Consider the following 72,089-nt stretch of genomic DNA (forward strand, 5'->3'; position numbering starts at 1 on the left):
AGGAAACGAACTGATGGTGCCCCTTCTGGCTGTACAGTCCAATATTATGGTTATTTTCCCAATTTTTATCTGAATGGTACCGGCGCACTTTATCACAAATACATACTTTTATACCACTCAGGAAAAGTATGCATCCTTCTGAAGATTTCAGAATGACACCATGCAAAAATTAAGTGTTTAATTATGGGATTGGGGTAATAGCAGTAATGGGAGTGATGATGAAAAACCAGACTTGACGTGTCATTCACTTCGTTGCCAGTGAGCCACGGCCCATTCTCCCCCCAACCCCTCTCCCCTCCTGACAGATGGCTCCCTCCAAACCTTGGAGGGACAGCTAGCACTGGATCCTGTGCCAGCCTTTGCTATACATGGTGGTTGGCCTCTGGGATGGCCCCCACTGACTCCTGTTTCCTGGTATTCATGCCCTTGTGTGGTTCCCTCCAATGTTGTACCAGAGTGGTCTGTGCAACCAACAGGACACAGCAGAAGTGATGACATATCACTTCTGAGATTAGATTATTTAAAAACTGCAGTTTTGCCCACCCTCCCTCCCCTCCTCCTCCTCCTCCTCCTCTTCCCTCTTCTTCTCTTTCCTCTTTTTCTTTCTCAAATGATCATTTTGTTTTACCCTGCCAAGTTTGGGACTAATTTGTTACACAGCGGTAAATAGCGAATATACTATATGCGCTTTAAGAAGATGAACACCAGAATATCTGGGGATACACCCATGCCTATGTCAAAAACCATGACACATTTTGTCTCTGCCACTGCAGGTGAGGAATACTGGCTCACAGGAAATGTCGTTCACATTGTAGCAGGCGGGGCATTTAACGCCACTGGGAGGTGAGGACTTCTGAGGCGCTGAATGAAGAGAGAAAAAAATTTTATCTTAAAGAATAAGTCAAAGAGCTGAAAACATTAGCCACCCCCGACCCAGATCATGATTTATTCAAGGATTCCTGCCAACAACAACAACAAAAAAAATCAAACTTACTTACAACTGGAATGGCATGGAGGGTACAGGGGAGGCAGGTATTAAGTGAGAAGATGTAGCCAAAAGGATCTTATAGTAATTTGGTGTTATCTTTTCCTCTCTGCCCTGGCTGGAGAAAGGTGCTTAGATAATGGAGAGAAGATAACCTGTGGTGTGAGGTGTACTGTTAAGAGAGTAAGGAATTAAATAGGTGAAGAATGACAACTTTTCAGCTCAAATGGGAAAGCAAGTAATTTAAATCTAGAGACTCACACTTAGGGTAAATCCCCAAGGCTAGTTTCAGCCACCCAGCTGTCACTCACCGTGCAGGAGAAGGACCTGTGTGCATCCATGCACAGGGAGGAAAGGCAATCAGAGGGCAAAATCAGTGGGCAGCTCAGAAGCAGAGAGATAGGTCATAGGAAGGTACTTAGAAGACAGAGACTTAGGGCAATGGGTTAGGAATCGGGTTGGAAATGAAGCGAGAACAGAGATGCGTTGGCACTTCCCTTGGCATTCCCTTTGGTTACACATCCCATTTTGGCAGCATTGATGCTGGTACCCAAACATCTGATGACTCCCCAGTGTTGCTGAGAAGACCGGTGGGACACACGGGCTTGAAGAACAGCCTTTCTCCTCGACAAATTGTGAGCTCTGCCCTGCAAAGAATCAAATCCCACAAGGAATTTCCCCTCTGAGCCATACAGTGATGCCTAAATGGTTAGCAAGTTATTAAAGAATTCTGTGCCTCCAAACACTCTGTTTTCACTCTTTCCACTTCTTCAAAACAGTCTTTCTACATTGGTCCATGGAACGGACAAATGGAGGGATGGTTTGCTAGCATTTGTTAGAATGGGAGTGTCATTTCTCAGTGAGGCTGAAGATGAATCAGGATCCTAGGATCATCTATCCTTTTTCCTGGAACCTCCGTCCCTGCCACCTCCCATCACCCTACACGCCCAGCCCCATCCTGGTAGGACACTACATAAGGAAACAAGGTAAAATAGAAGATGCACAGGTGTAACAGAGAAGAACGAAAGTGACTCCACGCTGGAGCGATTCCTTTAGCTCTAACCTTTGTGCCCGTTGCCTGTGCTTAGTCGTGCTGGTTCTGCAACGTCGTAAAAGAATGTCGCCTATGGCTTGAAATATACATTATAGCCCATTCTCAAGGATCTGCCTCCCAGGCTTGACCTTTAAAGGTTTAAACATTTTTCTGTTCATCTAGAGATAAAAAGTTGCAGAACAGAAAATAATAATGTGATTTGTTGGAGATTTACAGGAACATCATGACCAGATCTACACGGACAGTAAAAAGAACAAACTTCCAGGGTCTGGCCGGCACCAAGAAGTTTGCAAAAGCCAGCCCCCACCTCCCAATTTAGTATAAAAGCAGCTTGAATTTTAACTCCAGTAAGATGGTTTTTCAGGACACGAGTCCACCACCTTCTTGGTGTGCTGGCTTTCTGAATGAAGTCACCACTCTTTGCCCCAACACCTAGTCTCTCGATTTATTGGACGGTCATGCAGTATAAGGTTAGACTCTGTAACACAGGGAAGTGAGGAGCTGCCAAACACAGCAACCTCCCTCCCCCTAAGCATTTTCTTCATCTGTCCTGAGTGCCTGGCGGCATGGGCGGGGGTCAGGCACAGCATACCTGATGTCCTTAATTCTTGCCGGAAGCTGAATCAGCCTTGAGAGGCTTTGCAAGTTGTCTGCGTGTCAGCACTGCATGTACAGAGGAAGAAGCTTGCACGCTTGTAACTCTCAATGAAAGGAAATTAAAATTGTTGAAAAAGTCACTTAGGAATGAAAACTGTCAAGAATCACGGTTAATGTTTCCAGTAGCCAAACATTCCTGAGAGTCGAGGAAGCCTGTTGTGAAATCTGTTGGCTGCAGGGCTGGAGGCCTGCCTCCCCTCCCTTCAGTCCGCAGTTCCTCCCCAAGGCCACAAAAGGCCCCACTCGTAGATCTTCAGAAAATGACACATATATTTTTCACACTCTGAATTTCATGTCTCATCTTCCATAATCACCATGAGACACCCCAAATAGTCTTGGGGGCAAAAAAAAAAAAAAAAAGTTTGATACCTGCCCAAGAATAACTTCTAACCCCATTTTAAGTTTCTCCTGCTCAGTCTCTGACATGACCTCAAGATAACACATAAAAATCATGTGGTTGCTTTCTTTAAATGGAGGAAAAAATTACTTTGCATGACTTAATGCAGCAGGAACAGGCTTTGGGGCAAGGCCTTTCCCAGCTCTGTGGCTGAGCGCTGATGACACAAGGTCCCAGTATTCAGAAACCTCAGTGTCCTGATCTGTGCAGGGAAATAATGATGCCTGCTTTGCAAGGTGGAGGCGAAGGCTAAGGGCATGTGTGAAATGCCCATCAGGGTGCAAGCTTTGCCCCATCACACCAGCAACATATGAGCAAAAAATGGACAGTTGTTTGGCAGAACAGGGCCAGTGTACCTGTCAACTTGTTGAAAGGCTGTGCACACATCAACGTGATGAACATCTAGGAGCCAAATCATGAGATAAATGCACCCTGTGATTTTATTTCTGCCATCTCAACCCAGGAGCTGGCTGACAGGTGACCAGATGCCCAGAAGCCCCCAGAGGCTTGGACTCTGGAGCCGGGAGATGTACAACAGGGTCCTCCCACACTTCAATAAGAAAAAGGGTTGTATCTTTTTTTTTTTTCTCTCCTCTAACTGACATTTAGCCTTTCCTCCCATGGATGGAGTACACAGACCACAGCAAAACCACCCACTGTTAGAAATCACCGAGGTTTTCCTATTACATGACATCTGTAGCAACTATTGTTTGTCCTCATCATCTACTTCCATATTATGTCCTTATCAGTCCCCTGCTGGAGCCTGGTGTCTGATATGTTAATAAAGAGTCATATCTGTCACTATTCTATACATTAGTAGAGGTTTACAACTGTATTTCAGTATAAAATTGACCCTTGAACAACAGGGATTCGAACTGCATGGGTCCACTCATAAGTGGATTGTTTTTGATAGTACTTACTACACGACCAGCAGTTGGCTGAATCCATGGATGGGGAACTGTGGCTATGGAGGAGCTAAGGATCGGGAGGGACCACGTTTAGAGAAGGCCAACTATAAATTGTAGACAGATTTTTTGACTACAGCTTAGGGTCAGCATCCCTAACCCTCATGTTATTCAAAGGTCACCTATAATTATAAAACTATGTGGTTTAGTTGTTTTCATGAGAAGGACTCCATAGGTTCCCCTGGGTCCTGCCCCGGTCCCCTATCACACACATGGTCACCCCACTTTCGGAAATAGCGAAAGTACGATCTCCCTTCCAAAGCGGCCCTCTGCCCTGATGCCCAGGAGGAAGGTGTGGCTCAAGGCTGTACATTTTATGATTCTCTTATTTCCTCAGCCCATTAAGCCTCTCCCTTTCTCCTAATGTTACCGAGTCCAGACTCATTCTGTTCACTGCACGACAGGCCAGTAAATCAGGAGACGAGGTGCTGGGGCAAGGAATAATGACTTTATTCAGAAAGCCAGGAGACCGAGACAGTGGGGGACTAATGTCCTGGAGAACCATCTTCCCCAAGTCAGAATTCAGGCTCCTTTTGTACTAAAGGGGAGGGAGTGTGGTTGGTTGTTGCAGACTTCTTGATGTCAGAATCCTTGGTTCTTTCGGCTGTCCATCTAGGTCAGGTCATGATGTTCCTGTAAACCCCGAAGACAAGTGTTATTCTCTGTTCTGCAACTTTTTATCTCTATATGAATGGGAAAGTTTTATACCTTTAAAGGTCAGAGCCTTGTGAATGGGCTCTCCTGTATGTTTCAGGCTATAGGCAACATTCTTTTTTTTTTTTTTTACAAAAGGTGCAGAACCAGCATGACTCAGCACAGGAAGCAGAGCACAGGGTTACAGCTAAAGGAACACATCTAATACGGAGTCAGATTTGTTCTTATTAAGCTAATACTTCTTGCCCATGAATTCTTGACCAACTGAGATGACTGGAGATAAGGATAGTTTCTGGCAGAGAAGGTGTGAGGCCTGAGGTCAAACAGTGTGGTCTTGGTCAAGAAGTTCACTAGTTAAATTCAACTGCCTGCTGGCCACCTGGCTCACAGTGTGGCCTCGTAACAGAAAAGAACAAATCAGACTCCATGTGAGATCTGTTCCTTTGGCTTTAACCCTGTGCCCTGTTTTCTAGGCTCAGTCTTGCCGGCTCTGCACCTTTTGTGAAAGAACGCTGCCTTTAGCCTGAGGATGACAGCTGTCCACTGTCCTCTGGGAACAGCTGTCAGCACCAGCACCAACTCCGTGTTTGTTCTCTTTACTCTTAGAAATCGGACAGTATTTCTTATGATGCATTTGCTTCCTGACTAGGTCCCTGGACTGTTCCAAAGGTCAGCCAAAGACTCCAAACCAGACCAACTGGACACTGGGCTACAGGATGGCCTTTCTCACAAGGCCAGTCACAAGAAGGTGGCAGCCCCTTTACCCAGACACACTGTGGTCTCTCTCTGTGTCCTGGGGGAGCCTGAGGTTGGAGGAGAGCTTCTGGCCCAGGGTGAGCCCCAAGAAGCCCCTTCCTCGGATAATATCCTCCTCTTCTTGACACATTTCCCCTGAGGGAGGAACTGGACACTTGAGCCGCAAGTCCTCAGTGGGTCAAGGGAAAGGTGTGCTCCATCCCAGGAGGCGCCTGACATACGAAGATGTCAGAGCAGAGCCCCACAGGGGCTGATGCTCATTCGTAGTTTGTAGGGGAGACCTGGATTCCCCCAGAAGGCTGAGCACTCAGGAAGTGAACAGGCACAGTGACCAGCCCCATTCCCAACAGACAGGAGACACTAAAGGAGGGCTGAGGAGAGATGGAGGGAGGAGCAGAGCGATGGGGACCAGTCCAGTCAGAGTGACCAACCAAGAGGGATTGACCCTCTGCTCTCACTTGGGCTGGATTCTATCCTTTGGGTTCAGCAAAGGGCCAGCACCCAGCCCCTGGTTAGGGCTTCAAGATTTGGGCCAGAAATGCCCCGAGCAGGTAGAGACAGAAACGACAGAAGGGTGGGGCTTCTGACAATGAAAGGTGCAGGCAGGGGGAGTGGGCGTTGTTCTGGGAGGAAGGAGCAAACATCCGGTCCGTCGTCCTGGTTTCTAGCGCCGCGTTGCTCAAGGATGCTGGGTGTGACCAGGAGGCCTGGGACGCTGGGTTTCAACTCAGCTTTTTCTTTCCCGGTCTTGTTTCGGTATGTGGTGTGTCAGAGACTCATTTGCTCCAGTGTGTGACCCTCGGTGAAGAATTAGCCCCGGGCCCAGCCCTAAGCCCCTCGCTGACCGCCGTGTTCAGACAAGCAGCATGGGCGTGGCACCATCACAGGATGGCAGACAAATGGCCCCTGCCCTCATCGCTTATCAGCCGGTCCCCTGTGAGCCTCAGGACAAATGGCACCCAAGTCTGACCCACCACCCATGCATGCGAGGCCATTGTCATGTTCAAGCAAGACATAAACACAGTCTCAGCCCTCCGATGGCTCCTCACCAGCCTGCCCGTCCTCCCCATTACTGCCCTTGCTCTCATTCTTTGTTCTCTGGCTTCTTTTTCCAATCTCGGGGGAGCTCCAGAGTGTCACCTGCTCCCTTGATGAGGAGAATGCTGCAGTGAACACATTGAGAGCTCAGAGAGGAGGCCAGCCGTGTGCAGCAGCTGTCACCTGCAAAAATATCAGAGTCTCCATGTGGCAGACCCCCCCCCCATCCAAGGAGTGGGGGACAGATGGATGGAGTTCCAGGGCTGCCACCTGGGGCTTGCTTGACATTGTACTTTCTAGAGTCATCCAGGGTACTTTTGTCACTTTTGTTGATTCTGATGCCATGAGATTTGCCCTTAGAAACCCTGTCTCTACCTGCTGGCTATGATGTTAGAATGCCCATTTTCTGGCCACGAGGCTGGTCCTGAGTGGGATGAGAGTGGGAGGCCCAAGTGTGAATCTTGCTTATCCCTCCCCGCTCCCTGGGTCCATAGTGTTGAGAAAGATCAGACAGCATCCTGCTCCCTAGCCTAGGGACCGCGGAGTCAGACAGCCTAGGTTTGCATACTGGTTCTGCTCTGTGACCCTAGTCTGGTGACTCAACCTCTCTGTGCCTCAGGTTCCTCAATTATAAAATAAGGATAAGACGGAAGTGATCTTTCTGTGGTGGTTGTGAGGCTTACATGAATTAACGTATATACAGCACTCAGAGCAAACAACGCCTGGTTCACTGAAAGTAGCGTTACCGAGTCCACACTCGTTCTGCTCGCTGCACGACAGGCCAATAAGTCGGGAGACAAGGGGCAAGGAATAGTGACTTTATTTGGAAAGCCGGCAGACCGAAAGGATGGCAGACTAATGTCTTGGAGAGCCATCCTACTGCAGTCAGAATACAGGCCCCTTTTATTAAAAAACAAAACAAAACAAAAACAGGGGAGGAGGTGTGGTTGGTTGTTGCAAAATTCTTGCTGCAGGAATTCTCTGTTCCTGCAGCTGTCCACGTGGGCGAGGTCATGGTGCCCCTGTAAAACCTCCAACAAAACAAAGCTTATTTTCTATTCTGAAACTTGTTATCTTTATGTAAGTGCGGAAGTGTTAATATCCTTAGAGGTCAGAGCCTTGGGAAAAGGCTCTCCTGTTTACCAGACAGGCTAAAGGCAACATTCATTTATAGAAGGTGCAGAGCCCTCAAGAATAAACCTAGAAAAGCAGAGCACAGTGGTTAAAGCTAAAGGAGCAGATCCAATATGGAGTCAGATTTGTTCTCCTCTATTAACAGCAGCTACTATTATTTATTATTATTACTGAGCACCAGCTGTATCTGAAATGCTAGGCAAGAGTGAATGGACACAGACCTTAACTTCAAAGAGGGAGAGTAAGGGAGGTTCCCTCCGGATAAGGGGCACCCTAAGGAGGATGCTCACCCAGGCCTGGGCACTGCCCACACACGGCGAAGCCTGTTGAGTCCTGTGAAGGAAGCCAGATTCACACTCTTGGGTGCCACATTCCAGGGGCAGGGCCAGTGGAAAGCACATGGGCAGGTTTGAAACACAGCCTCAGAATCAGAAGCTCTGCCAACCTCCCACAAGCAGGAGGAGCAGAGGGTTTTTCCTGGGGCCCACGAGGCCTGACAAAGCCACCCCCCCCCACCCCCAGGAAAGAAGCAGGAGGGTGCCCAGAGAACTCACTGCCCACAAGTCCAAGGATATCTGGGCTCCAGATGAACTGCCAGTAGCACTGGGCTCCAGGCCACCTCTGGGATAGACCAGAGCTGACCCAGGGAGGGGCGGTCGCATCTTTACCACCCAGGATGTGGATCTGTGGCTTCCTCATCTGGGTGAAATGGTTGGGATGGGGACTCTGTTGGGTGGGGTCCCTTGGGGCCAGATGCAGGCGCTGAGAGAGCAGGCGGGAAAGCTAGTGCCAGCCGGGCCGTCCTGGGGAGAGTGTGCTCTGCAGAGGACCCCACCTCCACTATCCTCCCCCATCGGCTCTTCTCGCCTCTCTTTTTATGGCCCAGGCATTTGAGGTTTCACCCATGGGTTCTGAATAATGATTTTATTCTCTTCAGAAACCGAAAGCCAAATATCAGCAACTCGTACACAGGTCAAGGCAGAGAGCAACTTCTGAGAGGCTTCACTTTTGTTCAAGCCCTTTGATCGTTTATGTATTAACACTTTGACACCTTCCCTAAAAGTTTATGACAGTCTCTATAAAACATACACATGTATAAAAGTCATATATAAAGATACTAATCTTTTGTCACATTACAGTTATGTGGTTCAAAGTCTGTTTTTTAACTTTCAATTTAGGGAATTTTTCCCATTAAAATGCCTTTGTTATCTAGGAAAGTCTTGTAACTTCCTTTCTACAAGCTCCATGAGGTAGCATTTCTGTAACAGAAGAGAACAAATCTGACTGCATATTAGATCTGTTCCTGTGGTTTTAACCCTGTGCCCTGTTTTCTAGGCTCAGTCTTGCCGGCTCCACACCTTTTGGAAAACAGTGTTGCCTTCAGCCTGAAATAGACAGGAGAGCCTGTTCTCAAGGCTCTCATCCTTAAGGATATGAACACTTTTGTGCCTATATAAAGATGACAAGTTGCAGAACAGAAAATAACCTTTGTTTTGTTAGAGGTTTTGCAGGGGCACCATGACCTGACCCACGTGGACGGCTGCAAGAACAAAGGATTCCTACACCAAGAAGTTTGCACCAACCAACCACACCCTCTCCCCTTTTTAGTATAAAAGGAGCCTGAATTCTGACTTGAGAAAGATGATTCTCCAAGATGTTAGTCTGCTACCTTCTTGGTCTGCTGGCTTTCCGAAGAAAGTCGTTATTCCTTGCCCCAGCACCTCGTCTCCCAATTTATTGGCCTGTTGTGCAGGGAACAGAACGAGTTTCCATTTGTAACTCAGTAACATTTGCATCCACTTTGTTTACTCTTGTGTTCCCAGCATCTTCAGTGCTAAGTTAGTGCTCAGTAATATTGGTGAATGAATAGCCCTGTTATTCTTGATCTGAGAACACAAATTTCCTATTATTTTATGCTTCCTATCTAACTCCTGAAACATGTACTCATCATGTGATGATAGATTTCAACTTTACAGGCCATGTGTCCTGAGTTTGGCCTTTTCTTCCTTTAATAATACTTTGATATTTCTCTGAAGGAAGTATAAAATACAGTTTCTGAATTCCTGAAAGGGGCTACTGTTACCTGCAGTCATTAGGTTTTTCCTAACGGTCCTGACTTTGTAATTAGAAGCCAGCTGTATCCACTATAGAAGTGGCCAGGTCTCCAGCTACACTGAGGGTGTTACAAACATACAGCTGTTCGGCTCCAGGCAAAGCACTCTACCCCGCGGCCACCTCCAGCCTGAATTCCCTCAGTAGACATCCTCCCACAGCCCTGACAGCTCGGTATCTTGTCCGGCAAAGCAAACGCACAAATCTAAAATCTCCCCTCTCCTTTCACCAGAGTCTGGAAGGTCTAAACAGGCAGACACCTGACTCCTGACAGAACCGACAAGAGCTTGGATACTGCATGGGAAGACCTCTAGAAAGAGGTGTTCTCTCTACAGAGATATCAGAAAGCAGAGGCAATGCACACTCTCACATGCACTCACACACATGCACATGCATTCACACACTCAGGAGATGAATTGGAAGGAAGGACGTGAGGAAGTCAGGGCAAGCAGACCTTATAAAATAGGAAAACTTCACAAAATAAGAGAAAAACAATAAGAATAATGAGATATAAAAGTGAGATGTTAAAAAATATATATATGTAGGAAAGAGGATGAGATGGGGCATGGAGGCAGAGAGAGGGAAAAATGTATCAGGAGTGCCAGCCTTGCCCAGCCATCATCCTTGACCACACGACCAGCAAGGTGCCTGGAAAAGGAAAATGTTTGACTGAAAAGACAGGCACTATTTCTGTTAAGGCCTAGACTTGCCCACTGTCCAAATAGGTCCAATCAGTCAATATTCAAATGGCCCAAAAAGCCACCAAGTTGATCTTTGGGTCTTACAGGTCCTACAGCAAAATGCTCTGAAGTATCTGGTGTTGTGGTAGCCAGGAGCATGTTACAGGTGACAGTCTCCTGGCTTGCCTTTCAGGAGGATTGACTAGCCTGTTTGTAGAGGAGACTCAAATGTTGCATTTGGCTCTGAAATGTATGGTCTACACAATTACATGTGGACTTGTAGTCCCAGAATGCTGACAACCATGGGCAAGAAGGAAATTTAAACATGGAAGCAGGTTAAGATGTTGAATGTGCAACATCACTGATCGGCAACTTCAAGGTGGTCAGTCCCCTACTGAATGATTTTAGCAGGAGCCACAGACAGCAGCAGCTCAAGTTCCCCAAGGCGTTAAGGGTTTTGGAATATCCAGTCTACCTGGTGCTTCAAATTCAGCACCACATCTTGGATTTTACTCAGGCAGCTAAAGACTCTAGCCTTTCTCAACAAACTCCCAGATTCAATCCCATTTTAGTAACTTCAGCCCCAAATATCCTAACCGGCCATAATGTTCCAATGTATTTTCATATAGATGGTTTCCTTCCATCTGTATTGACAGTATGGAGGTAAATTTGATTTTATTAACACAACTGTATAGCCCAGCAGCATTCTGGCTGGTGTCTCCGCTTAATCCTATGTACCCTCAAGAAATCTGTCTACCTTTCCAGCCTGAGGTCTGAACTCTTCGTCCCACATCTAACCCAACAATCCAACAGCCAGGTCCACAAAGCCACCAGACTTCTCATCCGTGCCCCTCAGCTCACCATTTAGCCCACAACCACCAACAGTTCATCCAACTGGTAGCTCAAAATCATCTATGCATTAGTCAATATAATATTCAGAATATTTCAACAGAACCTCAAAACAAGACAGATTTAAATTAAATTTGAAAAAACCCCCCCAAAGAAATAATTCTTTTAAATGGAATTTGTCTGGGCTTTGAACCTCTATGAGGCAACGTCTTACAGTAGACAAAGTCTATATTTCAGATAAAGACACAAAGAGAGAACAGGTTACGTAGAATCAGCCCACACGTCTCGTATCTACAAAATCTGGACCATCTGTTGCCTCCAAAAATACATCTGGACAAGTGATCACAGACTCTACCTTTATTTGTTGCCACATTTCCAGATGTCAAGTAATTGGCAACCACTCTACAACTTCTCCTCGAGCAGGGGTCCCCCAGTTCAGCACAAGACATCCTTTCAAAATTGCAGTTTCTGACCTGAACTTTTACCAACTGGTGTCCTCAATCTTTGAACTTTCTGAACCTTCAAGTCTTCCAAACCTCCCTGATTGTTCAATACAGACAGAGTGTATTCAGAAGCTCATGGGCCCAATTTTCACATATGAAGATAGACAAATAGAAGCATGGAACCTGAACATTATTGGTTGTTATAGACTGTGTTATGTCCCTTAAAAATTCATATGTTGAAGACTTAATACCCGTTACTCAAAATATGACTATATTTGGAGATAGTGCCATGAAAGGGGTAGTTAAGTTAAAATGAGGTCATTAGAGTGGGTCCTAACCCAGTAAGACTGGTGTCCTTATAAGAAGAGGAGATTAGGACACAGACATACACTGAAGGAAGACCGTGTGAAGACACAGGGAAAACACAGCTACCTACAAGTCAAGGAAAGGGACCGCAGAAGAAACCAAACCTGCAACCAACACTTTGATCTCGCACTTCTAGCCTTCAGAATTGTGAGAAAATACACTCCTGTATTTCAAGCCATCTATTCTGGACTCAAGACGCAGAATATGGCAAGGGAACCCATTAAAATTGTGCTTCTGCTACTTATGTGATCACCCAGCCTTAGTCCATTGTAAGTAGTGAGACCTGCCAAGGCATTTCTGAGCCAAAAGGCTCAATACGTTCTCTAAAGTCACATCCAAATGTAGGAGAAGTGACGTCATCACCGTGGCAGAACAAGAGTTTTCTAACGTCTTCCCTTTAAGAACGCTAATTTTGACAATCACCCGCAGACAAGAGTGCCTTTGTGGAAGTCTGGGAGTCCAGCAGAGAAATTTCCAGCACACAGTTGGAGCTAAAAAAAAAAAAAAAATCCAAAGGAAAAAATGGAGATCTGTGATTCTTCAGTGGAAAGGCCTATGCCCCCTACAAAGTACAGACTGGATTCTTCTGGAAGGGTGCCCTGGGTCCTCAAGCAGAGCACAAACCCTCTGCAGCTCGACTCAGACTATTTCTGAGCTCCCTGGGGTGCTTGGGTTTCAAAGGGGTTAGGGAAAGGGGGTGGGGGAACAGAGAATCCTTTTGCCAAGAAGATCTCTGACCCTCAGAAGGAAAATAAATAAACAAGCAAACAAACAAACGGAAGCAAAATTCATCCAGGTAAAAAGTGACTAGTACAGAGAAGCCATAGAAACTATTCAACGTAAGAAATAAAAGATAAAATTTCGTTCTATTCTGTGTCCAGTTCCGATGGGCCCCCAGCCCATCTCTCAGCTGAGGAAGAAGCCTGACCATCTCCAGGCCCCCAGGCTACTGCGCTCACTTGAGACCCCGAGTTCTCCCAAGTCCTGTGTTGCCCCTTCACAGCTGCCTTGAAGCCTGAAAAAGGTGATGCCTGAGCCCGAGTCCTCACTATGGCTACAAGATTCTAAAGTGACACAGAGATGAAGAAAACAGAGGCATCCCAAGGCCAAGGAAGCAAAGAGGGACCCAACCAGCAATGCGCAAGTTAGTGACAGAGCAGCAAGCACTCACTATGGACCACGATTTTCATGGCCAGAGAGAACTGGATGCCCCACCCCAGGACCTGCCTAGCTAGGCTGTATGCAAGGCATCCGGCCTCTGCAAGCCTCAGTCTGCTGACCTGGACAACAGGGATACAGCAGTATCCTACCTCCTTGAAGACGAAGTGCGGCACTGAGCCAGCTGTTCAGGGGGCGCTCTGACTTGTGTACCATTTCCACTGTTACCACTGGGGTCAGTTCTGGTGGTGGGTTGATGCCAAATCACACAGAAGTGGGGCCTGGGCCGACAGCTAGGGGAATGAGGACTTGTTGACATGCTTCGCCCCCCTGATTTAGTCTTATCTACCTCCTTCACAGACTCTTCCCGGTTTTCTCGCTCATCTTCTAGTTTTGCTTCTTCCTGGGCTCTCCATCTGGGTAGCATCTCCAGAAGGTGTAAGGTGAGGGTAATGACAATTAGCTCATGGGAAATTGGTAGCTCTTAGGACCAAGAGAATGGCTGGAATTCGAGACTTCATGACGGTCCCCAGGGAGATATTTGAGCAGCAGGCGACCCTGGTTTCTGTGTTGGCCAAGCCCTGCCACCACTGTTAATCTGCTTGTGGTGTCCACCTCTGAAGTCCAAGGACCCTCTGCCCGCTTCAAGGTTGATGTTCAGGGAAGCCTCCCACCTCATCTTCTGGGAAAGACCCACGGTGAGACCCTGGCACCAGAGCACCAATGGTCACTCTTCCCTCTTCCTGAGATGCTGTACTTGAAGACTTACTTCTCTTGGTAACTTGGCTGGTGGGGGCACGTTTGGGAATACTGGAACTTCTGGATCACTTGACCCAAGTAGCTGGTCTCCCCAGCATAAGAACAACCATGTCCTGAGTCCACTGCCCATCCTGCTCAGGTTGTCCCTTCTCTCAACCCTCCACACTCCCATGCTCAGATCTAAAGTCACACTGGGACACTTAAGGCCCCCTGCAGAGCATCTCGAGACCAAAAACCCCTCTCACAGCCTCGTAGGGCATATTCACTAACCCTGTTAAAAAGAGACATTGGAAAAACTCACGTGATTAGTGACTTTAGCTTTTTTAGTTCATATTTCAGATCAAGAATTATTTGAAGGTTTAGTTCAGATCATAATTCAACCGAGAGGTGTGCGGACAAAGAATGTCACCTGACATCTGAGTAAACAAAGGATGTTGTGGCCATAATGCCACCAGCCCACCCCCGCCATTCTGCCCATCCCCGCTGGTGGTTTAGACAAGAGGAAAACGGAATACTGCCCTAGGACAGTTAAGGTGCAGATCAAAGGAATGATTTCAATGAACCCAGACTCTTGCATCTTCCCATACATGGAAAAGCACTGGAACCATTAACTTGAGATGCCTGTTTTTTTGTGATTAGCAGCAATCTTTGGATGTCCAACTACATAGTTTTATTTCAGCAAGAAACTCTGATATATCCTGGGTCCTCCTTTACGTCTTTGGAACAGTCCCTCAGAGCTATCAGAGCAGCTGTATCCCAGGTTTAAGTCCTCAGTAAGTCTACCAAATAATTCTCAACTTTTAGGTTGCGCTTTTTTTTTTTTTTTTCAACGGGCAGGTGTTATATCCTTCTGTCTTCCTGGCCCAGGAAGTAGGGGAGAAGGGAGCGGGCTGGCAGGGCTTGGAGTCCAGTGGAAACAGTCCCCTGACCTCCCCCTTCCATGGGGCAGAGTTGTTGCTGGGAGGAGCTGATATCCCCCAGGGCCTCAACTGCCCGTAGCTTTGTGTCCACGTGGTACCAAGTAACAAACAGCTCAGCTCAGTGGAATGTGGGCAGAAGAGCTGCCTGTAACTTCCAGGATGGGACAGTGGGGATGCGGGTGGGAGCCTGGGGCCAGAGTGAGGTAGACTCAAAGAGGGCTTTGACTGGACTGGAGGAATTGTTACATGGCCACCTTTGTCAAAACTCACTAGTCGGCACACATATATTTTATTATATGTAAATCATACCTGAATAAAGCCGATTCTAAAGAAAATAAAATTACCCGGGCAAAACAGCTTTACAAACTGTAGAGTGCGGTGGGAAGACGGTGATTTGTCATTGGTCCAGCTATACAATATGAGTGTAGAATTCTTTGGAGCTCCTCAGACATAGGCCTTATCCTGGAGCTCAGGCTGAGACTAAGGAAGAATTGGCAGCCAAGAGCTTTATCGGGGTAGGAGGCCCTAGATCCGGGTCAGAGGGCAGGACTCCAGAGTGAAGTTTGGCCAGACAAGGAAAGGAGCGTAGACACTGAGCAGGAGTGGTGCACTGCCCTCTGCCCTGCTCTGGGTGAGGAGGCAGGAGCCCGCAGTGCGAATAGAAGTTTGTTTCTACGGTGTGAATTGCTCTTCAGTTACAGCAGGATGATGGAGAGCCTCCATCCCCACTACTTCTCCATTTAAACTCCCTCCTTGTACTGTTCTTCCACTGTCTTTCTACCTCCCCCCTTCAGTCTGGGAGAGAAAGCCTCCCAGAACGGAAATCCCACCCTGTTCCTTCTTGTGCACGTATCTCTGCCGTGGCCCTCTGTCTTCAGCCCTCAGCCTAAGGCCCGAGTCCTTCCAACATGTGGAACCTCCTGGCATCTGGCCCTGCTCACCCTTCAGTCGCCTTCCCAATTATCAGCACCCTGATTTTCACTCCTGTCTGCAGTTCCCCCAAAGGACCACTTCTTCCCCACATCAGCCCTGAGCAGGGTGACTTCCAGGAGGTCCCAAGAGCAGGTCAGATCTGGTGGTGCCCTTGGCTACCCAGAGTCAACAGCCATGTGAAGATAGATGTTAACAAGCTTCTCTGTGGCCTGTGTGGTCATGGTGGCAGCAGCCACGGAGATTCTGGGGAGGGGATGAAAAGGGAGAGAGGATCCTGGGACACAGAAACAGCTATAATTTCAGTGAGATTGGCATGGTCTGAGGGAAGTGGGCCAGGGCTATACCTCCCACATCCCTCTTTCTGGTGGGCACCCCCTCTCCCTAGAGCATGGGTTGAGGGGGTGCTTTCAAACTGGAGTCATCTGCTAATGGCTACTATTTACTCTTTGCCAAGGAGAACTATGTTGGCAGCTCTTAACAACCCCATGCAGCAGGCATTATCACTATCCCTGTAGTACAGGAGGGAAACCGAGGCACGGAGAGATGACATCAATTGCCCAAGGTTCCAGGGCTAGAATTTAAAGCCATGATTCTGGATCTAGAGGCCATGCCCCTGACCACTGAGCAATACTGCCTGTGAGGCAGATCCTGCAAGGTGCATGTGGATAAACACCTCCTCCTAGGCCACGTCACAGAGGCTTGGCCCTTAGAGCGTGCTGCATGGCCTCCGGGCTCTCTCTCCTTGTCAGCCAGCTGGCTGCAGAACAATTAACTAAAAGCCGAAGAACCCAGGGGATAGGAGAACCATGGGATAGAAGGAGCCTGGCCCCTTCTCACTCTCAGAGGGGAGCTGCCCAGGACAGCTGCCCAGTCAGAAACATCTACCTGGGTTCAAGTAACTGAGAAATCAACTTTCTTTGTGTTAAACCCCTAAGATTTTTTTTTTTTTTTTTTTACTAAGGTCTATCTGTTACAGCAGCAGAACTTAGCCTATTACTAATTGCAAAGGAAAAAGCAGTGACTTTCTAGCGGAGAAAACTGGCCGAATCCACCTTAACCAAGCGATCAAGGTTAACATCACCAGTTGATAAGACGTACCAACATCGCTTAACTCCCAATAAGATGCACTGAGAAGGGCACCTCCTTTCTGTGGGATTCTTACCGAAAATGCATAACCTCAAATCTTATCGTGAGAAAACTTCAGATAAGCTCAAATTTCTCAAAAACAACTACCCAATAAAATAAAGACTCCAGAACTGTCACAGATTGTGGAAGATTGAGGAGACATAACAACCAAATGCAGAGGACTGGATCCTGGACCAGGAAAAAAAAGGACATTAGCGAAAACCTGGCAAAAGCTGAATGAGACCTATTAGTCAACAGTATTGTTTCAGTACTAATTTCCTGGCTTCAGTAATTGCAGCGTCGTTAAGTAAAATGTGAACAAAAGAGGAAGATGGGTGTGGGGGTACTGGCACTCTCTGAACTACTTATGAAACTTTTTGATAAGTCTAGAATTATTTCAAAATGAAAAACCTTAAATAAGAACGAATGCGGTGATGAGTTTCTGCAAGATGGCCTTTCTGGCGGTTCTGTTCTTAATCATTGTCAGTGAGCCCAGGCAATAAAGACTCACAGCGGTTTATACCTTTAAAAGTTTTTATTACAGAAAACCCCATTCTTCCGAGTCCAGCTCAAGGCCCCCCTTTATTTACTAAACCTGGGCTTCTGGCCATATGGAATTGAATGGTTTCCTTGTTCCCTGGTTAGCTGGTCTGGAGTCGAGGAATCTGCATTGGATTGTAAGTTCTCTGAGAGGAGGGGCTGGGGCTCTCCAGCCGTGTTCCATTTCGTACAAGGCTACGAGACACCTGGTCATCGAGGTGCTGACCGCGTTATGTCCCTGCCTGAGAGGTTAAGCAGAAGAGTCTGCCAGCCTTCAGCAAGCCCTCTGCACCCTCCTTTGGGTCCCGTGGTGGCAGGGCCCTAGCAACGTCACTGTGGGCCACAGTGGACCAGAGCCAGTACGACTGCTAAAGAGTCAAACAGCGATGCTGAGGGTCAACACACAGCATCACGAGGCGCAGCTGGGGCACCTCCTGAGTGTGAGGATGGGGACAGTGGCAAGTTGGTCCCCAGAAGTGCAAGGAGGTAGGTAAAAGATGCCAGCAAGGTGGAAGGAAGAGTATGCTTCTCAAAAGCAAACTGGGCAGGGATCAAGGAGGTCCTGGGAGCCCACACGCAAAGCTGCAAGGATTGCAAAGGCAAGGAACTGGGAAGTGGTGCTGGATAGCAGCTTGAAGGAAGCCTAGCCCAGAACGTATCGTGACAGATTTGGGCAGCGAGTGAACCAATGTTTTAATAATAAAGAATGATGTGGCTACCACAGGGCATGACCGGGAAGGCTGTGACTGCTGTTCACTGAGCAGTCAAACAGGGGAGGGGAGGGTTGGAGAGGCACCGATCTCAGAGCAGCAGCCCCAGCAGGAGAAGGCTGGCAAGGGCCACGGGGGTGAAGAAGACTTTAGAGCCAGTGCCACTGGTGGGACGGTGAGGGGCAATGGTCTTTGGGTTTTTGGTCGTTGAGGCAGTGGTGGATTTGTCCGCACACACTAACTTCTGTAAAGTGAATTCTCCAAGCTTTGGCTTTTTAGTAGACAGGATGTGACAGGTGGCGTCGTTGATGTTGGAGCAGCCTTTCAGCACTAATTTGCTCGTCTCTGTGAATGCAAAAGAGACAGTAAGGACATCACAGCCCCTTTGTCCACGCCCCCCACTCCCCGGTCTTCTCAGTGACCTGCAAGAACTGAAACGGGTCTGCTTCTGACACAGAAGCTTGGAGAAGGGGCCCAGGACTATGAACACCAAATGGTAATGCCATGGAGATCCCCTCCCCTCCATAGTCCCACAGGAAACTGGGTCTCCGGAGGTGGATGTGAGCCTGAGGTCACAGGTGAGAGCCAGAGCTGGACCTGGGACTCAAATCTCCAGTGTTTTCCTGAGCAGTTGGCAGGTGGTGAAATCTAGGGACAGGCTCAGACCACCCATAGTCTTCTGCTCTCAATCCAGGAGGGAGTCAGCCATTTAGACTACTCCTGGGCTCCCTTCCTCTAGGCTCTGTTTTCCATCCTTACTCCTCCCTGTATCTGAGTTCACCCTGCCTGAGTTTTCCCTGAGAAGAGGGCATAACAGCCAGTGGGGATACAGAGAGACCACTGTGTTTTTACTCTAAAAACATGTTATGTTCCATTTAACCCCATTTTAAGCTGCAGGTCCTACAAAAAGACCAAGGGAATTTGCAAAGAAGATAGAATTGTGATTGCAGCTACCTTTTATTGAGTCCCTACCATGTATCTACTGAAGGCCACAAATCAAACAGCCCTGGAGGACAGGCCGGTCATAGGGGAGGAAGGGGCCTGAGGAGCTGACCGGCTATGTGCCAGAAGCGGGGCTGTAATTTGAGTTCAAGGCTGACTCCATACTTGCTCTGAGAAGGAGAAACTTCCAAATCCCAGTAAAAACAAAAGCAATCCACTGTTGCTTTAGAGTAAATATCAGGGCTGGAGGTTGAATTAGAGTGGGTTAGGAAGGTGTGTTGCTTGGCACATGTCTACAGTATTTTTTTTAAGTCAAAAACAAAAACAAAATCCTACATTTACGGTAGCTTTGATCTGTCTAGCTTCCAGACCAAGCCAAAGCCTGGGACTTCGCAGACACCTGCAAACGTGGTGAACAGGAAGAACAAGTCCTTCTGATTCCGTGGTTGCCCTCAGACACAGCTTTAGAATGAAACACCAGAGCTGCATAGACAGCCCAGAGATTTTCAGAGTAAAAAGACCCTTAAATGCATATCCTAAGAGAAATGAATCCATCTGAAGAGGCTACATACTATATGACTCCAGTTATGTGACATTCTGATAAAGGCAAAACTCTGGACAGGGTTTTGGGGAAAAAAAAAAAAAAAAGCAGGGGTTGCCAGTGGTTAGGGATGATTTGACAGAGCACAGAAGATTTTAGGGCAGTAAAACTACTCTCTTTAACAGTAGATTCGTATCATTACATATTTGCCAACACCCATAGGATGTACATCACAAACAGTGAGCCCTAATGGACCCTGGATGATAACAACGTGCCAACATAGACTCATGGATGATAACAAATGTACCTTTTTGGTGGGGCATGTTGATAGTGAGAGAGGCTGTGTATGTGTGGGGGCAAGGGGTGAAGGGGAAATCTCTCTACCTTTCTCTACATTTTCCTGTGAATCTAAAACTGCTCTAAAAAATAAAGTCTATTTTTTTAAAAAAAAAAAAGTCAAGGGAAGTTCAGGGTAAGTATGATGTTGGGCCCCACTAAGAAATCTCCAACTACAATTAAGCATTGGTTTCCGATACTGTAATTGCCATTTTAAAGTTGGAATCAAATTGTACCTGGGTGTTGGTGCTCTTAAACCCTTATCCTTCGGAGCCACATTTGTGGCAAAGACTAGCTGGCCGTTCGTTTTAGCTTCACGCCTCTTCCTTTCCCACTGGGCTCCCACTGGGTTACATGTCCACCTTCGGTTCCTGTACAGTCTGGGGCCCAGCCAGTGGAACGTGGGAGTGATGCATTCACTTGTAAGCCCTGCCTGGAAAAGCCTTCCTGCCTTCCTCCATGCCCTTTCTTCCCCCATCTGCTAGCGAGATGCTAAGAATACAGCAGAGAGCTGCCAAGCTGTGGGTGGGAAGGGGCCAAAGCCTCAGGATGGAAGGAAGGTCCTGGACTCTGCAATGAACTGTTGCACGAACAGCAAATAAACGTCTGCTGTATTGAGCCATGGGGTTTGGAGATTGCCCTTTCACAGTAATTAATTTACTCTGATTAATAAATGTATTATTCTTTAAGTATTCAGGCATGAATAACACTTGTCTGAATATTTAAAGAATTACACGTATTAGTTTTGTATTGTACGATGGTTGCTTTGTGTCTCGTATTGGTTAATATCAAATTACTTTCATAGAAAAGATCAACTGGTTGGATATCAAAGCCCAGTGTGACTCTTCCTTCCAGGTGACCCAAGCTGTCATGAACCAACACCTCTCAGTGACAGGTCGAGAATGAAAGCGTACATATAAAAGGAACTAAGTTAGATGCACCACATCTACAAAAAGGCTCAACCTGGTAAATAAGTAAATGCCAGGAGGGAACTGATGCCTAAAACGAGACTGGCTTGCTTAGAAGCCACAGTGAACCGCGTTCGAGAGAGGGACAGCCCAGGAGGGATGGCTCTAGGCTGAAGAGACAGAAACAGCTATCAGCTCAAGGCTACATGAACAGCCTCACTATCTCAAAGGAATCTGACTTTATCCCGTCATCCTACTAACCTTCCCCAGTCCTTCTATGTTAACCCAGAATTTATGACTCAAGTCCCATGAAAAGGAATTGGAACGCTGAAACATACCATTCCATGCAGCGACTAGATCGACACACATTTCTCCGTTATTACATCTCAGGGGTTTCCCATCACAGGAAGCTCTATTAAGTTCAAAACATGCAGGGCACTCTATGTTGCTGGACACGTTTACCAGTGGAGGAGCTGGGTGGAAGAAGAGTCATTAACTCAGAAGTGTGTTATGACAGAGATCCTGGTACCGCCCAGAGTGGAAGGGATGGAAGGGAATAGGCAAAGACACTAGTCAGAGACCCGAGGAACGGAGCAATCGCGTGCTCAGGAATCTCAGATCCTGCCTTAAAAACACCAGTCACCTCACCCCCACATCCCAGCAAAATATTTACAAGACACAACCTCATACACCTACCTTTACACACCAGTCAGTCTTCAAGAACTGTGGTCAGTGAGTGTGGTGGGATGGGACAGGAAAGGTGAGATTTTGAGCTAAAAACAACCTGTAGCCAATGTCAGAATTAGTCAGCTATTCTGAACACTAGCCAACAGGTGTACGACTGTCATTCAATCTTGCTCTGAACAGAAGGACACAGGCCATTATTTAAGACTGTGACTGGGGAGAGGGAGGTAGGGCAGGAATTATACAGAGACCCAGCTCTGCTAATAATGAACTCTGTGACGATGGCCACATTTTCTCTTCTTCACAAAGAAGGCTTCGGTCTCGACCAGCAGTTCTCAAACTGGGGTCCAGGAACCCGTGGGGAACCCTGAGACCCTTGCAGGGAGTCTACTAGGTCAAAATCATTTTCATGGCAATACTAAGATATTCTCTGCCTCTTTTTACTTTCTTTCTCTCATGGAAATACAATGAAGTTTTCCAGGGGCCAAGTGACATGTGAGATTGCAACGGACTAAATGAACAAGCAAATCTGAGAACCCAGCTCTACTCCATTAAACCAGAAATTAAAGAGCTTTGAGGAAACATATAGCGATGCCACTCTCCTCATTAAATTATTTTTTTGTTTTGGAAAATAGTTATTTCTGTGTAAAAAAAAAATGTTATTAATGTTAACATGTAATGGGTTTTATTATTTTTAGTCAACTAATAGAGATTTCTAAATTTCTTAGCCTTGATTTTTAATAGAGTAAATATTGATAGATACAATCCACTAAACACAAGTTATTCGGGAGCCTCAAAAATTTTTAAGACTTAGAGTCTTAGAAGAGGGCCTGAGACCACCAGGGTTGAGATTACGAATGAGCATCTAATCCTTTGCACACACCTTGGCGTGCTGCGCTGTGATTTCTGTCCTTACTGAGAAAGGGGAAAGCATGGTAGTAATGCTGGATTTCCTCACTTGTGTCTTAAGGAATTCTTGTATGTCAGCGGTTAACGCTACTCAAATATGCACTGACGCACCTTGACTTAAGATATCCTGTGAGAACACAGGTGGTGAAGGAAGGGACGGAGCTGGGAGGACAGAGGAAGGGGCGCGCACGGCCAGCACCCACCTCCGGTGACGGTGACGTTACCGCACGGGCCTCCTTGGCAGCACTGGCTTGCAAATACAAAGTTTTCGTTAGCCGTGTGGACACTGAAAGTGTAAGCCTCCAGCCCACTGCAGTTGCGTGCAGAGCAGGCCGAATTCTGGTAAAACATGAAGTTCCCTCCTGCACAAAGACAAACACAGATCGTCAGGCCTGGGTGCAGAGAGTTCAGGGAGGGCAGAGTCCCTGAAGAGTGACTGCTTCAGCCAAGGGCGGAAAACACCCCCCTCAGCCCAATGCGATTTGGGGGATGGGGGACACTGGAGAGGGTTTTCTGTAAAAAAAAAAAAAAAAAAAAAGTCCTTCCCCAGGAGGTAGTATAGTATTATCAGGGTGTTATCAGAGATGCAGATTAAATTCCAGGTGGAAGGCTGGTGGGGAGCCTAAAAATGGGTGGTTCAGACTGATACCCCAGAGCCCATGATCAGTCTTAGAATCTCTAAATATAGACAAGCAGATGGGATGGGCCAGTGTGCGGCACAAGGTTGAGCCTGAAGCTAGTCAAGCTTCTAGACCAGAGCTAGCCAGTATGGTAGCCACTAGCTACCTGTGCTGCTGTTTAAAATTCAGCTCCTCAGTCACACTAACCATATTTCGATTGATTGGTAGCTACATGTGGCTGCATGACAGGCCATCACTGATACAGACATTTCCATCCCTGAGGAATGTTCTACTGGACAGTGTGGGTGCTGTTTACAAGAAATACCAGAAATAGAAGAACAAGAGAAATGACACCACAAGGAAGCAAAGCTGGACTGTGAGACAGTTACAGGACAAATGGCCTTATTTCGCCAACAAATCAATGGGATTGAGCAAAAAAAAAAAAAAAAGAAAAGAAAAAAAAAGTGATGTTAGCTATCATTCAAAGAATTATAGACACAGTGGACATAACAACAAAATGCAATGTGAGGACTTCGTTTGGATCCAAATTCCAACGCATCGTCTATATATAACACATCTTTGAAACATTTGGAACATTTTTGTTTGTTTGTTTTCCTTTTTTTTTTTTAATGTTTTTGTTTTGGTGGGGGTAATTAGGTTCGTTAATTTATTTATTTTTAGAGGAGGTACTGGGGATTGAACCCAGGACCTTGTTCATGCTAAGCATGCGCTCTATCACTTGAGCTATACCCTCCCCTCTGAAACATTTGGAACATTTTTAAGGTGGCGAGAGTATTAGAAGAAATTAAAGGATTGCAGCTGATCTTCTTAGGTGTGATAGTGGTGTGGTAGTTACGTAAAAAGAAAAAAGAAAGAAAGAAAAAGTCCTTATCAGAGATGAGTAGTGAATTGTTCACAGGGGAAGTAACATGTTATCTAGGTTTGCTTTAATATACTACGGGGAAAAAAACCAGCTAAATGTTCGTTGTTGACACAGGATGATGGTTACTTGGCAGCTCATCATAGCTTCTTCCTGCTTTTGTATATGTGTGAAATGTCCATAATAAAAAGTTAAAAATAAATCAAAGTGTGCTGAGAGAGAGGTAACAACCATGCCAGCGGAACACCCTGAAAGAAAGTCTGAGTGAGAGAGTATATTGGATCTGGGGTAGAAAGGAACAGCGAGAGGAAGGAAGGGTGGTCTAGAATGAGGTCCCAGTCGGGGACAGCAACTCCAAGGAGCCACAGGACTTGTCCGCTCACTTGGCTCTGCCACTGTGTTACCGTCTGACCCCGGCTTGTTGCTTCTCCTGGGAGGTGACTTCATGGCCCCCCTCCCTCCTTGCGCAGCTCAGCCTTGCCCTCAGCCTTCCTTTCCTGGCCCAACTCCCCAGTTCCTGCCCTCCACAAGTGTTGGAAGTGGGAATGATGGTCGCCCCTCGGCTCACCTACAGAAGCGGTGCTCAAGAAGGAGGTACAGCTGGCGCTGACATTTGCAGGACATTCAGTGGCATTTACATTGACACAGGAGTTTCTCCGTGAATTACACTGCAGACATTTCAGGGATTCTGGGGACACAAGATGTCCGGCATCGTCAACATTCAGGAGACATTTACAGAGTATACTTTGGACAAAGCATTGCAGTAACTTCAGGGTCAAAAAACAACTCAGATGGTATCCCTCCCCTGTGGGCTCCCCCCCCACAAACTTCAGGCTGTGAGATGGAGCCACCCCCATTAAGTTTCTCCCCCCATCCGTCATTCCCCAATGGGAAGACCCAGCCTTGACCCACCGCACAGAGTGGTGCGACCGGGAGCAGCGCGCACAGAGTGAGAATGTTCCGCGCTGACCACACCTTGACATGAGAAGTCACATGAGAGGGTCCCAGAGCACCAAGAGGAAAGAAAAGGGGTCTTCATCCCAAGAGGGGGCCACGTGTTTTCCCTCACCTACAGCTGCAACCGTGAGCAGTGCGGTGATACCCGCAACGAGGAAGCCCTTCATGGTGCCAGACCTGACGTCTTCCGAGGACGAGGACTGTGGCCGCAGAGCCTTAAGCCTTAAGAGACATAAAGAAGGAAGTCTGGGGGTTCCGAGGCTACTGGGGAGTGACATTCCCTAGGGTTGGAATCACACGTGCACAGCTTCATCCTTGTCACAGAAAGAGTCAGCATCCTCAGCGGGGGGCACAGAGCCACATTGCAGGGTCCACCCTGCCCATAGACCTACAACAGTCCGGATTTCCCCAATCCTAGACGCCTGCAGAAGGATCTACACAGAGACAGGAAACACAGCCCGGGGCCTTCCTACAGAGCCTCTGTGGGAAGAAAATGGGCAGGCGGACCCACTGAGGATGGGGGTCCAGGAAGAAAGCTGGCTCTCCCCTCCCAGAGCGTGATGTCCATCCTGTGGTTGGGATCTTGCCACGTTCACACGTCGAGGCTCTGTCTCTGCCATCATCACTCCAACAGGCAGACATCTATATTCTGTTCCGAGCACTGAGGTGCATTGATTTATATAATTCCTCCCTCCCAGCAGGCAGGCACTATTATGAGCATCACCCTCATTTCAAGGGGAAATCAAGCCTCAGAAAGGTTAAGTGAAGCACTCAAAGTCAGGGTCGCACTCCTAGGAGGTGTTAGAGCTGGGTTTGGCCCAGGCCCCTAAGCTCCACTCCACACAGTCTCCGTGACTCCCAAAGCCCTGGGCCTGGACACACTCGACCCACAGGGCTGAATCAGAGGCCCGCGCACACCGCTGACCGGCGAGCCTTCAATCTCTCTGCACCTGCAAATCGACTCATAGCTAAGACTCATTTGTATTTATCAGGATCCTGAATCAGAGCTCCCAGAATTTCCACTTGCCCCTGTATCAAAGCAGTGCAGAAGGGGAACCCAACCTCCCTCATCGTTAGCTCATTTATCCTATAAACGGTAGCCATGAGCCACAGATGGCCACTTACGTTCAGATTCATTGGAGGAATGAAAAGGAAACATTCTGTTTCTCAGTCACCAGCCACGCGCACAGGTGGCCGCTGTGTGGGCCGGTGCAGGTATGGGACACACCCTTCCCTGCAGACAGCCCCGGTGCGCGATGCTGCCGCGCAGGCTGCGGCCCAGCCCCCAGGTGGGCAGCCGGACCTGGCCGACGGAGGGGTGACGGAACTGGCCGATGGAGGGGCGATGGAACTGGCCGATGGAGGGGTGATGGAACTGGCCGATGGAGGGGCGACGGAACTGGCCGACGGAGGAGTGATGGAACCTGCCCGAGCTCACCCAGCTTGTGAGGCCAGCATTGGGTGCGCTCCAGGTCCTTCCTGGTCCGACGCCGAGTTGCGCCGTGATAGCTGCCCGCTTGCTAAGGAGCACCCCGTCTTCACCTGGGAGCCCCAGCCCGCCTCCTGCCGCCCACCTCACCGAGACGTGCACACACCACACACCGCGTGCACACCCCCACACACACCAACATATACACACAGCACACACATAAACACACACACACACCCACACCCACACACACACACACACGCACGCACGCGCACCCCTGCACCTATGCTCCCCTGGTTAACTCATCAGGGGTTGGTGAAAAGGAGGAGGAGAAACCAGCCCATCAGGGGGACAGAGGGCCTATCAGTTAGCCAGTGGCTCCGCCACTTAGAGATCCAGGGAGAGCAAATAACACGTCTGGTGTGGAGCGCGTGGCAGTTCCTCTGTGCGCGGAACCTTGTATCCTTCCCGGCCCAGTCACCTTCCAGGCCCGGAAACCCAGGACAGAGAGAGGTTCAGGGGTCGGGCCTGCTGGGAAGGGACGGGGAAGCCTTGTGGGGATGGGGGAAGAGGAGAGGGGAGGGAAGGAGGTGACCTTAAAGAGGCAGTGACATCAGTTAAGCAGACAAACCGACTGAGCCCTTGGGGCGTAGCCCTGACGATTAGCCCCATTTCCAGGGGGAAACACTGGAGGCCCGGAGAGGTCAGGACCCTTTCCAGGGACAGGCAGCAGAGAGACAGCGCCTGGAGGTGGTGGGGCCCGGGCCCAGGGCCTGGCTCCCCACCTCGTGGGGAGAGAGGGGCCAGCGAGGTGGGGGTCGGGGCAGGGGGCCCCTTGGGGAAAGTGAGAACGAGGGGCGTGTGTCCACCGCTTTGCAAAGGCCTTCCCACTCCTTCTATCCTTGGATATTTTCAACAGTCTGAGAGGGACCTACCACAATGGCTCTCACCTTCCACACAGAGGAGCGAGGGCTCACAGAAGCGAAGGACAGAGCATCACACACACGGAGCAAACCCCAGCACTTCTCTGCTCTAGCCGCCCCTCTCCTGAGCACTGCCCAAGGAGCAGGAGCCATGAGATGTGCTGTCCCCCAGCCCGCCCTGAATGCCTCTCCTCTGCTTTCAGCTTCTCCCAGCCTGAGTCCCACAGCCCAGCCCCAGCCCCTCACCTTCTCGGTCTCGGCCCAGAGATTGCCCTCCAGAGGGTGGGTCCCGGCAGAAGCTTGTAGCAGGTGTGTGAGGGACCTTATATAGCAGGTAGCTGAGATCAGAAAGTACAGCCTCCTTCAGGGAGGGGGGCCTCTGAGCCAGACTGGGCCCCGCCCAACCACAAGTGATGCCGGTCAACTCGCTGAGGCCTCCAGGAACTGAAAGCAACTTTGCTCAAGACCTGCCTTTGGTAAAATGTGCGAGGGAGCCAGGTGTGTCCCTGGTACCATCTCATGTTAACTGAGGCCCACTGAACGGGTTCCATGACTGGTTAATGGATCACAAGCACCACCTTACCCAAACCTGGTGAAGCAGCCGCCTTTACTAGCCCATTTACAGACGGGAACCACCAAGGCACATGAGGGAAACATAACAGCTTGTCCAAGGTTACACCGCTGGGGCAGAGTCAGAACTCAGAAACAGGTCATATGGGGTTTGTGCAGCTCACGAAAGGGGCTCGGGTCCCCTCGGGCAAGTGTCTGAACTTCACTAATTCTCAGGCTCCTCCAGCCAAGATGAGGAGGTGCAGCCTCGCAGGGTGGAGGGGCCATGAAGCCTCTGCCTGCAGGATGCCCTGTGCAAGCTGTTGCCCCCTCCCAGACCCCAGGCAGTTCATCTGCCAGTGCCGTCCTGGTGAGAGCTCGGGGCAGCCCAGGTCCCTCCCAGCCCTGCTACTGTGCTGTGCCTGCTCCTGGATTTGAGTGCGAACTTGAGTTCCCTGCCCTCCTCATCTTTCTGCTGTTCCTGCCACGTCAGACGCTCACCCTCACACACGCACGCACGCACGCACACAGACACACACAGCGGGTAGGGAACTGAGGATCCAGGGGTTGGGGGGGTGAGCATCACACCGACACCCCCAGCTGGCAGTCAAACCTGAGTTCCCTGCTCTTGAAAATACTTCTTGTCCATCTGATGCCCACTTTGACCTTTTCTGTGGCTCATGCATTCATTCAACAAACATTCTTGGAGCACCCACCATGTGTCAAGACTGCTCCGGGCATTTGGGAGGTATTTGAGCAAAGAGACAGAAATTTTGCCTTCCTGGAGTGTAGTCTAAAGGGGCAGATCTGACACAAATAAAGCGATAAATGAGCAAATTACAGGGTAGGCCAGAAGTGGTGACTGATCTGGCGAAAAGACAGAGAAGAGCGAAGGTGAGGGATGGACAGTCCTGGGGGCAGGAGAGGGGGGCATGTTCGGTTTCAAATAGAGAGGTCTGCGGTGTTCTCACACAAAATGCAAAATCTGGGTCATTTCAATCAGCAGAGCCTCTGGCCATCTCTTACTCTCTCTTCTCTCCCCCTGCAGCTCCCCCACTGCCCATGATAACATTTTCCTAAAAAAAGGCAGCTCCCTCTGTAACAGAACCCTATTCAGTCTTCACTCCAGCCGCTTGGCAGGGCCCAGTGGGGGAGGTGGGAGCGAGGGTCTGAGGATAGAGGAAGTGTTGCCTTTGGGATAATAGCCCCAGGGGCCACTCCAGTATTGAAGCCAAGGATGGACCGGAAAATCAGGCTGATCAAAATGTTCTTCTTCTCAGAAGACACCTGATACCCAGGCAGATCTGGATCGGAATCCACACTTTCCTCCTCCTGTCCCATAAGTTACTTATGAACCTGGTTTGCAGGGCCTGAGCTCCCCATCTGTAAAATGGGAACACCGGACCCTGAGGAAAGGCCTGCTCATCATTTCCTCCTGGAATCCTTACCCCGTTCCACTGTGGTCTTTCCAGTGTCGTTTAATAGTAATGCCACGGGGGCACTTGATCATGTGTGATGAACTGGGCTGTGCCTGACCACTCGCAGCAGAGCCAGGTCTGCCCCTCCCAAGGCCCTGGACATGGTGAATATCATTATCCCCTCGACAGCTGGGGAGACTGAGCTACAGAGAGGCCACTCTGACCTCTAGGCCTTCAGACACCAGGGCCAACAATCTTCCCACTCTGACACGGCTTATGTGGGACCAGCCTCTGCCCCTGGGGTTGACAACAACGACTCAGCTCTCTTCCTCCCTGTTCCGGGGTCACCGCTCTGTCATCACTGAGGAGCTGTCAGGGTCGGAGGGCTGGGAGCATTCACGAGGTATTATATGAAAGCACCCTTCTAAAGTAGAGCCCCCTCTGACTAGCCAAGAAGTCCAGGGACCCAAGAGAAGCAGGCTCTCAACACAGTCCAACATTTGTTCTTAAAACTAAGGACACTGGACATGCCTGCGGCACCCTGGCTCCATTATCCCTTTAGAAGAGGACAAGGCTGGCTGTCCTCATGACCACCCAGGCCAGGCAAGCTGGAAATCACTCAGACTCCAGAGAGTCACGGTGGGGTGTGAACCCGGAACCACTGTGGGAAATGGGCTTCTCCCAGTGTTTCCCTTGACTGTTAGCGGACAAAGCTTGGAGGTGAGCTCTTAGAGGAGTCCACTCTGTTTCGGAATAAATATGGAGAGATGTGCAGGATCGGAGCAGGATGGTCAGAGCTGGAACCCCAACAAGATGTCCAAGTTGAGAACTGGGCAAAGGGTCCAGTCGAGAACCTCCATCCCTTCTCCATCTGCCCTCTGTGTTTGCTTCAGGGAGCTTTCATGGATTGGCTCATTCCTACAGCTTGGCCAGGTGAGAACAAGATAAGAATAATGAAATTACTGTCTTTAACATTCCGGACCTGCAGGCACTTTGCGGGGGGGGGGGGGGGGGGGGGATGCGCATGCCCTGAGGCATGCACCCTGTGTAAGATGACGATCCACTGAGTCATGGGTTCTCCATCTGTCAAACGGGAAGAGCAATGCCACCCACTTCTTGAGAGTTATTCTCAGGGTTAAAGGGGATACCTCAGGCAGACACAGTATACACTTACCATGTTGTAGGAGCTCCCAAAACAATGATTCCCATTAGAGTCACCTGCTCCAAGAGCTTGGACCAATGCACCGCAGCCCAAGTGGACACACCAGGTCACACAGGGCAGCGGCCAAGGTGAGGCCAGCCCCAGTGCACACACCTGCCACCTACCAACTGATTGAGCCTGGACAGTTACACAGAAGTTGCACACTCTCTGAGCCTCCAGTTTCCTCACCTACATCTAACGTTTCATAAAGATTAAAAGAAAACACATGATCCTCTTGCACAGAGCATACACTATTAAAAATCTGGCTGAAGGAAATTTTGCTGTTGTTATCATCAACTCAGTCCCTGGAATTTACCTGGGCTTCCTTCGTGTCATTGAATGTGTCTAGGACCAAATCAGTAATCATCTCAGGAAATTTTCAGTGTGACCATTTTCCTAAAAACTTTCGGCTCTAAGTATATTTGAAGGATTGCTGCATCCAACAGTATAAAACCAGTTTGTATGTTCATGTATGACTGAAAAATTGTCCCGGACACCAGAAACAGACACAACATTGTAAACTGACTGTAACTCAATAAAATTAAAAAATAATTGAGATTTGTAGATGCTGACAGGTACGTATAGAATAGATAAACAAGTTTATAGTGCATAGCACAGGGAACTATATTCAAGATCTTGTAGTAGCTCACGGTGAAAAAGAATATGAAAATGAATATATGTATATTCATGTGTGACTGAAGCATTGTGCTGTACACCAGAAATTGACACAACATTGAAAACTGACTATACCTCTATTTAAAAAATTAAATAAAATAAATAAAAAAGTAAAACTAGTTTGTCTATACAGTCTACTAATGTGGACTTCTGCTGGTTTGAAGATTTGTGATGGAAACAAAATGGTAAACTGAGATAAGAAGGAATGGGGTCAAGGTGGGAAGACCTCTCCGAGAGGTGAGGAGGAACAAGGCAAGGGAAGAGGGAGGTCAGATGGTTCCTAGAACAGGATCAAAAAACATGAGCCTAAAAGGCTGATCAGTAAAGAACACGTCCTGCTGAAGGAACTGAGCAAAGGAACACCAGTGTGCTGAAGAATCATGAGATCAGAATCACACCTGACTGAGCTCTTTTCAACATTTTATGTTTGTTCTGTTCATAAGCAGTTTAAATGAAGCACAAATAGCACCAGTCTTTGATAGCAGGAAATGAGCGTTCAGAACCTAGTTTTGCAATTTACTAGCTGTGTATTAACTTTTCTCCATGCGTCACAATGTCCTTACAAAATGGTAAAATTAGTAATACGTACCAGTGATAAAATGGATGGTGACCCTCTGCCCCTTACGCGTGAAAAAGAGTAGAAAAACAAGTCACCACCAGATCTACCATTCCTAACAAATGTGGTGCTGAGCACTGGCTCAGGAACAAGTCCAATATCCCTCACAGATCATGCCAAGGGTATTGCGTCCTCTTGGAGCAGAGTCAAAGTCATGTTCACAGGAAGAATAAACTCTTTTAATATAGGACTGAATTATGGTGCCTTGAGAAGTATATTAAGACTCAATTTTGCTTTCTAACAATGAGTGAGGTAATCTGCAAGCATCCCCATTGTTTTTTTTTTTAACATCTTTATTATGGTATGATTCCTGTACAGTAAACTACACATACTTCAGATGTACAATTTGATGAATTTTGATAGATGTGTACACCAATGGAACTACCAGCCAAATCAAGATACCTAACATTTCCATCACTCCCCAAGAGGTGCAAATTTTGAATTTCCAGTTTATCCTTTCCCACCCCCTTTACCCTCTGGTAACCATAAGTTTGTTCTCTATGTCTGTGAGTCTATTTCTGTTTTGTAGATAAGTTTGTGTCCTTTTTTTTAGATTCCACATGTAAGTGATATCATATGATATTTTTCTTTTTCTTTCTGACTTACTTCATTTAGAATGACAATCTCCAGGTCTATCCAAGTTGCTGCAAATGGCGTTATTTTTTATGGCTGAGTAGTATTCCACTGTATATATATACCATACCTTCTTTATCCAGTCATCTGCTGATGGACATTTGGGTTGTTTCTATGTCTTGGCTATTGTAAATAGTGCTGCTATGAACATTGGGGTGCATATGTCTTTTGAATTATATTTTGCTCCAGATATATGCCCAGGAGTGGGATTGCTGGATCATGTGGTAAGTCTATTTTTAGTCTTTTGAGGAATCTCCATACTGTTTTCCACAATGGCTGCACCAAACTGCATTCCCACCAGCAGCGTAGGAGGGTTCCCTTTTCTCCACAGCCTCTCCAGCATTTATCGTTTGTGGACTTTTGAATGATGGCCATTCTGACTGGTGTGAGGTGATATCTCATTGTAGTTTTGATTTGCATTTCTTTGATAATTAGTGATATTGAGCCTTTTCTCATGTGCCTATTGGCCATTTGTATGTCTTCATTGGAGAATTGCTTGTTTAGGTCTTCTGCCCATTTTTGAATTGGGTTGCAGTTTTTGGGTTTTTTTTTTTGTTGTTGTTGTTAATATTAAGCTGTTGAGGCGTCTGCACTGGACCCAGCTAACCCCTCCCCTGCATATCTCATTCTTTCTCCCTTCAGAACCAGCTTCCATTCTCCCTTCAGAAACAGCTGGCCAGAGCCCAAGGTGATGGCTCTGGTGAGATTCCAGAAGGGAACAAAGGATGGGGCTCTGTGTCCCTTGGGAGGCAGTGGAGTCAAATTTCCCTGGGGAGTGGGGAGAAGGGAGAACAGAGACAACACTGGAGGCTTCACAGGAGACAGAGGGAGGGATACTAAAGAGGAGTGGAAAGAGGTAGACTCAGATGAAAGAAGGATCACCCAGGACCCTCCTGCCTTCCTTCTGCCTCCTCTGTGAGACCCAAGACAGAAATGAGTTGACCCAGGCTCCTTCTGGATGTAGTGGTCTTCTACGCCCACCAACCTGTCATGGAATGCACCTCCACGAGGGGACAAGACTGCTTCAGAGGGGTGTGACAATCACTTTCTAATCACGCTGGTGACAGACATTAGTGCTGTTCTTTTATGATATGTGCTTTTCAACGTGGAATCTAGAAACTCTACGGCACCTTCCAAATATTAGCTTGGGAAACCATGGGACATACCCTTTACTCAGTTCGTCCTAAAGACAGAAGGTAGAATGGTGAAGACTTATGAGTGACTGGCAGGACCAAAGGAAGAAAACCAAGCACAAGGGCTACTGAAGACGGGCCACGCATGAGGCTATTCCTGCATCACTGCCAAGGCTGTATCTATTCGCTCACTGGGACAGGGGCAAGATGCCCATGCCCTTGGGACTCATTCGAATGGCATGCTCTTTTAGGCAATATCATGCTGTTTCAGAAACGGGAAACGAGTTACTAAAGAGTGAAAGAGTGAAGGGTTTGCACTGATGTCGGTGGCAATGAGGAAATATGGAATATAAGGCTGCTTTCTGTTTCTGGCTTTCATGGGCTATGTGACTTTGACCCAAGTGCTTCCCCCTTTTGTACACCAGGAAAGACACGAGTAAGTCCAGAATTCAGTCTAGTTGCAGGTGTACTGTTCTGACAGAACCAACTGCTCTGAGGCTTCAGTTCCCAGAATTTGAGTCTCTCTTCTGAGTACAAATATGGCTGTTGAGATTGGGCAACCTGACTTGACTGCAGACCATGTGCAAACCCATCACACAAGGCCTTTTAAAACGATGGGTTAAAATGTGCTTAAAATGTTCACAGGGGAATAATAAAAAAGACAATCCCTGATCAAAAGAAAACCTAGTCAAGGAAAATTCATATTTCAAAAAGTGGGTTCCACTTCAGTAATTACACCTTGGGACCTCTGTGGGCCCCCCTCCCCAATGAAATACACATAACTGGTGAGAATTATTAAAATTATTATTATTAAATATTATTAAATATAAAGTTATTAAAATTACAACCATGTAAAAAAAAATCTCTGAAATTCCAATATAAGTTGGAATAGCAACCATAAGTAAGTCGAAATGTGGCTATATTAATATCAGACAAAAAGGATTTTAAACTTAAAAATAGTGCTGGCGATCTATGGGGACTTTTGAAAGAACAGAAAACTAACAAGATGGCTATTGAGTTGTTCAGGCCTGTCCTTTTAGCTAAACTGATCTTCTGACTAACAGGTTCCCCCCGCCCCGTGCACTTTTTTCTTAGAATAACTTAGTCCTTTTTGACCCTAGAGGTCTTGAAAGCCAGTCATGGGCTTAACCTCAAGAAAATGGGCAGCCCCTCTTAAATTCCTCCATAACAAGAGCAAGGTTCTTATCAAGATGAAGAGAATGTAACACCCTGTAAAATGCCCTGTTAGCACCTTTTCTGCTCCATCCAGTTTTTCTATAAAACTTCAAGACCTCAACCCCAAGATGGGCTCAGAGTCTTCAAGGCATTCACCTGCTATGACGCCCTTTGCCTGGCAAAGCAATAATGCTGTTCTTTTCCATCCTCCCAAGACTCTGCCTCTGACTCTCAACTTGGCCATCAGGGTACAGTTTCATAATGATGAATATATATGATCTATTTCAGGGAGATACAATAGAAATGAACAAATGGATACCTAAAGAATACATGGAACATACAAGGATATATCGTACAATGTGAGGAATATTAGCCAATAATTTACAATAAGTAAACATGGAGTTTAACCTTTGAAAATTGTGAATCCCTTTATTGCACACCTGTAACTTACATAATATTGTACGTCAGCTATAGTTCAGTAACAAATTTTTTCAAAGGGAAAAATCAAAGAAATACAAACGTTTTTACTTCTCAAAATGAAAAGTAGATTTGGATAAGTGGAGAATGGTAAACTTAAATTTCATGGACTCATGATTCAAGGCTGTTTTTAAAATTTCTAGTTGCTTTCCCCTGGCTACCAAAACAGTTTTTGAAGATTATTTTTTGACTCAAGGTTTTAGCTATGATGCTTCTGATGAAACAATACATACATACACACACACATGCATGCATACATACATACATACATACATACATAGGCAAATGAAGGTATCGACATTCTCCATTATAGACCAGCCTGGAGTTTGCCTTTTGTTCAGAGCACCAGAGGGAAATATTCACAACAAGGAAATCAGCCAATAATCCATTAAATGATATAAAACAAACTTAACATGTCTATGAAAGTAATTTGCTGGCTAGACTGTAGTGCTTACATATGAGCATTGTTAACATTATTAAACCCCACCAGGGAGAGGAACTTGTCGACATCATCTTGCCTCAAGCTGCAGTAATTCAACAGAAAGGGCACCTGAGCCCTGACTCAGCCAACAAGCATTTACAAGGAACTGGGGAAGAAGCAATGTGTGAATTACCGAGATTTCAGGGAGGGAATCACACACACCGTCCTCCCGTAGAATGTCAAGACTCCGGTGTTTCTAAATGAAACACGACATACCTTCATTCTGAAGAGAGGCTGGAATCCTTTCAGAGCAGATAAAAATTAAATTTGAATTGAGGCCCTTCCAGCTTCTTTACCATCTTCAAAAACATTGGCCTTTGGTGGCAACTTCAAGCTGGAAACACCCAAAGGTCTGGAGACAACAAACACATTGTTATCATCCAATATTCTAAGTCAGCTTCCAAAATAAGGACTAACTCTAAATGTGGCAACAATTCACACATAATGTTTTATATAAAAATGCTAGAGAAAACATAAAACTTTTAAAAGATTTAACATATATTTATACAAATACCAAATATAATATAAGCAAGATAAATTTAAAATATTAGAGTTTATATTCCTAAATAAAATAACTTAAGATCCATAAATGACATATGAAAGATTGAAGATTGATCTTGGAAATTATTGAATTTCCCGCTTTATCTCTCTCTCTCATAAAGCCTTTTCCATGGTGTCAAAATGAATATACATATTATCTGCAACCAAAAAAATCTGCTTTTTAAATTATATGAAAATCACTTTGACTATTAAAAAAAAGAAAGAATACAATCTCAAAAAAAAAGGATACTTGTAGCAAAAAAAACGACAAAATAAAGAGAGAAATGACAATTCAATAATCATAGTAGAGAACTCCAATGCCTCACTTTTAATAATGGATAGGAAAGCTAGAGAGAAGATCAAGAAGGAAATAGAAGGCTTAAACAATGCTGGACATCAACCAGATCTCTATAGAAGACTCTACAAAACACCAGCAGAATATATTTTCCACTTAAGAGCATACAGAACATTCCCCAGGATAGAGCATATACCAGGCCGCCAAAACAAGCCTCAATAAATTTGAAATGCTAGAAATAATCTAAGTTGTGTTCTCCAAAGACAATGGAATGAATTTAGAAATCAACAACAAAGAAATTTGGGGCACTCACTAAATGTGTGGAATTTAAATAATAAACTTCTAAACAGCTGCGTCAACTTGGCTGGGCCATGGTACCATTTGGCCAGACATTTTTCTAGATGTTTCTGTGAAAGCATTTTTTTTTTTTTTTAGATAAGGTTAACAGTTAAATCAGCAGACTTTGAGGAAAGCAGATTACCCTCCATAATGTGGGAGGGCCTTGTCCAATAAGTTGAAGGCCTGAATGGAAAAAGACTGATCCCATCAGTGTTGTGTTCATAGAAACAGCCTTCTTTTCTAATGTAAGCATGGATTTGGAGGGATGAGAGTTCTTGGGAGAAGAGCATCACAGAGTATCAAGTCTACATCCCATAATAGATCCAGACTAATATCTTCAGTATTTGCAAAACTGACTAAAAAAGTAATATTTTCATATACGTGAAGACTATCTCGTACATGGTTTCTTATGTTATTTTTAAGCTATTTGTACCAAATTAGATTTTTAGCTTGAATTAAAATTAAATTGGTTTTGATAAACCAAAAAAAGAAAAGAAAGAAAGAAAAAGACCTGATTCCCTGAAGAAGAGGGAACTCGGCAAGCAGACTGCCTTTGGACTTGAGCTGCCAGCATCTAATCTTCCACACCTTTTCTAGTAGGTGGCCTGAGATGAACCTCTAAAAAGGGTTCGCTATTCACTTGACCCAGAAAACCCCCCAAAATCATGCAAATCGAGAGGTTCAAATCTTTGCGTTCACTTTAAGAACACTCGTGAAACTGCCCAGGCCATTAAGGATATGCATATCCAAAAAGCCACCATGTATCTGAAGGATGTCACTTTACAGAAGCAATGTGTGCCATTCCGTTGTTACAATGGTGGACTTGGTAGCTGTGCCCACGCAAAACAGTGGGGCTGGATGCAGGGACGATGGCCCAAAAAGGGTGCTGAATTTTTACTGCACATGCTCAAAAATGCAGACAGTAATGCTGAACTTAAGGGCTTAGATGTAGATTCTCTGGTCACTGAGCACATCCAGGTGAGCAAAGGTCCCAAGATGTGGTGCAGGACTTACAGAGCTCATGGTCGGATCGACCCTTACACACGCTCTCCCGGCCACATTGAGATGATCCTTACTGAAAAAGAGCAGGTTGTTCCCAAACCAGAAGAGGAGGTTGCACAGAAGAAAAAGATATCCCAGAAGAAACTGAAGAAGCAAAACCTTATGGCCTGAGAATAAATCCAGCAAAAAATAAATGCAAATAAAAGTTAAAAAAAAATCTTCCCCAGGTCTGCAGCCTACTGGTTTACACAATTTTGGACTTGCCAGCCTTCACAATTATGTAATCCAATTTCTTACAAGGTGTTTCTCTCTCTCTTTTTCTCTCTCTTACTCTCTCTCTCTCTGACTATATTTTTTATCTGACCTATTGTGAGAGAGAGAGAGAATACTATGAGCAATTGTATACCAACAAATTTGTATACTGAAATAAAATGTCTAAGTTCATAGAAACATACAAACTACCAAAATTGATGCAAGAAAAATAGAAAACATGAATAGACCTATAACAGATTAAGAAGATTAAGTCGGTAATAAAAAAAGAAATTTCCAACAAAGAAAAGCCAAAGACAAATGGCTTCACTGGTGAATTACACCAAATGTTTAAAGAAGAATTAACACCAATTCTTCTCAAGCTCCTCCAAAAGATAGAAAAAGCGGGGGCACTTCTGAACTCATTGTGAGACCAAAATTATCCTGGTATCACTTCACACACACAAAGAAAACCCCAACTATATACTAATATTGCTTATAAATATTAGCAAAAAAAAAAAACCTTCAACAAAATAATAGAAAACTATATATAGCAGCATGTTTAAAGGCTTTCATATCATGACCAAGCAGGATTTATTCCAAATAAGGCTGGTTCAACCTAGGAATATCAGTCTATGTAATACACCACATTAATAGAATAAAACAGCAAACACATGGACTTCCACATGCAGAAAAATGAATCTGGATACAGATCTTACACCTTTCATAAAAATTAACTCAAAACGGATCATAGCATAGACCTAAGTGTAAAACACAAAACTATGAAACTCCTAGAAAATAACATAAGAGAAAAGTAAATAACCATAGGTTTGGTGATGATTTTTTTAGATACAACACCAAAAGCACAGCCCATGATTGAAAAAAGTGAGTAAATTGGAACTCACTAAAATTAAAAACATTTGCTCTGCAAAAGACACAGTAAAGAGAATAAAAAGAGAAGCTACATAGTGGGAGGAAATATTTGCCAACAGCTACCTGATAAAGGAATGTTTTCAAAAATATACAAAGAACTCTTAAAATGGTACAATAAGAAAATGAATCATCCAATTCAAAAATTGATAAGAGATCTGAACAGACATCTCACCAAAGAAAATATGCAGATGACAAATAAACATATGAAAATATACTCAACATCAGAAGTCATTAAAGAAAAGCAAATTAAAACAAAAATGAGATACCACTACACATCTATTAGAATGGCTAAAATCCAAAACACTGACAACACCAAATGCTGACAAGGTTGTGGAACAACAGGAACTCTCATTCAATTGCTAGTGGGAAAGCAAAATGGTAAAAATAGGATGCTTACATTAATAAATCTACAGTGTACTCATTGAGTAATAATATCTCAGGGGGGCAGGTAATTAGGTATGTATGTATGTATGTATGTATGTATGTATGTATGTATGTATTTATTTATTTATTTATTTATTTATTTATTTATTTATTACTGGACAATTGAACCCCAGACCACGTGCATGCTAAGCATACACTCTACCACTGACCTATACCCTCCTTCCCTCCCTCAATAACGTCTTTATGTTCAGAGTACTGGATCAGGCACCAGAGATCCTGTGTTTTGATAAGAATTCATATGTTTGAGTGCTTATTTTTCTCCATAGAGGTTTACATTTGTTAGCTGGAAGCCTGTATATAGATTCTATATACTCAGTGAATACTCAGAGAAGTTCTCTAGGGTAAGCATTATTATTATTTCCACTGTAAAGATAAGCAAACCTGAGGCTCACAGAGGTGAACTAGCTTGCCTGAATGCAAATGATGTAAAAGTAGACTTACCATATGACCCAGGAATCCTGCTCCTGGGCATATATCCAAAAGGAACCATAATTCAAAAATACACCTGCACCCCAATGTTCATAGCAGCACTATTTACAAAAGCCAAGACATGGAAACAACCTAAATGGCCATCAACAGATGACTGGATAAAGAAGTTGTCATATATTTATACAATGGAATACTACTCAGCCATAAAAATGATAAAATAATGCCATTTGCAGCAACATGGATGTCCCTGGAGAATGTCATTCTAAGTGAAGTAAGCCAGAAAGAGAAAGAAAAATACCATATGACATCACTTATATGTGCAACCTTAAAAAAAAAAAAAAGACAAATGAACTTATTTACAAAACAGAAACAGACTCACAGACATAGAAAACAAACTTATGGTTACCGGGGGGAAGAGAGTGAGAAGGGATAAACTGGGAGTTTGAGATTTGTAGGTATTGGCCAATATATATAAAATATATAAACAAATTTATACTGTATGGCACAGGGAACTATATTCAATATCTTGTAATAGCTTATGGTAAAAAAGAATGTGGAAATGAATATATGTATATTCATGTATGACTAAAGCATTGTGCTGTACACCAAAAATTGACACAACATTGTAAGCTGACTATACCTCAATAAAAATAATGGAAGGGAGGATCCCATTTAAAAATTTCAAAGAAAATGAGAAAAAAAAGATGCAGAAGACACAATGAATCTGGAGAGGAGGAGCCAACATCCCAGATAATAATGAAAAATGCCAGACCTTCTACCCCAAGGCTGGTAGGAGTTCCCAAGAACGGGAAGAGGAGGCAGGGAGTAAGGAGATAAAGACATATCTGAGTATGCTGACATTTTAGGGGTTATCCACTAAGATCTACTTTCTGGCCAATTTTTTCTGTCAAGTCAATTTCCAAGAAATACTGAGAGAGTTTTAAGACATCAAATCATCTCTGGAGAGAAATCTCTAGCTTGCTGAGGACAGCCCCATAAGAGGCAGGTCCTGGGGTTCAGATGATGTTGGCCCCTTTGTTCCACACCCACCTCATCCTCCCATTCCCATTTCCACCTTGTGGAGATGTGATCAAAGTGCTTAGCATTCAGTGTGCCTCCATAATGGTAGCTGCTGGTGCAGTAGCATAAGACATTGTGTTCCATTATATTATTGCTTATCATCACTACCTGGGAGTTAAAACGTAAGCTCTGTCTGCAATGGGCTGAACCAGATATTTATAAATTCACATCAGACAGAATTCCTTCTGCGCCAGAAAAGACCTTTGAAATTTTTTGACCAGGACGAATTTTAAGAAATAGATTTCACATTTCAAATCAATGTATACATACACACTGAAACCTGAGCAAGACCCTGTAGGTCCGTCACTTCTTGTTTGTGAAAAAGAAAAAGAAAGAAACCTTAAGCCTCCTAGGCCTTCCCTGAGTTCCTAAGAGCAATTTAATCAGAAAAATTAAGAAAGGCAAAAACGAAGGAAAGCAGCCAAGTAAGACAAAATAATAATAGTTTAGCCATAAAACAGAGTCAAGGACATTTAGTTCCTCCTCAGGGGCTATAGATAATATCCTAAGCCATATCCTAGAGTTGTTTTGCATATTCTAAAGTCCCCAACAAGTGGAAAAAGTTAACCACAGTGCTGACCACTAGCACATAGACCCCAGACCAGTTGGAACCAAGAAGTTGATAATTATGATATGCAAACATCACACTGTTACCTCACCACCAACAAATCAGAAAACTGTCTCCAAGTTGACCAAGCTCTCTGTGGCCCTCTCCCTCACACTGTCTTTAAAAACCCTTCCCTAAAAGCCATTCAGGTCTTTATGAACGGCCCGTTCTCCTTGCTCAACACCCTGAAATAAATGCTGTACTTTCCTTTATCACAACCCAGTGTCATGTTGGCTTTGCTTCACGGTGGGTGAGCAGACCTGAGTTCATTTTGAACACAACTGAAATATTTTCAGTTTCTTATTTTATTTTTTAAAACAACTTTACTGTGGTGTAATTTCTGTACAGTAAACTACACATATTTCAGATATACAATTTGATGAATTTTCATAGATGTGTATACCTATGGAACTTACCAGCAAAATCAATATACTTAACATTTTCATCATTCCCCAAAAAAGTGCAAATTTCAAACTCCCAATTTATCCCTTCCCACCATCTTTACCCTTGGTAACCATAAGTTTGTTCTCTGTGTCTGTGAATCCATTTCTGTTTGGTAAATATGTCCATTTGTGTCTTTTTTTTTTTTTTTTTTTTTTTTTTAGAATCCACATATAAGTGACATTATATGGTATTTTTTCTTTCTCTTTCTGGTTTACTTGAATAGAATGATGACCTCCAGGTCCATCCATGTTGCTACAAATGGCGTTATTTTCTTCTCCTGCCAGGAAACCTGCACAAGCCTTGAGTCTGGCCTCACCCACCAGGGGGCAGACACCAGTAAGAAAACAACAATCTCAAAGCCTGTGGAAGGAATCCGCAAACACAGGCCAGTCTCTGCCTTGGGACCAGCTGGACCCTGGCCCTTGGGTGACAAGAGAGGAGTGTGCTGCTGGGATGCATAGGACCTCCCCCACAGAGGGCCACTCTCCAAAGTGGAAAAATGTAACTAACCTACATAAAAATAAACATAGAAATCTAGACAATATAAAGTGGCAGAGGAATACATTCTAGGCAAAACTACAAGATAAAATCCCAGAAGAAAAAAATAAGTGATGAGGAAACAGGCAATCTACCTGAGAAAGAGTTTCAAGTAATGATTGTGAAGATGTTCAGAGAACTCGGGAAGAGAAAAGATGCACAGAGCAAAGGTTTTAGCAGAGAGTTCAAAAATATAAAGAATACCCAAACACAGTTTAAGAATAAAACAGACCCACAGACATAGAGAACAAACTTATGGTTACCAGGGGGTAAAAGGCGTGGGAAGGGATAAATCGGGAGTTTGAGATTTGCATCTCTTGGAGAATAATGGAAATGTCAGCTATCTTGATTGTGGTAGTGGTTTCATAGGTGTATACATCTATCAAAATTCATCAAATTGTATATCTGAAATATGTGTAGTTTACTGTGCAGAGATTATACTATAATAAAAGTGTTTTTAAAATAAGATACAGGTAGAAAATTTGATACAGAGAAGAGGACACAGCAGTGCAACAGTGGAGGCAGACGCAGAGATTGGAGGGAGGCAGCCACAAGCCAAGGGATGCCAGCAGCTACAAGAAGCTGGAAGAGGCAAGAGAGGGAGTCTCCCCCAGAGCCTCTGGTGGGGCATGGCTCTCCCAACACTTTGACTTCAACCCAGTGAAACTGATTTCAGGCCGCTGGCCTCCAGAACAAGGAGGGAATAAATTTATGTTGTTTGGAGCACAAGTGTATGGTAATTTGTTACAACAGCCATAGAATGCCAATATAGGCAGCGTTCCTAGGAAGGAAATAGATTTTTGTTTCTTCTGCTAAGTACAGACTTACAACAGTTGGACTTGTGATTTTTCGACTTTACAATGGTAAAGTGATGTAATTAACAATGTAATTGTTTTACAAAGAAATACACCTTCAGTGGAAACCATACTTGGAATTTTGAATTTTGAACTTTTCCTGGGCTAACAATTTGCAGCACAACACTCTCTCGTGATGCTGGGCGGTGTCAGCAGCACCGAGCTCCCGGTCAGCCACGCAATCACAAAGGTAAACAACTGATATGCTTATGACCATTCTGTACCCAGACAGCCATCCTGGTTTTCACTTCCAGTACTATATTTGATCAATTACATGAGCTATTCAGCATTTTATTATAAAATAGGTCTTGTATTAGATGATTTTGCCCAACTGTAGGCTAAAGTAAATGCTCTCAGCATCTTTAATGTAGGTTAGGCTTAAGCTACGATGTTTGGTAGGTCAGACGTATTAAATGCATTTTCTACTTATGATATTTTCAGCTTACAGTGGGTTTACTAGGACGTAACCCCATTGCAAGTCGAGGGAAAGCTGCACATGTCTTTTTTGCGTGTAAGCAGAAGAGGAAAAGATTATAATCTAACTCTAAATGTACCAAATAGAAGCAGATAAAACAGGGTGAACCAGGAGGAGAAGGGGTTCAAGAGTGTGTCCCACAGGCAGAAAAGAGCCAAGTCCTGAGAGGAGAGCTCACCACCCAGACTCAAGTTCCTGACAAAGATTCTCTCCAGGCTTCTCTTCTCTACTGGACCTCAACCCTGGCCTCTCAAGACTCACACAAAGCACCAACATAGCTTCTAACAGCTCAACACCACATCCCTAGGGAGACCTAAACTTAAAAATGCCTGCCTGAGAAAACTCAGAACTGCCAAAAGAATTGACAGTTCTAGCCAGCACCTGCAGGTAGGATCCCTGACCCCTAACCCGGGTGGGAGGGCAGCAACCTAACTTCCATAAGCAGCAGTTAGCAAACCCAGATGGGTTTCACATAGACCAACACCCTTTTCACTACTTTTGTAATTTTTCACTTCCTTGTCTCTGCTGAAGCCCCTCACCCCTCAATTCTCCATCCCTAACCCCTCATTCTCTCTTCAAAACACCATGTCACCTCTCAGCAAATTGAAGACCAATCCACGCTGGACTCTTATCCCTACTGAAATTGTACATTACTGAATAAAGTTTGTCCTTACCAGTTTAGCTAGTGCCTAGCTTTCTTTATCTTTGACACCTCCACCTCTTGGTGACTGGATCTTTCAGGGACCCTGCTTATTATAATAAAAGACTGAGGAAGGGTCCAGCTTGTTTACCTCTAATAGCAGGTCAAGTCTCCATATGGTATTGATCGGATTCTTGGACACACAGTGCAAGCCACGTCAACACCAGAAGAACACAACTGGGGAAAGACTATGTTGTATAACAAAACAAAACAAAAACAAAAACAAAAACAAAAACAAAAACAAAAACAAAACAAACCTATGAGGACAGCGTGGACTTCGAAGTCTTACTGCCGTGTCTAACGGAGATCGCCTAAGGAAAGGAAACAGCGGGGTAGTTTCAAACCACCTGAGACCACACACCTATGTCAGGATCCAACGAGAGCTATCTGCTTAGTTACCCGGACCCGGAACCATGGCGGGTAGGATACCATTTCTGCTTTAAAAGTTCTGGTAAGATTACAGCACAATGGGGAGGAATGAGAACAGTGATATTCTTAAGACCTAAGGGAGGCAAACCCTAAGAAACAGTAGGACTAAAAGGAAGGCATAAGACGGTAAATGATTGTCTGTCCATCCCTGGCATTAGAGCAGTTAGGAGCGGTGCAGCTGTCCCCATCCTGGTGGACTCTGTAATTCTATAAATCTGAGCGTATCTTCTCAGTACATTGAAATTTACATTGAAGTATTTCACAAGAAACTGACATATCAGGCTGTGACTCTAATTCAATATGCAGAAATGTTTTGTCCATTTTACAGTTGATGTTTGTGCATTTGGGAAAATGTAATTTGTTAAACACATGTGCAAATATTTAGATGATTGTTGACTGTTATGTTTTTAAAAAAAAAAAAGGCTAATCATTTGTTGTCATAAGATTAGTGACATGGGCATTAAATAGCGTGCGTCAGGCATCGGGCAATATGAAATCCTCTCTGCTGATGAATTCTGGGAGGTGTGAGTTGTGATGCACAACTTTACTTTTTCCTTATTGGGAAGAGAGAGAGGCCAGGAGGAAGGGAGTTTCCAGAGTTCCGAGGGGAAAGGAGGGGTGGAAGGCTTCTCTGCACTGAGCCCCACATCGTGAGTGGCTGGAGGAGAAAGCCCCAGAACCAGGATCCGCCCTTCCCTGGGGTTGGGTAGGCCAGGAGTGGGGAACACTGGATTTTGTTTCTCTCTCTAGGCAGAGCAAGTGAGGCACCATCTGAGTTCAAAGAGCAAGGTAGCAGGGCGAGGAGGGGGATGTGGTCAGATGATATGGGCAGTGCTGTGTTGAGGAGCCGGGGGTGGAGGGCAGCAGCAGTGGCCCCGGAAAGTCAAGCTGACTTCTGACCTGGCTGCAGTGAGCCCAGGAAGCCCTGGCTGTCCTCCGCCACGTCACACCCTCCTGGACGCCACCCGGGGCTGACCCTGGACCACCCTCTGGTAATTTATGGGCACTGGGGGAAATGTTAGAAGGGAACTTCCCCCCAGGCTTGGGCTCTTACTCTCTGTGTGGCCTTGGACCCACCACTGGACTTCACACTCCTCATCTAAGAATGAGGTAATTATCCCAATATCTCAACAACCCTTCCAATTCCAGCTGCTTGTGGGGAGGAGTGCATAAACTACAAAATCTTACTCTTCATTCAGAACTCATTTAGGGAGTTCCAAATGTAAGGATGTGTAGCCCTTAATCTTTAGTTTAACAAAAACTCAGAGACTTAAAAATAAATTATCACATTGTACATGGAAGTCCAGTTCCTTGTGGTCCTCCTAAAACCCTCAGACTTCTCCAGGTTTGGGAAAGGAGGAGTCTGGCAGTCTGAGCTCAGTGGCAGGATTCAGGGTGGAACTCTCCATGGCCTTCTGGTGTTATGTATGTTGACCAAATCCCCTGGCTTCAACTTTCCAAACCACTGGCCCCCAGGGGCAATGGTCTATCCCCAGGCAGGAGCATCTCCATTCCCTGAGCTGGGACACTGTTCTCTGGTTACCAGCTCTAATACCAGCAGACCTTTTTGGAGAGTCATCATTGCAGACCACCTGTATCTTTAAGCCTCTCACGTAGAGTGTGTTTTCTTATAGATCAATTCCATGCTCTTCTCCTGCTCCAAAAAGAGGATTCATCTGCAAACCACATTTTCTGGGATTCTTTTTTTTTTTTTTTTTTTTTTTGCCCATTGACCAATCAAGTTCAGCCAACGGGAAACTACGGAGGGATGTTGGAGGCAGGATGAAGGGAGAAGCCCGATTATTTCCTCCTCTGTGTCTCTGTTTCAGGCATAAGTATCTCCAGCTATGGCGACATCTCCTTGCAGCAAATCCAACATGTCACGTCCCGTCTTCCCTACATGTACCAGTTCAGGGCCTCCGGAGCCCACTGCAGCTGCGAAGGGGCAGAGGCAGGACTCGACAACAAGGCTTCTGATTCCAAACACCCCCTAGACCACAGCTTACCCCCAGCACCTGTCCCCGCATGCACACTCCAGCAGACCCAGCTTGGGTCTCCAGAACACTCGACAGTGGTCCCAACACATGTGTTACCCACTCTTGGCGTAGTTCCCAGGCCACTCCAGAGATCTCAGGAGGCACTCTAGGTACCCCCCTCCCCTTACCATTTCCATATGGGTGGCATCTACTTACAGGAAGGCCAAGGGTAGGTTGAGGAGCAGGCTAATTATTAATAGTGTTTCCCTGTACATTTGTGATGGAGTTACTGTGAAAATCAGGGGCCCCAGCATACAGAAGGCCATCTCCAGAGAATTCCTGGCAACGACCCTGCAGTCAGGTTACAGAGCGCTGGAAACCCGGCTTCCTCAGTGGCGGTGAGAGGTGGGCAGAGTGCCAGTCCTCCCTCTCAACTGTTCTTTTGGAAAGGGGTGCTCTCAGCTGAGGTTGACATCTATCACCTGGAAAAAATAACCCAACATCATACAAACACACACATTCAGCCCAGAAAACTGAGCCTTCTCCTAGGGCAGACACTGTCACCGTGTTTTCTACAGGTTTCCAGTGAGCTATGGGGTGTGTCCAAAGCAGACTTTAACAAATAATAACTGAATAGCCTCCCCCACCACGGAAGGGGACTCAAGGTCACCCCCTCCTCAGGTCTGTGCCTCCATCCCAGAGCTGTCTCTCTCCTGAGTACCATTTCCATATCTCCAGCTGAACCGAGATATTGATGGGGAACTGAAACTCAATACCAGTCCAGCTAAGCTCAATGCTTTCCATTCTCTGCTTCTCAAATCTGCTCATTCCCCTATCCCCCCAACCATTATAGGCAATGATACATAATCCAGCCAGTCAGCCACACCAGAAAGCAGAGTCACGGTAAATTGTTCCACTTCCTATGAATCTTTCTGGCCTTTTAGCTGGGACATATAACTGCCCCAAGCCAGATCACCAGCCCACAGTTTTAATTTCTGCTGATGTTTCCCTCTTTAAGAGGGAAGAAGGTCAAAGAGCTCCTTTCTAGAACCAAAGGGGCCAGCACGTACCTGTCCTTCTCTGTGGTGTCCTCTCCACCCTCCATCTCACTCCCTCTGCCTCCCCCTTGACCCCACATTTCTGACATGAGCTAAGACTTGTTTGAACAGCAACAATCCCCATGCTGGCCAGTTACTCCCCTCAAATTATTTCCACTCATGTACCCTGCCTGGAAGATTAAGGTGAGGACAGCAGGGCTCCTCAGAGAGCACCAGAGGAGACAAGTTCACGCACCCATCCGTGAGAGAAGGCGCGACCAGAATGTGTGTCATTGTGGGACCAAACAATTTGTTTCCGAGGCCTCCAGCTTACGCTTCTCATAGCCAGCACCCAAATATGGTCCTTCCTGCCAGCTGCACCCACATGGGTACCCATCCAATGGAAGCTCACTAATTTCTTTCTTCCCACCAAAACTGCTCTTGGGAGCCATTTGAGATCTGCATTCACACCACTCTGAATCAGAGCTGTGGAGTTCCTCCCCAGCCCCAGGGACTTGCACACGTGAGGCTTCACCTGTCACTGTGGAGGTTTCCAGGATGGAAGGGGTCCCCTCTCCTGCCTCCAGGAGAGGCTACTGCAGGCCAGCATACAGCGGTACACCATTGCCCTGTGCGGGGAGCAGCACCCTGTTTGCAGGAAGCATGGGCAGAACAAAGAGACACCACATGCCCAACAAAGCGCTTTGTAAACTGTGGTGACCCACAGCCCTGAGTGGCTTAGCATGGACCCTGTAACAATGATGATAGGAGAGAATGCCATCGTCGAAGTCGGGGGGGGGGGGGAAGCTTCCTGAAACAACAAACACACAGACATTGCATTGCTCACATTCCTTGAGCCCTGAAATGAGAGCCCATTACTAAAGCCTTCTCCTTTGACTCTCAGAACTGCAGTGTCCGTGCTGCGTGGGGGCACGTGTGACAAATGTCACCTCTTACCAAGCAAGTGTCGTGGTCATACTTCTGCATACAGAGTGGGGACAGGCAATCCAGCTATACCCAGGAGGGCTGGAAACAGAAATATGTAGTGTGTGGCTTTAAGGACCACCGTGCTGGGCTTTGGAATCAGAAAGACCTGAATTCAAACTCAGCCCCTACTTATTAACTCTGCAATATGTGCTCATTATTCGGCTTTTTCAAACTTCAATTTCTTAATCAGTAACAGTAACAAGAATAGCAGCAACTGCTACTCATTGGTCATTTACTACATGCCAAGCATGGCGCTAAATGTGTTAACGTTTCACTGGATTGATGAAGAGTGACGAGAAGGATGCTATCATGGGAGAAATAGTATCTTTCTTATGGCAATGTCATTAGAACCAAATGAGTTAATGTACACAAACCATAGTTGCTTCAAATGCTACAGTTGAGTCCAGCTCTGGGAAAGGTATGGTAGGAGGTGGGGAAGAGGAAGGGTAGGAGGAGCTCAAAAAAAGAAGTAGGAAAAAAAAAAAAAAGAAGTAGAGGACATAGACGTCACCTACAAGAAGGTTATAGACAGTTGGGAAGATAAGACATGCATGTGAACCAGAAAACCGTGAGACAGTCTCTCTGCCCTGGGAGAGTGGGATTTCTCTGCGGAGGACTAGCAGGTTTTGAGGAAGTAGAGAAGAAAGAAGAGGGAACGCCACGCTGGCGGGGGAAGTAAGCCAATATATGAAGACAGGTGGAGATTCTAGCGTCATGTGCTGGTGAGGGCACGGAGAAGGGTTCCTGCTCTTCCACGCTGTCCTCTACTATCTGGGGACACCCCATGAGTCATTCCCCTGATGGATCTGGGCTCTTCGCATGGTTGTAATCAGCTCCAGCTAGCACCAGACTCAGCATTTGTCTGATCCAGTCTCTTCTTTTTTAGATGAGGAATCTGAGGTTCAGAGAAGATGCAAAACTTGGCCGTTGCTGAATGAGAACTAGCCAGGTCCAGTTCCCTGTAACACCCATTGTCCCCACCACTGACTGCCATCAACATCAGGAGAGCCACTTACTGAAGAAGTGGCAGTAATGGCCCCTGGGCCCCGATCAGAGTCATCTTCTGTCCCCCTCCCTCCTTGACAAGTGACCCCTTCCGTATCTGTATGGGAAGGAGAGGGAGGAAGAGAGGGATCTCCAGGGAGTAGGACCAAAGCAACCGGAAACCTGGCATGGATGGAAACAGACAAAAGACTAAGAGAGAGGCAGGTGGATGGAGAGCTGTGTGCACTCTGGTTCATGGGGATAAATGTTACTAACATCGTGTCACACAGACAGACGCTGGAGCCGAAGACATTTCAGTCTGGAAGATGGTCTACAAGGATGGCCAGTAAGCATTCTGAGAAATCGATACTGATACGGAATTGAGTGGAACTGAATTGGATGAAACTGACAGTCACGAACTTGATGCCTTTAATCCTTATTATTAACTAGTATCTTCCCCCTGGTAATCATAAGCCTTTATTTTTCAGGGGTTTTTTTTTTCCCTATTAAGGAAATGAAAATAAAATAACAATGAAATTTTTTTAAGTAAATAAATGAAAAAAATAAAATGACCGTCAGTCCTCTGGCTTACATGGACCCTCAGGCCAGTTTCTCCAGAATGGATTGCTTTTCTATAGACCCGCTCAAGCACCTGCCCTCTGGCAAGTTTCTCTGCCATCGACTGGCTGCGTGTTCCTGTTGTTTTCTGTACTTGCTACATCTGCACCCCTTACAGTCCCATTTCCCTCTTTTAATAGCTCACCACCTTTCACTAGTTAGTAACTCTGTATTAAAATTTCCCTGTTTAAAAAAACAAACCAGGAGAGCCAGGTGTCCCTCTACCTGGCAGCTGCCCCGCTTCCCCAGTTCTGAGAGGAATAGACAAGGGCTTGCTCTTGCATTCAAGCAGGGTCTAGGAGAATGTATTAATATCTCCAGAGACTCACGGAACTTCCCTGGAGTTGATTACTCTACTCTGTCTCACTGAGGGCAGGCTTGGCCATATGACTTTCTCTGATCAATGAAATGTGAGCAAACTTTCCAGCAGAAGCCACTGTGTGTGACTACTGTGTGGTTCTCCATTCTGTCTCTCTCATTCTCTCTTTCTTTTTTTATTGTGTTAAAATACACAGAAGATAAAATTTACTGTATTAACCATTTTTTATTGAAGTGTAATTGATTTACAATGTTAGTTTCAGGTGTACGGCAAAGTGATTCAGTTAGACACATACATACATATATATTTTATTTTCAGATTCTTTCCCATTATATGTTATTACGAGAAATCGAATATAGTTTCCTGTGCTAAACAGTAGGTCCTTGTTGTTTATTATTTTATATATATAATATGTGTCTGTTAATCCCCAGCCCTTAATTTATCCCTCCCCTCCCTTTCCCCTTTTAACCGTAGTTTGTTTTCTATGTCCATGAGTCTGTTTTCGCATATTACCCAACTTTAATTGTATAGTTCAGTAGTGTTAATATCCATGTTCTCATTTCCCTTCACCATGACAACCAGGAATTTTTCAGATAGGATCTTCTACATCAGCCTCGGTCCCAGGTTCAGATGACATGGAGGAGAAATTCAGCTGACTGTGAGCAAGAAATGTATCTTCGAGGTTGTAGCTTCTGGCATCTTGAGCTTGCTTGTTGCACCAGCAGTACCCAGCCTCTCCTAGCTGATACGCAGGATAACACACTGTCGTTTCCAACTTGCTGTCCACACTGCTGCCTAAGACCATGAAGGTCCCATGCCGTAGCATCTGACTTGTCCAAAAGTAGAAGATATTGTTTCTACCTTCTAAAACCTCAAGATACAGGATGCAGACCAGGAATGGAACTGCTGAAAAGCAAGGGGGAAATGCATACAACTGGATGAGTGTATTCATTAGCACGGGGCATGTTCAAATGACCTGATTCTCTGGGCCTTGGAGGGAGGGTTTTCTTGAGAAGGGAGTCTTTTGAGGCAGGATGTCGCATCCAGTTTTCTCAATCGAAAGAGAAAGGCAAGGAGGAAGAAAGCTAGGGCAGGGGGAAAGGAGTTTCTTAATCGTTGACTATCATCCCAGGCAAGAAGTTTCTTTGCTGCCTACCCCTGCTAACATGCGGGTAGACACGTAGCAAAGAGATATGATGGTGTCAAGTCCAGTTCCCGCCTGGGACCACCCACCACTTGCACAACCCCTGGCAGCCTGCCACCCAGGAGAACAGGGTCTTAGGTATCCCGGGCCTCTGCCCCTTGTTGACAAGAGACAGATGGTGTTTACTTCTCTCAGGGACAGACTTGTGTCATGTGAAGGTGGAGGAGGAAATAAAGGCTCCACAAACACACTCAATCCCTCTTTATGGCACCCACTTATATACCTGGCAGCTGTCCAATTCATCAAAATCCCATTCTTCCTGAATATGTGAAATGGATGAAAAATTACTTGGGTCAGAGTTCAAGGAGCCAGGGAAGGACCTGTAAATGACGGAGTCAAGCAGAGCATGGGCAGTGTCCACAGTGGAGGCCACCCTGGAGAAGGGTGACCAGTTATGCGTCGCCCCTTGGTCTCTGGGCTCCTGGTAGACCCACCAATGTCTACTATGCCCTTGGTAAGAGCCTATGTAAGGGCATAAGGAAAGCATAAAAGCTGATGGTTTTCTTACCTGGAGTCTGGAGCCAGAGCACCTGTGTTTGAAGTAGCTAGAACAGCACTGGCATGACTAGGTCTGAATAAGACTTAACAGCAGCTGCTGCCACCGCACTCCCACCCATCATTTCCCAGGGAGCTCATGATCCAGGAGCACAAATGTGCAGGGCTGGAATAAGTGAGAGTCAGATGGGGGCACGGACCCTTGGTCTGTGGAAATCCTACTGCCTGGGGCCTGGAGGGAGAATAAAGAGGTGGTTGTCGTGTGTGAAGAAACCACCAGGCCAACCATGAGGATCCCATCCCTGAGTCCCAGCTTTTTAGTTTAGTTCAAGAAGTGGAGACAGAATTCATCACGTATGGGGCCAGGAGTGAGGTGTCATCTCAAAGGCCCACGTTTGTTCACCTGAGAAGTGGACGAGTCAAATAAAGGTGTACAGCCACGGGTCTGGTGAGAAGGCGCAGGGCTGCAGGGCCTGATGTGCAGGGCACTGTGCACGACCTTGCACCACCCTCAGCAACCCTGCGAGGAAACCCTCGGAGACCAAGGTTACAGGGACAGTCCAGGCTGGAATCTGGGCCCCACAGCAGGATGCTTTCCTGAGACTCTTCCTTAATATGAGCCAAATCTCTGGATCCAACTGCCATGGGGATGTGAGAGGAGATGAGTAAAAGAGGGAAAATGTCACCCCAACAGCTTCTACTACTAGTTTCAAAGCATTTTTCCCCACTCACTAATTCACAGGACCAGAAAGTGTTTTCTGGCTTCCATTATAAACATGAAAGGAGCAGAAGCAGGGTAGGGGACTTGAATTGTGACTTGAAATGTTACTTGAAATGTTGAGTCCAAGTTCTTACTGCCTGCTGCACGACAGGCCAATAAATCAAGAGATGAGTTGTTGGGGCAAGGAACAGTGACTTCATTTGGGAAACCAGCAGACCAAGAAGATGGTAGACTAGTGTCCCAAAGAACCATCTTGTCCGGGTTTGGATGCTAGTTTCTTTTATAGAACAAATATGGGGGAGGTGAAGAGGTAAAGTAAAAAGATGATAAATTGTTACAAGTATTTCCTGGTTCTGGCCAGACTCAGACTGCAGAGGGGAAGTGTTAATTTCTTGTTTCTTGCAGCCATCCACAGGCGGGTCTGATCAGGATGTTTCCTGTGAGCTAAACAAAGGTATTTTAGCTTAATGTCAGGCATGGGAGGCAGGGTTCTCAGACATGGACCATCATGAATACTTTAATCTACAAGCAACATCCCTTTAGTGATTAACTTGTAGTAAGAAAGCAATAGGGTGCAAAGTTTAAAGTAAAAGAAACAGATTCAAAACAGGATCAGATTTGCTCTTCCTTATTACAGAGTTAGGATGGAGATGTGGAAGTCTTCCAGATAACAGAGTAAGCCTGGGACTATGAATGAACCAGTTTGGACAGGGTGGTGGGTGTGTGAAGGCAAGAGCAAGAAAGCGTCTTAGATTTAAACTATGAAGGTAACTAACTGTCTTAGTTTCTTTCCTAAGGCGTCCATAACAAAGTGCCACCAACTTGGCAGCTTAAACAGCAAGAAATGTATTCTCTCACAGCTGTGGAGACCAAAAGTCTGAAACCATGGTATCGACAGGGTTGGCTCCTTCTGGAGGCTCTGAGGAAGAGGTCTGTCCCATGCTTCTCCTGGCAGCTGGCAGCTGGAGCAACCCTTGGCTGGTCGATGTATCACTCCAGTCTTTGCCTCCATCTTCCCATGGAGCTCCTCCTCTGTGTGTCCCTCTCCTCCTCTGATGAGGATGCTAGCCATATTGGATTGGGGTCTTCCCTACTCCAGGATGACCTCATCTTAACTGAACTAGTAACAGTAGCAATGACCCTATTTCCAAACGAGAGCACGTTCTGAGGTATCAAGGGTTAGCACTTCAACAGTTCCCTCTTGGAGGACACAACTGGACCCGTAACGGGAACATAAGCCCCTCAGTTTCCCACTCTCTGTGCTCCAGTCCCCCTCCTCCGGTCCCTCAGTTCTGTCCTTTTTGGTGCCCATTCAAACAGTGAGCACTGCGCTCCCAGGGACACACTCATTCCTGTATGAAAGTGCTCTCTCTTGGAATATAAATTAGTAGAACCACTATGAAAAACAGAAGGGAGTTTCCTCAAAAAATTTGAAAACAGAACTACCGTAGGATGCAGCAATTCCACTCCTGGGTGTATACCCAAAGGAAATGAAATCTGTATCTCAAAGAGATGCATGCACTCGCATGTTCATTTCTGCATTATTCACAACAGCCAAGACATGGAAGCAACCTAAGTGTCCGTGGATGGATGAAGAAAATGTGATATGCAACTTAATATCAAAAAACAAATTACTCAGTTTAAAAATGGGCAGAGGACTTAAAAAGACATTTCTCCAAAGAAAACATACAGATGACCAACAGACACATGAAAAGACGCTCAGTATCACTCCTTATCAGTTAAATGCAAATCAGAATTACAACGAGGTATCACCTCACATCTGTCAGAACGGCTATCACCAAAAAGGCAACAAATAACAAATGTTGATTAAGATGTGGAGAAAAGGGAACCCCCAGGCAGTGTTGGTGGGAATGTAAATTGGTACAATCACTGTGAAAAACTGTGTGAAAAAAAAAAACATTTCCTCAAAAAATTAAAAATAGAACTACCGTGCAATCCAGAAATTCTATGTCTGGGTATTTACCTAAAGAGAAAAAAAAAAAAAACCAAAACAACAACCCACGAATTCAAAAAGATACACACCCCCCTATGTTCATTGCAACAGTGTTTACAATAGCCGAGACATGAAAACAACTTAAATGTTCATCAACAGATGAATGAATGAAGAAGAGGTGAAGCATAGATATACAATGGAGTATCAGCCATAAAAAAGAATGAAATCTTGCCACTTGCGACAATGTGGTTGGACCTACAGGGTATTATGCTCAGTGAAATAAGTAAGGCAGAGAAAGACAAACATATGATCTCACTTATATGGGTGATCAGAAAAACAAAACAAACAAAACAAAACCAAAACAGACTTATAGATACACAGAGAAAACTGGTGTTTTCCAGAAGGCGGGGGGGGGGGGGGTACAGTTGGGCAAAATAGGTGAAGGGGTTTAAGAGATAGAAACTTCCAGTTACAAAATTAAATGCCATGGGTAGGTAATATACCACACAAGGAATATATTTGCTAATACTACAATAATTTTGTATGGTGAGAGGTGGTTCTTGGATTTGTTGTGGTTATTTCATAATATATTTGATTGTTGAATCACTATGTTGTTCAACCAAAAATAACATAACACTGTACATCAACTATACTTCAATAAAATACTCCAATTAAAAAAAAGAAAATGACATATGTAAATATATATATATATATATAATTATATGTATAATTATAGATAAATGCTATTCAGACTATTCAGCTGTTAAAAAGAAGGAGATCCTGCCGTTTGTGGCAAGATGGATGGGCACTGTGGGACCTTATTTGGTATCCAGGGCCACACACTTGGGAGAGGAAGCCCTGGAAGGAGCTTATGTCTCCCCCTTTTGACCTTGGACACATTCGTTCTCTGTCACACCTCACGGCCCTGACACATTTCTGTCATAAAAGCTATTTGTAGTAGAGCTGAAAAAGAGATGGAAGTCTCTGAGGAGAATGTTAAGGGCCATCCCTGACTCAGGGTCTGTGCGCCGTGAGGGGAGTATTCTCACCTGAAACTGAGAGACAATCTAGGACTCAGATTGGATCGGAGGTTTGGTCCTTGCCCACCCTCTAAGGTGTCCAGGGTAGAACGTTTAAATTCAAAGAGACTGCATGCTCCATTCCTGATCACTCAAAGATCATTATCTCCAGGGACGTCTCCTCCTTGGGAAATGGGGAACCCTGGTCCCCCTCTGTGCTGGTAGCAGTCAGTATGATGGGCCACAGTCATGGAAGGATCTCTGGGACCTGTAACTTTCCACAGTGCCACCCAGCCAGGAGTGGGAGAGGCTCATGATGGAGAACCAGGGGACTCCGTCAACTTACTCCTCTCCAAGGCTAGGACCCTCACTGGAACCTCATAAACCTGACTGCATCCTAGAACTGGTGTGTGGGATGACAAGACTGAACTTGGGTGACCGAGTGAGGTAGGGTCACCATGAGTCAGCGTGGCCAGATAGGTCACTGTGGATGTGTGAGTGGGAAGAGGGCAGAAGGGAGGGAGAGAGGGAGGAGGAAGCCATGTGTGTGAGTCACCTGCCACGTTCTGGGTCTAGTAGGCAGCTGGAAGACCCTGTCTCCCAACATCATCCTTCCCCACATAGAATCGTACCAGGAAATGGTGGTTTAATTCTGAACTCATGTGTAATCATCATGCCCTGGGTCCAGGAGGTTCTGGGTACTCCTGAGACCAAATTACACTGGCACCCAGGTGAGAGTTCTACTTCCAGCACACTAGTGTGAAAAAACACTGCAGACAAGTAAACTAGTGAAAATTACTAAATTGTAAAGGTAAGTCTCTACAAAGGGCCCGAAGGACATACAGTAAGTGAAGAAACAGTTATTCAAGAAAACCTACTAAAATTCAGTAAAAACAGTTCAAACATTATTTGAACCAAGAGCCATGCACTAGTGAAAAGTCATTAATAAAATGGGCGCACTTAGGCCAACAGATTGCTTATTCTTATGCTTGCCCTTAGAACGGTCAACTGACCTGACTGACCGGTTGCTACTCACAGTTCCAGGCCCATTGTTAAAACTAAAGCTGTTGATCTCACTGCTTCTACTTTATTCCAGTCATCGAAAGTAATAATCACGGTTGGTCTCTGAGTTGATCTCCAGGGAGAAGGTCGCAGGACTGTAACCTTACAAAACAGCCTGAATGACCAAGAAGACCGTGCCTTGGGCACTTACAAGATAAAGAGATGGGAAGAACGACAGCCACTAGGCTCTCTCGACCTGGTGCTCTGGAGACACCATGACGCCACTCTGAGTCTCATGAGAAGAAAGTAATTCTGTTGATTGTTATCAGCGCTTTATTGTTTAAGCTATGGCTATGTGATCGCCCTCCCCCATCGCCAAGATGCGCTCACAGCTTTGAAGGCACTTTGCCAGGCAGAGCAATAAAGCTGCCTCTTTTCTTCTAAGCTCTAAGACCTTGTCTCTGAATTATTCAGCCTATCAGGGAAGGGGGCTGATCTTTCAGCAACACTACCCCTCTCCCAGCTCAGTGAGTTGGAAGCCGCAGTCTGGACTGGGTACAGCCAAGAGCACAGGGCTCCTTCCCACCCCTGCTCCCAGTAGGAGAACTATCTTCCTGGGAGAGACAGAAGTCAGCATTTCTTAGTCTCTTCTTGCAAAGGATAAGTTCCAGGGGAGCATGGCTGAAAGGTGTGGATTCCTTTCTTCATAATCATCATTCCTGGGATGGAGGCTCTACCTTGAGAATACTGCAAATACCTGGTCACCCCTGTCCCCGCTCATGGGACAGGTTTCCATGCCAAGAGAAGCAACCTGAGAAATTCTGAAATTGATGCCTACCACCCCACTGAGCACTCAGCTCCGAATGCAGGAGTGTCATTCAGAGAGAAAGAGAAGGCTGTCACTGTCCCTACCCCCAGGACCAAGGCTGTGGCTCAGAGATCTTTGTCTGGGGAAAAAAGCACGGCAGAGAACAGAGAAAGAAGACCAGAGAACAGAAAGCTCCAAGTTTCTCTCCAAAGAAATGGACTTTATTTGCAACAGAGTGAGAAATGTTGAAGGTGGTGGTGAGAGGCAGTTGGGAAGCAATTGATGCATTCATTGCAGATACAGGCTAAGCTACAGGTCAGCCAGTTTGCAGAGAGAACAGGAAAAGAGAACGCTATGGAGAGGAGAGCCCTCCTGAGTCAGGGCAAATTTCAAACACTGACTTTGGAACCTATTCTTTCAAAGAAGATTGCGTTTGGTTTGTGGGGAGAGTTGCTTTGTGGGGGTTGGAGTTTTTTGGGGGAGGGGGCTGATCTTTTCAAACAAGGCAATTTTCTTATTCCCGAGGGCAGACAATGCTCCATGAAGACTCGCATTAAGCACATCCTAAGGCCAGGTACATAGGGACACACTTTAATAAATAGATAAGCATGTTGTGTAACTTCAGTATCACTAATTAACAATTGAGTGACCCTCAAGTACTCAAAAAAACAAACCAAAAAACACCTCTTGTTCTCTTGAGTAATTTCATTTCTACTGTTTACTTAGCAAATCTTTAAATATTTTAAATTGTAATGAAAGTATAAATGCACATGTTTAACATATAAAATAGTAGAGGAGGGGAGCTTGTCTATGAACTTCCCCACATCTTAGACTTGCTCCTTGGAGGTAACCACCTTTAACTGGCTCTTGATTTTGTTTCTTTCATGGTCACCTCCATCTCTTTTGGTAAAGTTAAATCACTATTTCTTGATTAACTTTAGATATTGTTTCTTTTCCTCCCAGGAGAGAGAAAATTTTAGATTCTTTCACCACTACGACCACTTCCAATAGTGTCACATTGATATTTTCAGCTGGGTTTTCAATTCTATCGAATTGCAACAATAATCAGTACCCTTAAAAGCTTTCCACTGACGATGGACAACGTCTTCTAGCTCGTCACTACGCAAGTGAAGGCAACTGCATTTTCACCTCCTCTCTCTGGCCCCTCACAAAAGGAGCCTGAATCTGGTTGGATGGGTCTATGAGGCAGTTTATTCCCAGGGCTTCGCTGAAAACAATAATCAGCCTGCAGTTAGGGCAGTGTGAGAACTGGACATAGTCAGGAAAAGCAATAGTCAAATAAAGACTGCCACCATCCTCCCGGGGGAATGTGGCCGTACACAAGGGCATATATATAATGTCCTGCAGCCTTAGAGGCGTCCCCCTGTGGGCGTGGGGAGAAAGGGGGAAACAGACTTCATGAAAATACTCCAGCCAGTCACTACACAAGTGATACACAATGATAATAACAAACCCCTGGGATAGGGGTGGGGTAGCACTCAGTTGCTATTATATATTATCTAAATGCACTGTTTGCAAAAGGAAAAAGTGATACATGCAAAGAAACAGGAAAGTATGACCCATGCACTGAAGAGAACGCAGGCAACAGAAGCTGCCTGTTTTAATGATGTCAGTCAGTGTTCTCCAAAAAGCATAACCAACGGGTGGTATATATAGGGACAAAGATTGATTTTAAAGAATTTGCTTGTGTGATTGTGGAGTCTTGGCAAGTCCAAAGTCTGCAGGGTAGGCCACCAGCTGGATACCCCGGGGGGTAGTTGCAGTTCAAGTCCAAAAGACTTGCTGGCAGAATTCCCTCATCTTCTGGGAGGTTGGTTTTCCCTATTAAGGCCTTTGGCTGATTGGATGAGACTCATGCACATTATGGTGGGTTATCTGTTTTACTCATTCTGCAACCATGCAGGACCCTTCTGGGTACCAAAGCCTTTCTGGCCCTCAGCTTCTTGTTTGTAGGGGAAAGGCTTCAGCCTCCTAGGCCTTCTCTGAGTTCCAAAGGACAGACGCAATCAGGGAAGGGAGGGGATGCGGAAACAAAGGAGGGGCAGTCCAAAAACACAGTGCGGCAATAAAGCAGGATTCTGCTTCCTCCTCAAAGGATGTACATAATAATATATCTCTGGGTCTTTCTACAGGAGCTGGGCCCCCACCCAGGTGGAGGACGGTAACTTCAGGCTGAGCACAGGATTCCCGGAACACCACCCTGTTACCGCACCATAAACAGAAGAAAGTCACACACTTTGCATTCCACACCCCAAATATGGCCTCTGAAAACTCTTCCTGGAAAACCATCAGGTAGTTTGGGGGTTTTGAGCATGAGCCACCCCTTCTCCTTGGCTGGCCCTGCAAAGGTTGGCCTTTCTCTGCTCCATAACGTCATTAATGTTAACAGTACTTAAATACTGCCATATAAAGCCAATACATCTTATATTACAGGAAGGTAAGAAAGGATAAGAAAGATAGGGAAGAGGATTTCTGGTCAAGGTGGCAAAGCAGTAGGACCATGAACTGCCCTCCTCTCACAATCACAACAAAACCACAACTGGCTGCTAAACAACCATTGCGGGGTGGGGGGGGGGACCTGGAATCTAGCAAAAAAGATCTACAACTGGAAACATAAAGAGGGAACCACATCAGGATGGTAGGAGGGGTGCACTTGAGATATACTTGGGCCCCATGCTCCCCGGGTGGGCGACTCACAAGCTGGAGAAAAATTATACTGCAGAGGCCCACACACAGGAGAGAGGGTTCTGAGCCCCACACCAGGCTTCCCAGCCTGGGGTTCCAGCATCAGGAAGAGGAGCCCGCAGAACATCTGGTTTTGAAGGCCAGTGGGGCTTAATTGCAGGAGCTCCACGGGACTGGGGGAAACAGAGACTAGTTATCCACAGAGGATGTCAAGGCTTTGCTCCAGAATCTTAAGGGTTTATGCTCTGATTCACATACAGAGACCTGCCTAGGATCCAAACTGCATCCCTGTCTGCCAATGACACAAGTACCGATGGATCTGCTGGATCACGTGACCTAAGTGGCAGCGTCGTTTGCCTGGCATGCTGTCTGCTACAGAAACTTCTCTTGCTCCAGGCTCCATTTGAAACTAGCAGCTTTGTAATTTATATTTCCTCCAGGTACATGCCCAGGAGTGGAATTGCTGGCTGTATATATTGGATCTATCTAACTATAATTTGAAAAGAATCGTACAGTTTGTAGCCTTTTCCCACTGCCTTCTTTCATTTAGTAATACGTCTTTTAAGTTTCTTCTATGTCTCTCGTGGCTTGATAGATCTTTTTTTTTTTTTACTGCACATATATTTTTTAATTTACATATATGTACTGTTCATTATTTCTAAGAACGTCTAGAGCTTTAGCTTTTTAAACTTGTATAGTTATCAAATCCACTTTAACATTCCAAGCTCCCCAAACCTTTGATTACTCACTCCCTCTACAAGCACACCAAGGCAAGCCTAACACTTCAAGTTTATTCACTATGCACCACCTTTCGGTCCATGTTTCAGTCAACAAACCAAACTTTTACAGTCCATTCTAACTCCCTACACTGCAACACTGATTCAGAATCTCTGCTTAGTGGGCTCTTATCAGTAAATTTGGACTGATTCAGCTTTAAGTTCCTTTCACCATCATCCCATACCCTTTACATCCATTTCTACACATATTCCCCAGATTTCTGTCCCTATAAATTGGACAAAATCAAGACTACTGTTGTGCCATTCTTCATTTCTGTTACATCACTTTTCCTTTTTATTTTTTTCTGCTAAATTTTCTGTTACATCTAGCCTTTCCTTTTTTTCTTCTTCTTTTTTTTTAATTGAGGTATAGTCAGTTTACAATGTTGTGTCAATTTCTGGTGTAGAGCACAATGCTTCAGTCATACATGAATATACATATATCCATTTTCATATTCTTTTTCACCGTGAGCTACTACAAGATCTTGGATATATTTCCCTGTGCTGTACAGTATACACTTGTTCATCTATTTTATATGTAACAGTCAGTATCTGCAAATCTCGAACTCCCAGTGTATCCCTTCCCACCCTCCTCCCCCACTGGTAACCATAAGTTAGTTTTCTATGTCTGTGAGTCTCTTTCTCTGGGCATATTTTACAGTGTTTTCTCTTTCCTTCCTGCTGCCAGAGCCATAAAGAGATTATTCTTGGATCTTTACCATATGAGCCTCTTGGGGTTCCTGGAGCTAAAGCCCCCAAGTGTAAGAGGGGTCCCCTAAGACTGTGGTCCCAGGATTCTCTCAGCCTCACACTGATCCACACGCAAAAGTCCAGCAATCCATCACAATTACCGTTTAAAGGGCAAGAGGGTATATATAGCTCAGTGGTAGAGCACATGCTTAGCATGCACAAGGTCCTGGGTTCAATCCCCAGTACCTCCATTAAATAAATAATCTAATCACCTCCCCCCTCCAAAAAAAAAAAAAAAAAAAGAAATTACCGTTTAAGTGTTCCTACCAGGTTGTGGCTCCAGTGCCCTCTAGGTTAACAGATCTTGGCTATATCCTCTGATTTGCTGGTCTCTCCAGATTTTGGTTAGCAGTTTGCTCTAAAACTCGGGTCTCTGATGAATCTAAGAAAAGTCATTGATTTTCAGCTTGTCCTGCTTTTTCTTGGTGCATGGATAGGAGTGTAAGAACTCCAAGCTCTTTACATGTCCGAGTTGAAATTAGAAGTCTTCTAGATTTGCAGATACTGACTACTATATATAAAATAAACAAGGTTCTACTGTATAGCACAGTAAACTATATTCAAAACCTTATAATAACCTATAATAAAAATGAATATGAAAAACTATATATGTGTATATATATATATCTGTATAACTAAATCACTAAGCTGTACAACAGAAACTAACACAACATTGTAAACCAACTATATTTCAATTTAAAAAAGTCCTTCCAAGGTAGGGATCTTAATAATAGTATATTGCTACATATTCAAGAAATTGGTTTTTGTTTACTTATTTCATAAATCAATTTGGGTCTAAGAATTGTATTTCTGTATTAATTTGTTTTGCAAAATGTTAGGCTTCTTCAAAGTCAAATTGTTAAAGTGCTGTCATTCCTTGAGTGGCTGTGCCCTGCCCCCTTCCCTCCTGTCTCACTCTGAAGAGGTAGGGGGAGAGGTCAGTATTATACGTGATTGTAGTGAAGGGGGGCAAGTGCAGTCAAGCACACATTTTGGCAGAGTCTCACTACTAGTCACAAGGAGCAGATTATCGCCATTACGAATTTTAGTGCTTCTCTAGATATGAGATGCAACAATTGGGGCTCATAAAATCTGCTGAAAACATCTAACTATCTGAAGGTCTGTTCTGTGAGTTTTTCCCAGAGCACAGAGCGCCTCATTCCTGATCTCCATCCTGAACTCCTTTCGGTGTATGTTGGAGATCGGCAGATACATCAGCTCATGATTTGCTCCTTGTAGAGGTAGATGGCAAGTTCCAATTTTTAGTTGACACTAGAGTGCCTCACCAAACCCAGATAAAGATTTCACTGACTAGATTACTAGTTTATCATAAAAGGGTATAACTCAGGAAAAGCCAGGTTGAAGAAACACATAGGGCAAGGTACGTGGGAAGTAATGCAGAGTTTCCATGCTCTCTGGAATCTCCTTTCTCACCAAAACTCCATGCATTCACCAACACAGAAGCTCTCCATAAGTCCTATTTGGTTTTTATGGAGGATTTATTATACAGGCATGATTGGTGATTGATTGATTGATTGAACCCAATCTCCAGCCCCTCTCTCCTCCTAGAAGGTTGGGAGTGAGGTTGCGGGGTGGGTCAGACTTAAAAGTTTCAGCCCTCTAATCATGGAGCTGGTTCCCCCTGACAGCTAGCTCACTCGCTCGCAGCCTTGGGTTACCTAGGGGCTTTCCAAAAATCACCTTATCAACATAACAAAAGACATCTTTATAGCTCTTATCACTTAGGAAATTCCAAGAGTTTTAGGAGCTCTGTGCCTGGAACGGGAGCAAGGTTTTCCAAAACAGATATGTATATATCAACTGAAAAAGTGCATAACCTAAACATTGAGAATTCTGTTTTATTCAGTGGACTTACTGAGGACTTAAGCCCAGGATACAGCCTCTAAGATAGCTCTGAGGGACTATTCCAAAGAAGTAAGGGAGGAGCCAGGATATATAGGAGTTTTTGCTAAAAAAAAAATCATACAGTCAAACATCAAAAGATTACAGCTAATCACAGAAAACAGACATCTCAAGTTAATGATTTTAATGCTTTTCTGTGTGTGAAAAGACACAAGAGACCAGACTCATTGAAATGGTCCCTTTGATGTGCACCTTAAGTATCTGGGGCCTTTATTCTGTTACTCTCCATCCTGAATTCCCCTCAGGGTGCCCCAGTGGGGGCGGCTGCAATGGCTGATGACTTTATGGCACAACATCCTTTGTTTACTAAAACAGCAGGAGATGCTCTTTGTTCACAAATATATTCACCTTCCTGGGTCTTTTTAATAACACAGACCAGGCAGTGTGGTGCATAATTAAGTGGAAGCTCCTTTCTAACAGGAACGTTGTTGCATGCACAGCGGCACAGCAGAGGGGCTCTGCAGGGGACTTACGACTTCACCCCACCAAGTGTGACACAGATGCTCAGGGACTCTGGCCCCAGACCCGCTAAATCTGAACCTCTGTTGTCAATGAAAAGTTAATCAGTAGATCTTAGAAAGAAATGGAAAATTTTATTTGAGCCAAGTTGAGGATTATAACCCAGGAACAGCATCTCAAAGAAAAAAAAAAAAAAACAAAAGTTCTGCCCATCAAAAGTCAAAGCACAGTTTTTAGGGATAGAAGGATGTACATCAAATGATGTATTATCGACAGTTTACACAATCCAGATCGGCAAGTAGAAAGTGGGGGGGGGGGTCGTGTGACCCCCTCCTTGCAAAATCTAGAAGGATGGCTCTCTTTTAAGGAGTTGTCTTGTAGATGTTAGGATAATGTTGCTCTTCTTAGGACTGAGCAGGCATTTCTGCTGATGGGGGAGGTTTGGTCAATGCATAATCCATATAGATACACAATGCACAGTAGAGGAGAGAGAGGCGGTCAAAGGGCAGAAAAATTTTATGTCTAAATTTTTCTTCTCTTGCCATTAAAATATGAATCTTATTCCATAGGGTGTTAATAATGTCCCCATGTGATTTGTGGAAATGACCACCGCAGAGGCACAGATCAGACTAAAGCCACTAAACGTCCCTAGTGCAATGTATAGAGCTTGGCTGGAGCCTGAAGACCACCCAGTGTAAAGGGGGCCTTTGTGAGGCAATTGGGAAAATGCTAATTTGGCCTAATAGATAAAACCAAGAAATTACAATGGCACTGTGCTTACGTTGCAAAGGCACTATTTTTCAGACGTGGTCTGAAAACAGAAAGCACAAACCCAAGCTTCTGCCACCTCCCCTGATAATGTTCATGGCCACTGTTTTTTTTTTTTTTTTTTTTATTGTTCAAAAGACAGAGGCCTTCAAAAATGGAGTCACTTGTGCTAAGCCCACACTGCCAAACTATGGCTTAATGCCTCACCTAATTGCACTGCCAATCTTCCCCACAAACGTAGTCTGAACCAGCCAGCTTGGAATTTTCTGGTCAGCACACACAGACCCTTTCCATCTCCAAAAGGAAGATGAGGCAATCTGCTCTTCCCTTATGCCTTCCCCTGTCTGCCCACAAAAGCCTTCCAGTTTGTACAGCTCCTTGGAGCTCCTCTCTACTTGCTAGAAGAGATGCCGCCCAATTCATCAATCATTCAGTAAAGCCAATTAGATCTTGAAAATGTACTTGGTTGAATTTTTTTGTCATTTAACACAATCTATGGCCTAAAACACCCAGAACCCCCTCTTCCTGGGCACATTGTTAAGTTGCACTTGCCACTCCTCTGAAATTAGGCCAAGTGACCTTGCTTGGCAGATAAAAAGAGAAAGAAGTGACAAGTTTTAGGAGCCCTGCGTGCAATTTGTTGCATCCCCTATGCCAGCCAATTCACAAACTCCAGTGGGCACCAGAATCACCTGCAGGGCCTATTAAACAGATCCTGGGTGCCACCCCAAAACTTCTGATCCAGTACCTCTGGGGAGCTGGGGCCTGAGAATAGTTCATTTCTAACAAGCTTCAGGTGATTCTTTTTTTGTTGCTGGTCTGGAGAATATACTTTAGGAACCAAGGTTCTAGAAAAATCCTCTCTGAGCCAGCGTCTCTGAGTGATACCTCCTTATTGAGCCATGTTTAAGACAAAGGATGGGTGACAAGCAAATATTTCTTCTGTTCTCATTTCACTGGAAGATTTTCATGCCCAAAACTGTGAAAGAACACATCTCACAAAGCATAGAATTCTCAAAACGCACAAGTCCTCAAGAAGATAATACTGTTTTGATTAGAGAATATGGCTTGCTCAGCTTTGGTTGGGTTCCAGGCACACAAATCGTCGTGGAATTAATGGTACAGAGCTGCCAAGAGGTCCTTGGACACATCTGAAGGCACACCCGCCCCCTTGGTCCTCTTCTACCTGGTAATAGGACAGCTACTTCCAAGATACACCTCTACAGTCCTCTAAAGGAAGATGACCTTGTGACAACCAATCCAATTTTTGCTAGTATAACTTCATTGTTCCTCTCCCTTCTGGTTATAAAAGTCCTTCATTCTGCACAGTGACTTGGAGCTCTTTTCCATCTGCTGGATGGGATACTGACCAATTCATGAATCACTGAATAAAGCCGGTAAGGTCTTTAAAATTTACTCAGTTGAATTTTGTTTCTTAACAGCTCATAGAATCCAGCTTCCTGTTAATTGGATATCGAACACTGTTGGAGCCAAAGGAGGGTGGGGCCAGCCTGAGACAAGATTTACCACTGATTTCTCTGACACCAGAGCCATAAAGCTCCGTCCAGCAGGCAGCCGCAGAACGTAGGCAGCTCCAGGAATGGCCCCACCCCTAGGCACCTTAAGACAGGTCAAGATAAGGGAGGGCTATAAATCTGAACTGGACCTCAATTAATGTCCAGGCACCTCTGCACACCGTCTCTGCTACAAGTTCTGTCAGCTGGCGTGTTTTCCCCTTCTTATCTCTGAGGTCCCTCCCTCCAGCTGAGTGCACCTGTGTACCTCCACGTCTCTCTCCTTCTTCCACTCAACTCCTTTCATCTTCTCCAATTCTCGTGATGTTTTCTCTTATGAAACATTTTCCATTTGTGATTCCAGGTCAACTTGCCTCTCTTTCAGATTCTGCCTTTTTGTCCTGTCACATTCTCTCTGGTTGTGCCTTTAAAACATATTTTTAAAAAAGTAATTCAGTTCGGAAAAAATATAAATAACAAAAGAGTTTATCCAAGACGGCAGGAGAATTAAATACCTGGCTGCATGTCTTTTAACCTTGAGTTTGGTTTTTTGTTGTTGCAGACACAGCTTCCCTCTCTCTAACGGAGACCATCCTAAGGCCTCATGCTTTTCTGGTTATTGACAGGTCCCTTCCAACTGGGTGGTGTGAATGAAAACTACTGCAAACCGTATCAGTAAACAAAGAATGCTGAAGCCATCAAGTCATCAGCCAGTGAAGACAAGCCTGCAGCCCGGCCTCTGCAGCCACTAAAACTGGGTGCACCCTGAGGGGACCCAGAATAAGAAAGGACAGGACACTGGCCCTAGATAGCTAGGTGCTTGTCAAAGGAATGAATTCAATGAGCCCAAATGTTTGCTTCCTCCCATACATAGAAAAGCACTAAATTCTTTACCTTGAGATGCCTGGTTTTCTTTAGGTAACAAGTAATCTTTTACTGTTCCTACTACCTGGTCTTTGTTGTAAGAACTCCATTATATATCCTAGCTCCTGCCCTACCTCTTCGGAGCAGTCCTTCAGAGCCATCTGAGAGGCTGTCATCCCAGCCCGAGTCCTCCCGCCAAATAAAATGTAACTCTCAACTCTCAATTTAGGCTGCGCATTTATTTCAGTTGACAGTAGCCACGGTCCCTCGGCTAAGTGCGACTGTTTGAGGGAGAAGGAAGAACTTGTGATTCGAGGGTTCAGAAAGTATGTCCAGTGTGGAAGCAGAGCTTGGGTAAAGGTCAGCTGGACGAGGACCAGGTGGGAGAAAAGCACGAACGCCTGCTCTCACCCCAGGGTGCAGGGGCAGTGGGCTCCTGGCCTCTCTCTCCAAGGAGAGTGGGAGCCTGAAACCCCAGCAGCAGCACTGAGGTTAGAAGGAGGGAGAGGAGATGCTCTCCGAGGTCCCCTTATCCTTCCCGACAGGCCCCAGGATCCTCCTCCTGGGAAGCCCTTCGTGCCAGGAGCTCCCACCCTTCCTCCCACTCCTCCCCCAGCCCCCAACCCCTATAAAAAAAATCCTGTCTTACCTCTGAAGAAGGCGTGGCTGAAATCCCCTCCTGGTGGACGAGGAGAAGCCCCTGCCCTTCTGCCTGTTATCACAGAAGTCACAAGCAGAGGAAAAGGAAGAGGGCGGCGCAGAAGGCCTGTGAGATGAAGCCGCAGTTGTGGAAGGAGTGTCTCCTCTTGCCAAACTCCACGGCCCCAATCGCCATTCTATCCTAGATCACAATGTTCCTCTATCCTAAATGGGAAAGAAACTCATCTTGCCACCCCCTCCCCCGAACTACGGTGATGTATGTCAGCTGGTTTATCCCTGCTGTGCTGTGAGCACCACCTGCCGGCCGTGGGGAAGGACACACCACCACCCAGCATTGCAAGTTCCTCCACCACAGTGAACAGTCATCACCTCACAGCCAAAGCAGCAATGTGCAGCCGTCCTCCACTGCCCTAATCAACCCCAGCCCGGAAGTTCTCATGCTCTGGCCTCGAACCCCTCCACTATCTCACATTCTCCACCAAAACCCCTCTGACAGGCCCCAGCCTTCTCCACTGGCCATATAGTTTTAGTGATTTTGGTTTAGACAACCTCAGAACTTATCTATCCAGTTCAGCCTCTCTTCTTGCAGACTGGAACACCAAAGCACAGAGGAGCTGTGTGGGCTCATCCAACGTGCGCACAGAGCCTCGTGGCAGGGCAGGGCAGTGATACCCTCTCTGGACAGCGCGATCAGGTGCTGTTCAGTCCTGCGTTACATCTACCCTCTTCACACTGGAGTGCCCGTTTAGATCATACATGACATACAGTCACTCTACTGAGTGACATGGAGTCACAATGCCTACTGAGCTATACTGACTGTTGAGTGAGATGGAATCAGGATTGACCCCATTAAGTCAAAAGAGCCTTGAGGAACTTAGGTGGGGGCATTGATTCAGACCTGGCTGGAGAGCGGGGGAACTGGAGGCAAAAGGCCCACAGGGATCAGCAGGGCCTCCCAGGCAGAGACATTGCTTAGTGCTTTGCTTTTGTGCTTCTGTAAAACAGCCTGCTTCTAGGAAGCCGAAACTAACCCCTCCCCATCACACAGAAAAACCTAAGACCATGTGATTTTTTGTTCCTAAAACCCTATAAAAGCTCATACGAACTTGCAGTCGGGGTCCAGAGCCGAGAGTATTAACGCCTCTGGGCCCGCCGGCGTAAATAAACCTGAGTTCTCCAACCCTCTGAGTGTCGCTTGGTCTCTCGACGGGATTCAGGTTTCTGTAACAGAACCAGGAAGGCCTTTGGTCAAATGTCCACATGAGCTGGGCATCAAGTCACAGGCAGAAATCTAACAGGTTAAGTGTGAAAACTTGTGCCAAGAGCATAAGCACATCTGTGGGCAAATGTCTGATGGAGAGTGCTTTGTGACAGTCCCCGAGAACACCAAGATGGGGCAGACACAAGCCCTGGCTGGAAGAGCTCAGGACAGATTTCAGAAGAGTGAGGCATGGGATAGGAGGACTGGGAGGAGAGGGTGGGGGTGAGGGGCTGCCTGTTACCTCCTCTCTAGCCTACGGCCAGGGGCTGGTTCAGAGCTTCAGAGTGGTCCCCATTTCCGATGCCCTTGCTTTCTTGCCTAACCTCCCAGAGCCCTCCTTGACTACAGCCCTCAGTAGTTATCTGTTTTTCACTGCTCCAAGTCACCAATTACCTGTGTGGACCCCCAGGTTCCTTATCTGGATATCCCACCCACAGTATTATACTTTCTAAATCAGCCCTACCACAGTGCACCAGTGTTTTGCACTCTGGAAGATCCTGGTAAATATTTCTTAATAAACTATGCACATCCTTTTGCAAGCCAGTGAAACGTGGTCCCCTGTTCCCCTCAGTTCAGGCTATGGTCCGGAATGATGGTAGGGAGAAGACTAAGGGATTTCCCAAAAGGGGAATATGGAAGAGGGCTGAGGAAGGGCAACGGACGGGACATTAGGGAGGACGACACAGGAGGTGAGTGAGCTCTGAGGAGACAGGGCAAGTTAACAGGCACGGAATATCTTGTCTCAAATGACGGCCACCCCAGAAGACCTGGCCCAGTTTTCAGACAGCTGACTTTTCCAAGGATATGCAGAGATACAAGAGGCCCCTGTGGGGCCAGACAGGGTTCAACTCTGGGGTACGGATCCCAACCCCCACCCCACCATGTCCCCAGGCCCTCTGTCAAGGGTCCAGGAGGCGAACCTCATAGTCCTGCGAAACTAACATTGTAATTGCGTGCAGGGATGAAGACCCAGACCGCGCCTGGCCCGCTTTCTGGTGGTTGCTGCCCTCTGCCGACAGAGCAGGACCATGACAGCCTGAGAAGCCCATCAAGGCGGAGTAAAGACCGAAATGATTCCTAAAGAGGGAAAACCAACCCTCAGTGAGATCTTCATAAAGAGCGTCCTTGTCTAGCACAAGATGGGAGGAGGCTTCCTTACGTGAATGTCGCTGCATCCTGAAGCTTCAGGAAACTGCAGCATGGATCACTGTAGCTATCATCCATTGACCTGGCATCATGCTAAGCACGCTGAGATTTTCTCATTTTACAGGTCATAAACATGCCTGGGCTGTGGATACAGACACTGACCTCCTAACCGTGGTACTAACAAAGTACAGATCTTCCTAGACTTACAATGGGGTTACGAATCGATAAACCCATCATTAAGTTGAAAATGTCCTAAATCAAAAATGCACTTAATACACTTAACCAAGCTTAAATGTGCTCGGAACACTTACATTAGCCTACAGCTGGGCAAACACATCTAACATAAAGCCTACTTTATAGTGAAGTGCTGAGTACCTCATGTGGCTAATTGAATACTCTACTGATAAAGTGCAACACAGAACGGTTGTGTGGATACAGAATAGCCGTTAAGTGCATTGCTGTTCGCCTTCAAGGCTGTGTGGCTGACTGGGAGCTAGCTGCGGGGTACCCACTGCAAAGCCTCCAATCACTAGCCCAGAAGATCAAGATGCAAAATTCAAAGTACTGTTTCTGCTGAACGTGTGTTGCTCTCGCACCACTTTAAAGCCAAAAAATCAGCAAGTCAAACTTGTAAGTCGGGGACCATCTACAACCTGGGGGGTGGGGGGTGGGGGGAGGGTATAGCTCAAGTGGCAGAGCTCATGCTTAGCATACAGGAGCTCCGGGGTTCAATTCCCAGTACCTCTTTCAATAATAAATCAGTAAATCTAATTACCTCTCCCCACAAACAAACCAACAACCACCTTGAATAAATTTGGATTGGGGAAGAGGGGTCACAAAGGCATATTTTCTGAGCCCAGCTACTTACTTAAGGGGGACACAGTTCAAAAGAAGTCGTTACCACTATGACATATGACATGGCACAGAAATGGGTAAGAAGAGACTCCACATCTCCCATAAACTGACCATCTCTTGCTTACTTTAAAATTCCTTGACCATCCTGGTATTTCTCAGCTCCTCTTCCCCCCCATAAAACTTCCTAAGAGCCGACTACATCT

General features: G+C 45.7%; 2 protein-coding genes across 2 annotated transcripts; one reads left to right on the forward strand and one right to left on the reverse strand.

The window, feature by feature from the left end:
- Positions 1-17,571: 17,571 nt before the first annotated feature.
- LYPD8 (LY6/PLAUR domain containing 8) lies at positions 17,572-27,652 on the reverse strand. The gene is made up of 6 exons (XM_032468101.1): positions 27,611-27,652; positions 25,125-25,234; positions 24,624-24,743; positions 22,759-22,917; positions 21,301-21,435; positions 17,572-18,580 (listed from the first exon to the last, which is right to left on the reverse strand). The coding sequence occupies exons 2-6, from the start codon at positions 25,177-25,179 to the stop codon at positions 18,327-18,329; spliced, it is 723 nt and encodes a 240-aa protein (XP_032323992.1). The 5' UTR covers positions 25,180-25,234; positions 27,611-27,652; the 3' UTR covers positions 17,572-18,326.
- Positions 27,653-37,523: 9,871 nt separating this feature from the next.
- Positions 37,524-38,113, forward strand: LOC102506076 (60S ribosomal protein L17-like). The gene has a single exon (XM_032468102.1). It carries the CDS (start codon positions 37,636-37,638, stop codon positions 38,068-38,070), a length of 435 nt encoding a protein of 144 aa, XP_032323993.1. The 5' UTR covers positions 37,524-37,635; the 3' UTR covers positions 38,071-38,113.
- The last annotated feature ends 33,976 nt before the right edge of the window (positions 38,114-72,089 follow it).

Source organism: Camelus ferus, chromosome 3 (assembly GCF_009834535.1).
Source record: "Camelus ferus isolate YT-003-E chromosome 3, BCGSAC_Cfer_1.0, whole genome shotgun sequence".
Classification (NCBI taxonomy): domain Eukaryota; kingdom Metazoa; phylum Chordata; class Mammalia; order Artiodactyla; family Camelidae; genus Camelus; species Camelus ferus.

Excerpts from the sequence above, each read along its gene's own strand:
- LYPD8 (XM_032468101.1), bottom strand. The coding sequence starts at position 25,179 with ATGAAGGGCTTCCTCGTTGCGGGTATCACCGCACTGCTCACGGTTGCA. Across the intron at positions 24,744-25,124 it reads GCTCACGGTTGCAGCTGTAG|AATCCCTGAAATGTCTGCAG; the intron begins GTGAGGGAAAAC and ends TTGTGTCCCCAG. Across the intron at positions 18,581-21,300 it reads TCTAGTCGCTGCATGGAATG|AGACGAGCAAATTAGTGCTG; the intron begins GTATGTTTCAGC and ends TTGCATTCACAG.
- LOC102506076 (XM_032468102.1), top strand. The coding sequence starts at position 37,636 with ATGCATATCCAAAAAGCCACCATGTATCTGAAGGATGTCACTTTACAG.